This window comes from Herpailurus yagouaroundi, unplaced genomic scaffold (genome assembly GCF_014898765.1).
Source record: "Herpailurus yagouaroundi ecotype Mexico unplaced genomic scaffold, PumYag 197, whole genome shotgun sequence".
Taxonomy (NCBI): domain Eukaryota; kingdom Metazoa; phylum Chordata; class Mammalia; order Carnivora; family Felidae; genus Herpailurus; species Herpailurus yagouaroundi.
Genome location: NW_024412428.1, coordinates 27,553,882 through 27,625,970, shown reverse-complemented (window position 1 = coordinate 27,625,970; position 72,089 = coordinate 27,553,882). Strand labels below are relative to the sequence as shown.

General features: G+C 43.0%; 1 protein-coding gene across 1 annotated transcript; it reads left to right on the top strand.

The window, feature by feature from the left end:
- Positions 1-35,452: 35,452 nt before the first annotated feature.
- On the top strand, positions 35,453-68,090 carry TNFSF11 (TNF superfamily member 11). The gene is made up of 5 exons (XM_040448531.1): positions 35,453-35,741; positions 42,900-43,067; positions 62,382-62,427; positions 62,508-62,606; positions 66,555-68,090. Exons 1-5 carry the CDS (start codon positions 35,511-35,513, stop codon positions 66,974-66,976), a joined length of 966 nt encoding a protein of 321 aa, XP_040304465.1. The 5' UTR covers positions 35,453-35,510; the 3' UTR covers positions 66,977-68,090.
- Positions 68,091-72,089: the final 3,999 nt, after the last annotated feature.

The following is a 72,089-nucleotide window of genomic DNA, read 5'->3' as shown; positions in this document are numbered from 1 at the left end:
TTTCTCCAGGGATGGGGCATTCATAGTGTCATTTTGTGGTCTTCTGCTTTGTTGGGGCTGATGCTGGTGGGTGCCATTTTTGCATCCCACCTCTAGCCTACTAGCTCTGGGGACCTTCCCACTCCTGAGTGCGGCAGTCGTGGCCTATCCAGCCACAGGCCAACCAAGTGCCCTGCCAACCATGTGTCACAACTGTGGCCTGCCCTGCCACAGTGGGCAAGCATGCACAGCCCACACAGGGGATGTCCCTTGAGCATCTGGCCCTAGTGGCCAGAAGGGGATTGTGTTTCTGGGCCTGATGGGTCTGAAAGAATTAAGGAGACAGTTCTTGGCAGGCTATGACCCTCAGGGCATTGTACAAACAGCAGACTGAAACACATCCCCAGTCTTCATGTGAAAAGGGCCTATTTTCTTGTCAGGAGCTTCAGCCTGAGGGCCAGGCTTCAGGTTGCCACACATCTAGAAGCTACAAGATGTGCTCTCAGGGACCATGGGCAGAGAAACACAGTATCGGCACCCTCCCTTGGCCTCACCAGAGCTCTCCAATACTTCCCACGAAACAGCTTATACACACATCTAAAGCCATAATTTTTGCAGCAGTCACTCAGTGGACACTTCTAGATCTCCTTGTCTGAAGTCGACAGGGTTTATGATTCAGATATTCAAGACTGTATATATGTACATACTTTGAAAGCTTTTGCCTGAGGATCTGGCTTATAATTAGCCTGAAACTAGGTATTGACTGAGATTTGTCCCTTTGGAGCCCTACAGGTTTCTGGCACACCCTCAAAACCTGGGACCTATCAAGGACAAAACAGGCTACTTAGACAATCACAAAATTCTGAGAAGCAACCAAAAGCGAGGGCGAGGTTGAATAAAATTCACCTCCTACACAAAGTCACTCCTTCAAGACTGGGAGAAATAGCTGTTTGGGCTAGCACATAAAAATAAACACAGAGACGGGCGCCTGGGTGGTTCAATCAGTTAAGCGTCCTACCTTGCCTCAGGTCATGATCTCACGGTTTGTGAGTTCGAGCCCTGCGTCCGGCTCTATGCTGACAGCTCGGAGTCTGGAGCCTGCTTCGGATTCTGTGTCTCCTCTTCTCTCTGTCACCACCCCCCCCCCAAACCTTGCTCATGCTCTGTCTCTCTCTCTCTCTCTAATAAATAAACGTAAAAAAAAATAAAAACAAACAAACACAGAGAGTCAAGGGAATGAGGAGACAGAAGAATGTGTTCCAAATGAAAGAAGAAAATAAAACCTCAGAAAAAGAGCTTAATGAAATGGAGGTAAGTAATCTACCTGATGAAGAATTCAAATTAATGGTCATAAAGATGCTCACTGAACTTGGGAGAAGAACGGATGAACATGTGAGAACTTTAACAAAGAGATAGAAAACATAAGAAAGTACTAAACAGAAGTCACAGAGCTGAATAATACAGTAACTTAACTGAAAAAAAAAAAACTAGATAGTTTAAACAACAGACTAAATGAAATAGAAGAATGGATCAGTGGCTTAGAAGACAGGGCAGTGGAAGTCCCCCAACCAGGGTGGCAAACAAAAAAGAAAATAATTTTTTTTAAAAACTGAAGCTAGCTTAAGGGACTGTGAGACGACATTAAACAGAATAGTATTTGCACCATAGGTTTCCCAAAAGGAGAAGAGAGATGGAAAAAGGTAGAACACTTATTTTTAAAAATAATGGCTGAAATTCTCCTTAACCTGGGTAAGGAAACAGACATGCAGCTCCAGGAAGTTCAGAGAGTTCCAAATAAGATGAACCCAAAGAGATATACACCAAGATACATTATAATTAAAATATACAAAGTGAAAGATAGAGAATGTTAAAAACAGCAAGACAAAAACAACGTTTGCATACAAGGAAACCCCCATAAGATTATCAGCTGATTTTTTCAGCAGAAATTGTACAGGTGGGAGTGTGTTGAAAGGAAAAAAAGTAAGTATACTCTTGGCAAGGTTACTATTCAGAATTGAAGGAAAGATAAAGAGTTTTCCAGACAAGCAAAAACTAAAGGAGTTTATTATCACCATTAAACCAGCCTTATAAGAAATATTAAAGGGACTTCTTTAAGTTGTAAAGAAAAGATGCTAACTAGAAACAAGAAAACAAATTAAAGTAAAAATCTCTATTTTTAATTTTCTGAGGAACCTCCACACTGCTTTCCAGAGTGGCTGCACCAATGTTCATAGCAGCACTCTCAACAATAGCCAAATTATGGAAAGAGCCTAAATGTCCATCAACTGATGAATGGATAAAGAAATTGTGGTTTATATACACTATGGAATACTACGTGGCAATGAGAAAAAATGAAATATGGCCTTTTGTAGCAACGTGGATGGAACTGGAGAGTGTGATGCTAAGTGAAATAAGCCATACAGAGACAGATACCATATGGTTCCACTCTTATGTGGATCCTGAGAAACTTGACAGGAACCCATGGGGGAGGGGAGGGAAAAAAAAAAAAAGAGGTTAGAGTGGGAGAGAGCCAAAGCATAAGAGACTGTTGAGAACTGAGAGCAAACTGAGGGTTGATGGGGGGTGGGAGGGAGGAGAGGGTGGGTGATGGGTATTGAGGAGGGCACCTTTTGGGATGAGCACTGGGTGTTGTATGGAAACCAATTTGGCAATAAATTTCATATATAAATAAAAAAAAATAAATAAAGTAAAAATCTCACTGGTAAATGCAAATACATAGTTAGAAGTAGTGGATTAGCCACTTATAAAGCTAACATGAAGGGGAACCTGGGTGGCTCAGCCGATTAAGTGTCTGATTTCGGCTCCAGTCATGATCTCATGGTTTGTGGGTTCGAGTCCCGTGTCAGGCTCTGTGCTAACAAGTCAGAGCCTGGAGCCTGCTTCGGATTCTGTGTCTCCTTCTCTCTCTGTCCCTCCCCCACTCACACTCTCTCTTTCTCAAAAATAAGTAAACATAAAAAAAAATCTTTAAAAGAGAATAAAGCTAATGTGAACATTGAAAGCCAAAAGCAGTAAAACTAACTATAATAATTAGTTAAAGGTTACACAAAATAAAAAGATATAAAATAGGGCATCAAAAAAGAACATGGGTGGGTGTTAAAATGTAGAAGTTTTAGAATCCACCAAAACTTAAGATACTATCAATTTAAAATAGACTGTTTTAGACATATAAGATGTTATATGTAAACCACATGGTAACCACAAAGCAAAAATCTATAGCAATCACACAAAAGACAATGAGAAAGGAATTTAAATATAACACTAAAGAAAATCACCAAACCACAAAAGAAGAGAGCAAGAGAAGAAAGAAACAGAGAAAGACAAAAACAGCCAGGAAACAAACAACAAAATGACAATAAGCACATACCTACCAATAATAACTTTAAATATAAGTGAACTGAGGGGCGCCTGGGGGGCTCAGTCGGTTAAGCCTCCGACTTCGGCTCAGGTCACGATCTCGCGGTCCGTGAGTTCCAGCCCCGCCGGGCTCTGGGCTGATGGCTCAGAGCCTGGAGCCTGTTTCCGATTCTGTGTCTCTCTCTCTCTCTGCCCCTCCCCCGTTCATGCTCTGTCTCTCTCTGTCCCAAAAATAAATAAACGTTGAAAAAAAAATTAAAAAAATATATATATATATAAGTGAACTGAATTGTCAAATCAAAAGACACAAAGTAGCTGAATGTATTTAAAAAACAAGGCCTGAATCAGGAAGAAATAGAAAATCTGAAAAGGCTAGTTACTAGTAAGAAGGTTGACTCAGTAATCAAAAACCTCCCAACAAGCCAATGTCCAGGACCAGAAAACTTCACTGATGAATTTTTTCTTCTACTTTGCTGGTGAATTCTATCAAACATTCAAAGATCTAACACCTATCTTTCTCAAACTCTTCCGAAAAAATCGGAGAGGAAGGAATGCTTCCACATTCATTTTACAAGACTGGCTTTACCTGATACCAAAACCAGATAAGACCATACACAAAATGAAAATTACAAGACAATATCCTTAATATGCATAGATACAAAAATCCCCAACAAAATATTAGCAAACTGAATTCAACAGGACATTAAAAAGATCATATACCACCCAATCAAGTGGGATTTATTCCAGAGATGCAAAGATGGTTCAACACCTGCAAATCAATCAATGCGATATAGCACATTAACAAAATGAAGGATCAAAATCATACGATCATCTCGAGAAACACAGGAAAAACATTTGTCAAAATTCAACACTCATTTATGATGAAAATTCTGAACAAACTGGCTATAGAGGGAAGATATCATGTCATACCTGTTAGAATGGCTTTAATCAAAAAGAGGAAATAACAAATGTTGGAGAGGATATGGAAAAAAGACAACCCTTGTACACTGTTACTGGGAATGGAAATTGGTTCAGCCATTATGGAAAACAATATAGAGGTTCCTCCAAAAATTGAAAATAGAACTACCATATGACCCAGCTATTCTACTTCTAGGTATTTATGTAAAGAATACAAAAACTGTAAAATATACATGCACTTGTACAAAATATACATGCACTTCTATGTTCATTGCAGTATTATTTACAGTAACTAAGATCTGGAAACAAAGTAAGTGTCCAGCGATGGACAAATGGATAAAGAAGATGTATATATACATAATACACAGTGGAATACTACTTAACCATAAAAGAGAAAAGAATCTTGCCATTTGCGACAACATGGATGGAACTTGAGGGTATTATGGGGAGTGAAAGAAGTCAGACAGAAAAAAAGGCAAATGCCATAGGATTTCATTTATATGTGTAATCCAAAAAGCAAAACCAACAAATAAGACAAAAGCAAACTTAAAGGTACAGGGAACAGATCAGTGGTTACCAGGGGGGGAAAGGGATTGGGAAGCGGGAGAAATGAACGAAGTGGCTCAGGTGCATGGTGATGGGCAAGAAGGGGACTTAGAGTGGTAACCACTTTGTATTCGATACATAAATATTGGATTATAATGTTGTACGCGTAAAACTTACATAATGTTATATACCAATTTTATGTCACTTAAAGAAAAAACACACGGAAACAAATATGGCAGAAACCAAAGCCTACTTCTAAGGCAGCCCTAGGAATCCGGGGTTGACTTTTGCTGTTGTTCCCACCCAGCATCCGGTCTCCCTTCCCGTGATTACAGTACTTTTGTTCCGTCAAGAGACTCCTCCCTCACTCTTTGTGCATGTGGTTCCAGAAAGCTGATGCTGATTCCTTCCTAGGATCTAGGGTGGAGCTTGCAGGGTAAGCTAAATCAATCAGTGTGTTCTACCTCCCAGTCACTGGGTTTTGTTCAGGGATGGCGTATGACTTAAATTAGGTCTATGAGGGCCAGGATAAGGAATTTCAGAATGAGTATTTCAGCAGTTGGAAGGTGGACTTGGTATTTCTAGTTGGACCTAAAACCTAAAAAGTTTATAAGGACTGAATCTGCTGCCACCACCTTATTAGCATGGGCACCCTGTGTCCAAATTCACCATGAAGGAAGACACAGTTGTAAATGAAGGGAAGGGAAACAACTAGATCCTAATGACATTGATTTGGCCCTGAATCCAGCAGAATCTGAAGTCATCAAGCCTACTGTCAGATTTTCTCATTATGTGAGTCAGTAAATCCCTTTTTCATGTAATCTAGATTGGTTTGGGTCTTCTACCTTTTGCAGCCAGATGGACCACTTGCTTATAAAGGGTGTCACATGGTCTGTCTCATTACCAAATTTTCTATCCATGCACAGCGTTTGAATGAGGATCTCTCAGGCTCCATAAAAATGTCGTAGTTGTACATTTTTTTTTTCTCAAGTAAATACGTAAAGGTCATGCCTTCTGGATGAGAGGACAGGGAGAAGGTGCAGATGAACACAGGACTAGGTTGATGGCATGAATCTGAGAATGATTCTGGAAGCCCTTAAATGCAGACACCCTCGATCAATCACAGCACTTTTTAGATTAAGATGGTCCAAGAGATGCTTTCAAATGGACAGTTTTGATATGGGTGGGCCTCATAGTCCTAAAGAATGGCTCAGCATTCAGAGTTAAGATCATGGGATGTCAAGCAATGGTGTGAGTCCTCGAGAAAGGATCCCACGGTCTATGAGAAAGGAGGGGAGGGGTTGGTTGAGGTCTTGAAAGAGTTGCCAACCAACCAACGGGAACATTGATTTCCAGTGGTCACTGGAAGCATCTGAGACTCCTGTGTCCTAAGCATCCTTCTGTCTTTTGCAAGTACCACCATGTGGTTAGATTTTTATTGCCTAGGATGTGTATGTGGTTTATGAGGTACCCCTCATAAAGTCCTCTGGACTTTCCGGATTATCTCATAACCTCGGCTTTAGTGTTTTCTGACCTGGGTTTTCCTGCCATTTCTGGTTCAGAGCACATGAACGATGTGGCCTACTGGCAGCCCTGACCAGTCGGCTGGCTCATATGAATGTTCATTCTGTATGGAGGAAAGACACCCCTTGTCCACAGCTCCATGAACACTTCAGCCTGAGCTAGGAAAGGAGCTGAACATTGCTTATGTCCTATTGCACTTAACTCAGGCACTTGCAAAGAGGAACCAAGGCTGGGACCTTACAGTCCCAGCGTGATGGTTCTGGAAGCTCTGGCCATGGGGTTTCAGGTGATGGATCTGGTTTGTGTCCAGGTCTTCCATTTTGTATCCTGGGCAATGTGGAGGCTTCCATCCCACTGTGAAGGAGATGTCTTAGCTGTGGGGTCTGCAGGCTGAGTCACAGTGGACAGGAACAGAGACAAAGCCATATGTTGGCAGCTACAGAAGGCAGGAGTTGGAGTGGACATAATTACTGACGAAAGTAGAGTGATGGCTTGGTGTCAGATGGAGGCCCCTGACAGGGCATGGACTGGACTCTATACACAAAAATCAAGGCCAGGGAGCAGATAGCACAAACCAGGCTTGGTCAACAAGGGAAATCAGGGCTGGAGAAGCAATAGAAACAGAAGCATAAACCAGAAGCAGAACAAGGGACCAGCCACTGTCTTCTTGCTTTGCCAGGATTCCATGAGCTTCTCTCTCTCTTTCTTTCTTTCTTTCTTTCTTCCTTTCTTTCTTTCTTTCTTCTTTCTTTCCTTCTTTCTCCTTCCTTCCTTCCTTCCTTCCTTCCTTCCTTCCTTCCTTCCTTCCTTTTTGGAAGAGAGAGAGAGAGAGAGAGAGAGAGAGAATCTTAAGCAGGCTCCACACCCAGCACAAAGACCAATATGGGTTTCAGACTCATGACTGTGAGATCAAGACCTTATTCAAAATCAAGAATCAAGTGTTTGACCAACTAGGCCACTCAAGCACCCCCAACATGGGTTTTTATTTTGCCTAAACCCCCGTCTAGAATTGTTCTACACCTTACAGGTATCAGGCCCTACCTTTCTGAATTTTTTTTCTTAAGAACCTTGTGTTCAGTATTCTCTAGATGGGCTCCCAGAGGGCTAGCTAATATGGGAAGTTTGGCTCCTCTGAATGCTGAAGAAAAGAGCTGGGGCCAGTTCTTCCAAAGCCTGAAATTTCCAGTAGATTATTCCCATCTACTCCCACTTAATGTTGCACTGTGAGTTCTTGAAATCTTAGTGTTTGTTTGTGCCTATATGTTCCTTTCAGAGAAATCACTTTTAGAGTGTTTGGTTTTTTTTTGGGGGGGGGGGGGGCTAAAAGGACTTCCTCAAAAATATGAAATTTCTCCAAGTCCATAGCTACTTGGTAATTTTTAATAATGAAAGAATGTATACAGTGCTACAAATTTGGGGGGATTTATACCCTTGCTTACAAATAGGGTTTAGGGTAATTCGAAATAGAAAAAATTATAAACTATGTAAAAGGATAAAACCCAATGAGTTACATTATCTGATACATCTGAATAAACCAGCTCCTTGGGAGATACAATCTTTTTCCTGGTACTAAAAGGAACATATTGTATATGTGTATGTCCTAACAGAGGGAACACAGAACCACTTCCTGGACAATATCTTCAACAGCAGTTTCAGAGACAATTGAATAGTGTTCATGAGCATAAGCTCTGACGTCAGACTGCATAGGTTCAAATCCCAGCTCTACGGATTTCTACTTGTGTGACCCTGGGCGAGCCTCATCTCTCTAGGTCTTAGTTTTCTTACTTGTAAAATGGGAACAATAATAGAAGCATTTTCATTTCATTGTTGGGAAGATTAAGTGAATTACTATATAAGAAATTAGAATCCTGTCTGGAACATGGTGAGTCTTAATCAGTAAATCTTACTAAGATCCAGCAAAGCACTAGTTCAAGAGTGGTCCAAGGGCCTGTGCAGATGAGTTTAGAAGCTATCGGCTAATTCTGTTTTATACTGCATCCATACTCGTGCTCACCCTCCAACTTTTGCGGGGGAACTTACTTTCACATCCCTGGCTTCCCTTTCGCAAAACTGAATCCCCAGCATCCTGTGCCCTCTCTGTGCCCTTTTTGGTCTTGGATTCCCCTCCCCTGCAATGTTTGACTTAATGCTTCCAAATGGCAGCTAGTCTTGTCCTCTTGTTCTTTTCTTCCTTCCCCTCTGTTATGCCTTGTCAAAACTAGCCTTTCCCAAACACTGACCTCCCAGGAAACTGACAAATACAGTGAGCTAATTCAAGCCAAGCTGCCTTCGTGACCTTTGATTTGTTATATGCGTCAATTTGGCTAGACTATGGTGCCCACTTGTTTTGTGAAACACCGGCCTAGATGTTTCTTTGAAAGTATTTTAAAAATATGATTAACATTTAAATCAGTAGACTTTGAGTAAGTCAGATTACTCTCTGTCATGTGCGTGGGTCTCACCCACTCAGTCAAAGGCTTTAAGGAAAAAAGATTATGGTCCTCTCAAGGAAGAAGGAATTTGGCCTCCAGATTACTTTTGGACTCAAGACTACAATATTGACTCCTGTCAGAATTTCCAGGTTGCTGGTCTGCCCTGCACATTTCAGACCTGCCATCTCCCATAATTACGTGAGCCAATTCCTTAAAATAAATCTCGCTTTTTCTAAATATATATATACATCCTATTGGTTCTGTTTCTCTGAAGAACCCCGACTGATGCAGAATTAACATACATAATGGCTAAATAGTTTAGCTTCCTCACTACGTGAAATGTTCCTCCATTAACATTTATATTTCAGCAAGGGCTCAACTTTAAACAGAAGTCAATGTGAGCATTTTTAAATATCATCAGAGAGAGAGAGAGAGTTGCGGGAAGACAGGTATATCCTAGTGACTTTGAAGTCACTTCAAGAAGCAACTGCCTATTCATGAGATGGGTCCTGGGCCTATCCATATTTGGATTTATTTCCTCCTCCCCTAAAGCTATACATGGGGCATGTGGAAATGCCTTTAGCTATCGCTGCATACCACACACATTTCTTTTAGTCTGGGTTAACGTTTGGAAATCATATATAAATAGAAATAGTCTTCCTATTGCTATGTGCACCTGCTGTGAATGTCAAATGCTGGTGTAATTCACCTATTCATCATAATCATCAAACAGTAAGGTAAACATGAATCATTGTTTCCTTAAGAGTCTGAAAGGCAACAAAATAAAATATTTCTCTGGAACTTCCTGGAGGAAAGGCAATCTTCTACCTATTACATTAGGGCAGAAAAATCAATCAGTCCAAAATCAAAGTCTTTTTCTTTTTTAGCTTTTCATGTGGAAGACTGTCATCAATAAATCTTCCAGAGTCATCATGGTTCTTATGAAAGTAATATCACATCCTTTCAGAAATGGTAGAACAATGATAATGTAGGGTCAAGGTGGACTTTGGAAAAGAAATGAACTCCACCTGGGATATTATAAAATACCAAATCATTTTGGTTTCTACAAGGCAGACTATTATTATGAGAATGGTGTTCCCTCTGCATGAAAATGTAGAAACTTTGTATTCACTGATAGAACATAGTTACCACATTTCTTTTTTATTGTTAGTGTTTTGACAATCACTTATCCTCATTCATTCTTGCCTGCTCTTTTGTTCCATTTTTGATCTGTCTCATGAGATCATGGGTATTGTATGCTGCAAAAAGCAGAGGTGGTGATTCTATACCTTGAAACAGAAACAGGTGACTGGATAATCCTCTCTACGAGACTGAGGAAGGAGTCTACAGCAGAGGAAGAACGGGCAGAGAAATTTTTAAGAAAGTTTTACCACCTGGGACCATGACTCACTTTTGGGGAGAAGGCTTAACCAACCCTCTATGAGAGCTGGTGGAGAGTTAACTTCTCTGGGAGCCCAGGGAAGGGAAGGGAAGGGAAGTGCTGGCTGATGGAGAGGTGGAGGGAAAGAAGAAGGGAAAAGGGACAAAGGACCAGGGATTTGAGGTTTGGTTTTTAGCCTCATTCCAAGGATTTACCAAGTACCATGTGTCCAGCAGGACAAGATGAACTATTGTTTTATTAAAAGTAATATATGGGGATAATTATGCAAAATACTAATTAGTATGTGTCTCCACATCTCTGCACTTTGCAAATCCCTTGGCTTATATCCTGAAGCCCCCCCCCCCCTCCCCGATTCCTCAAGCCTGAAGTTATGGTCATTTGTTAGCCACTGGCTGTGGACCCAGAAACAAAGGCCACAAACACTGGACAGGGAGGGACTAAGTGGGAGACAAGGATATGGAAGCAGAGGGTAGGCAAGACTTCCCAGCTCTCATAAACGTTGGGACAGATGCATACATCCAGGAAGGGAGGACAGGAGGGAGGATAGTCCATAATACCCCCACCTGTAACCAGGACCTTCCTTTGCCCAAGCTGAGAGCTCAGTGGATGCTAAGTAGCCATTGACTGGTCTTTCTTGCTGCTTTCCTGTGGACCATGCCAACCTCATGACTTAGTTTCCTCATCGGGGGGACATGAGGGTGAGGATCTGTTTACCTTTAGTGGGGCTGACAAGGAGCAAAGTGGATCTCGACCGGAGTTTCTAAACTTTGGCATTATTGGTATTTTGGACTCCGTAATCCTTGCTGTAGGACAAGTCTGTGCATTGTAGGAAGTTTAGTGACATCCTTGGGCTGCACGTGCCAGATGCCGGTGGCACCCCACCCCGCTCCCCTGGTTGCAACAACCCAAAATATTTCCGGATGTTACCCAGTGTTCCCTGTGGAACGCAACTGCTGGTCTAGACTGAACCTGTTTGAGAGCTCCCACTGAGCCAGGACCTCTCTCTATTCCCCCACACCTTCTCCTCCCCACGCCCACTCTCCAAATCTGTCCTCTTTTCTCCATCTCCAATACCTGAGTCTAAGTTATAATCCTCTCCAGCCTGAAAATTTGCTGTGGCTTCTAGGCTGTTTTCCTGTATCCCCTGGTATCCTCCAAAAATCACTCCTCCACCCTGAAGCCACGTGCACTTTTTAAAAACGTCTGTCCTGTGCCTAAAACCCCTTAGGCCATCCCCATTTCTCTCGGATAGAGACAAAATCCTTTGCCGCCTGACCTGGCCGTGTGTGCCTGAGCTCCTCTACAGATTCCTCGATGCCATTCACTCCTCTGTCCCCTGGGCTCTGACGATCCTGTTCTCCTTTCATTCACGGGTGGGCCGTCATCCAGCCACACGGCCTTTGCACATGCTGTTCTTCTGCCTGAGATACTCCCACCCCCCCCCCACATAGTCTCCTGGTGGAAGCACTGTGCCCCTCCATCAGCGTAAGCATCACTTCCTTGGCGAAGACTCCTCTGGCTGCTCGGAAGGACTCAGGCTCCTGCTGCGAAATGCCGTGGTCGTCGTTACTGTATGGAAGGTGACTTTGTAGCACTTACCACTTGTGGCTTTACACTAGCGGGCTATTAATGTCGATCTCCTTTCCCCCCTCCCTCCCTCTCTTCCTTCCTTCTCCCTTCGCTTTTTAGGGACATACCTCCACATGAGTCGGCTGAGCCTGGTCTGTAGCCCTCCCAACCCCCACCCCAAGATCTCTGAATACTACATCTTTTCTTTCAGTTATTTATCTTCCAACCCATCTCCCTTTCTAGCAACACTCCATTAACCCTCCCACCCTTTCTGTGGGTTAAGAGGTCTCTTAAAGGAATACCAAGTTGCTGGAAAGATACCACCCAAAGCTCCCTTGGGTGGGAGCCCTCCAAGATGATGAAAATGCCCCAATATTTTGTTCAAAGCAAAGGAGTCCTGAGCTCTCCAGTTACATCTCAGCCACAGGGCTGCCCAGGGCTCTAGACTGTGTAGCTGGTGAAAAAAAAAAACAAAAAATTTTTAAAAACTCAAACAGTAGCAGAAAAGAAAACCTAGCTCATTGCATGGTTTTTTTCAGGGAAACTTGACTTTAGCAGGGCTTTTGGCAATAGGCAAGAGAAAGTATAGTTAATGATAAGGGCTGATAGCGGTATTGCTGATGGGTCGTGAACTTGTCTGGCTCCTCTGTTTTTGGTTTGTGGTTCTATCCCAAGTCTGTAATGACATATAAAATAATAGACCACTTATCCTGGTCCTTCCTTCTCATTGCAAATCACATTTCTTAAGACAATCCATGGAATTTACAGGATATGAACATGTTGGTAAAAGTGTGTACCACTCAATAGATGGCTCCTGATGCAAGACTTCACACCTCACATTGAACTTCAACCTCTTTCTCCACATGGTTCCACATTAAACTTGTGTTTCCGTTTTGTCTTTCTTCTATCTCAGTCCCTAGGTTGTTGAAATTCCGTATGTATACGTCCAGGAGAGAGCTTCGGAAAATGTCCTATACCAAAGAATAATGAAGTCATGAACTCTTCCAGTCTTGATCAGACTGTGCTGGGGATATAGATAATAATCATAACACAAAGATAACAATGGGAAATTGCTACAGATATCTACTGGTCATAGGACACTTTTCATATCCATAACTTCATCCCGATGACATTTGTTGGGATGCTAAGAGAAAACTCTGCACAGAGATTCGAGAGATGTTCTTCTCCACTGGAAATTCCATTTTACTAGGATTTCTGTTGTAAACACTAGGGGCCACATTCTTGTTTGCTTTACAAACTCAAGGAAAACGTTCACAGGAAAAATTCATCTAGAAGAGCTAGGAGAGCTAGATGGCTGGGGAATTGGGCTTCTGTCTGGTAACAGGTTTAAGCTCCACGATTGCAGACTGTGTCTGTTTCCTTCGGTATCATTTCCCTAAAGCCTAGCACAGTGCTTGTCATTTGATGTTCCCAGTAGATATCTGTTGATCTGTGTGTATGGCAAGTAACACAATATGGAAATGGGTGGGAAGCCTCTTACACAGATGGGAAATAGGAAGGAGAAAATGTGAAAAATGAGGAAAAGTGACAACCAATGAATTTACATTATTTTCTTTTCAAATATTTCTTCTTCCAGGCACCTGGGTGACTCAGTCTGTCAAGCATCCGACTTCTCCTCAGGTCATGATCTCACGGTTCGTGAGTTCGAGCCCCGCATCGGGCTCTGTGCTGACCGCTCAGAGCCTGGAGCCTGCTTCCGATTCTGTGTCTCCCCCTCTTTCTCTGCCCCTCCCACTTGTGTGCATGTTCTCTCTCTCTCAAAAATAAATACATAAACATTAAAAGATAATAAAATAAAATATTTCCTCTTCAATGATATTGTCCTTAGGATAGCATTAAGGTGCCTTGTTAATTACTGTTATTACCTTTTTTTCATAGCTGGAGAAGGACACAAAGCATGGATTCTCTTGGGTCATACGCTGAATCTATTCATCCTTCCTCTGTTTTAAAATACGCTTGTGTCCTTTTTGATCTTAAATAAATTTGTGTCTGCCTTACACCATTACAGATTTAAGAAGAGGCAAGAGTCACTTGCTTACAGGAAACAACAATATGTACAGGACTGGTCATTTCTCGATTCCTGTGAACAAGTTAAAATTTTTCTGTTGACCCTCCGTGATGCTGGAGGCCTTAGTTCTGTTGGGGGAATGTTCCTGGAGCCTGGGGATGAAAATGTATCCACCTTTGTTTTCCTTCTCCATCAGCATACGGTAGACATCATCACAGGAGTATCTTATAAAGTTTTTCTTGAGAAAAGAGATGTTTGTTAAGCACTAAGTAGATGTCTAGCCCTTTAGGATGCAAGGAACTGCAAATGCGTGGTTCCCTTTGTGGAGCTGAAATCTGGGTGTGAAGCTAGCCATCTAGTTGGGGGCAGTATTCTGCAGAATAAAAAGGCTGGAGCTGACTCTGGCTTCCCCGCTCGGGCTTCTTACACCTGGGGCTTCCTGCTTATATCGGTTCGACCTCCTTCTTTTCTCCAATTCCCAGGCTATGCCTCAGTGCTACAGATACAAACTCATGCACACGCAACACACACACAAGCAATTCAATGGCTCCTCTTTTACAATCTCATGTTCATTATCTGCGTGGGATGACAGAGCCATTCCGCTGGTTTTGAGTCTAAACTACCCACTGCTGATTGACAGTGTGATCTCATTTAGCTCACTAACCTCTCTGCGTCTTTCTTTCTTTCTTTCTTTCTTTCTTTCTTTCTTTTTTTACATTTGCATCTTGAGTATGCTCTCATGCCATAAATACAGGTCAAGCAGGAGAAATACAAGAAGATATAAGGAGGGTGAAACAAGTCCCGTTTCCAGTCCCACAGAAAACGCAAGTTACTTTCCAACCATTACCACATTTCTCTGAATTTGTGTCACCATGGATTGTTAGCCCAGCGCTATTTATGTACCACTAACAAATAAAAAAAGTGAACTCTGACACGGTGTTTCCTTATCACTTCAATTTTTTTTTTAATTTTTTTTTAACGTTTATTTATTTTTGAGAGAGACAGAGCATGAACGGGGGAGAGGCAGAGAGAGAGGGAGACACAGAATCAGAAACAGGCTCCAGGCTCCGAGCCATCAGCCCAGAGCCCGACGCGGGGCTCGAGCTCCCGGACCGCGAGATCGTGACCTGAGCTCAAGTCTGACACTTAACCGACTGAGCCACCAAGGCTCCCCTATCACTTCAATTTTAAGATACATGCCCATTTTTGAGAGGTTCAAATGTGAAAAAAAGAAAAATCAGCAGAGCATGTACATGCATCCTACCCATCCGTGGAATCAGCGGTGTGCCATGCCCAAGCTACAGTGCAGAAATGATAAAGGAGCCGTTGCCAATTATATGGACTATTATTTTGGATGCATTCTGTTTTCCTACAATAATGTTCCTGGGGATCCTGAAAGAACCCAGAGCACAAAACTTGGAAGAGCTGTTTTCATGAGTAGTGGATAGACACGATCCAATGCTCCGCATTTGACTGACGTTACAGTTTTATTCAGCTTCCGTGAGCGCATTTATTTATTTTAAATCCAACATTCTTTCTATGAGAATTTCTTTTAAAATAATAGCCACTCTTCGTGCCTCCCACAAATAACCAGCCTTGCACTCCTGCTGCTGAGTCGGCGCTGGCAGAAAAACACAGTCTGTTTCCCAGGGCGGCCCTGGCTCTCCCTTCCAGCAGCACGGACAAGGCTAAGGCAGCATGCACCACAGCCTTGCAACTCCGATTGGCCTTGGCTGTAGAAGCTCCTCAGTCAGACCCTTGTCCGTGTGCGCTTCAAAGTGCAGCAAGGTTTATATTTTCCGGGCGAGAATATAAAAGCATTGCCTGCTTCCTTGTTTTCATTTCAGAATGGGAAGTTTTGCTCAGTGAAGAATGTATACATTCCAAACTGTGAAAGCTGACTTAAGAGTGGCCGTGGCCACCTTCCTCGTGAACCACCATGGAATTTTGATGGTTTGTTTACACATCAGTCAGCCCAACCTCACCTTGGGAGCAAGGTATGAGCCACCTGGACTGAAGGGCAGCGACAGAGAACATTCTACATCCCTTTGTGGATTTGTGTAAGAGTAGCTATAATTGACCGAGCACTTATTAGGTGCCATGCACTGTTAAAAGCAATTCATAAGCTCGAGGCATTTATTTATTCTTGAGAGAGAGAGAGAGAGAGAGAGACAGAGAGACAGAGAGAAAATGAGCAAGCAGGGGAGGGGCAAAGAAAGAGGGAGACACAGAATCCAAAGCAGGCTCCAGGCTCTGAGCTGTCAGCACAGAGCCCAACACGGGGCTTGAACCCATGAACCTGATCATGACCTGAGCCGAAGTCAGATGCTTAATCGACTGAGCCACCCAGGCGCCCCTAACCACCTATTTCTCATTTCTCATAACACATACAATGGGTAACTGTAGTTGACATCTCACAAATGAGGAAACTGAGTGTTGTGTGTTTGCGCCCCCACCCCCAAATTCGTATGTTAAAGTCCTACCCTCCGTAGCTCACAATGTGACTATATTTGGAAATAGGGCCTTTAACGAGGTAATCAAGTTAAAATGAGACCAACAGGTGGGGCCCAAGCCAACAAACTGATGTCCTGAGAAGAAGGGGAAATACGGCCTCAGGGACAAGCATAGAGAGAGAACACCATGTGAACATGAGGACAGCCATCTCTAAGCTCAGGAGAGAGACCTGGAGCAAATTCCTCCCTCAGGAAAAAAACCAACCCCTCCTACACCTGAATCCCAGACCTCCAGAACTGTGCGACAAAATGTTTCTGTGTTTAGGCTACCCAGTCTGTGGTACTTGGTCTCAGTAGTCCCAGCAAACGAATTCACTGATGTTATGCAGTTCGTCAAGGGTCATCCAGAGAAAGAGGTCTGTGGCTCGTGCATGAGCTTCCGTGTCTGAGTCCGGAGTGTGGACTCCATTTAACACCATGCTCTACAGTCCCTATTGAGTAGTAGTAGAATCTCTTCCTGGGCTCCATGCCCCAAGAAATCAGATGAGCCTATCACATGGGGTTAGTGGTTCCTAGGTACTTGTAATAATACCCACAGTAACTGCTCGTCTGTCATGTCATACTCTTGGTGAAATATTGACTATGTGATTATTCCCCAAGGAGAAGCCAGGGCCAAATCGACCCTGTCCATCTGTCCTGCAGTCTGTAGGCTCATGCTGGAGCCAAAAACTGACTTCAAGGACGCTTTTGCCCAAGTCATCCTCTGGGCCTGATGATTATGGTCACTGTGCCTGGAAATGGGGTATACCCCTGAAGACATTTCAACTCTCCTTTATGTCCTAATTGTGTCGTTCAACTGCTCAGAAATTTGGACGCCCATCCACTGTCTTTACATGCAGAATAAAGTCGCTAATCCATGACCTCGCAGGACATGACCCTGGCCTATGTTTTCAGTCCCCACTAGAGAACCCAGGCCTTTTCTCCCCACACGCAGGCACGTGTGCTCACACAGACACGTCCCGGGTTCACACTCGTGGTGGCTCACCACCTCCTTCCAGGCTCCGCGGTCCATTCTCTCACACCTGGGCTTTTACTCTAGGTGATTCCTTGACCTGAAACTGCCTTCCTTTCCCTTATTCATCTGCTGGCATCCTACTCATTTGCAAAGTCCAGGTCCAAGCTTACATTCCCCAAAGGCAGGCCTCCCATCCCTTCAAGTAGAATTATTTCCCCTCTACGTCGAAGTCCCAGGGCCTATTTCCCAGTCTGCCTTCAAATGAAGATAATTATGACTCTGTTATCCCCATGAGCTCTTGGGAGACGAGGCTTTTGTCTTTTCATTTTGTATGTACCCTCTACAACATCTAGACTGATCTTCATACAGTGGGTATTCACTAAGGTTTTGCTAGATTCTAATGCAGTCACCTTAATGAAGGCTCCCAAACAGGTTCCAAAAAATTTCACCTATCTTCAGGAATAAGAAGCAAAGAACAGGGGCCTTGTCCTGGCTTTCATTTTAAACAGAGCCAGCTCACAAAGGCAGAGAAACTCTTTCTTATGTTTTTCCTGGAAGACAAAGCGTGGGCCTATGATCACCAAGTGTGTTTTGTGGTCTCAATTTCAATGTCTACTAACTTATAAGGTTTTATTTTGTTTCTAGACTGAACTACTTTGAACTCCAGGAGTTGATAATACAGCATACCCTGGCGACAATCCCTTCACCTATGTCAAGTCATGAAATGACAGCTCAGATAACAGGGTGGCCCCAAACAGAAACAACATGCAATGTCAGAAGGCCGCACACAAGAAATATGCTCCCCAGCTCATGGGTCTCACTGAGAGTGACTCTCCAGTTTAAAAGCAGTCCTGATCCTCATAGCTTGGTCTTGATAACAACAACATCATTAGCAGCATGATCAAAAACTTATGTTCCCTTTTCCCTGGGATAAATTCATTTTGAACTTGATGGAAATTATTCAGCTCTAAATGGAAACATCGGACCCGGAACCATTTGGATGGGGACTAATCCTTACTTCTTATTAGATCTTAGGGACTTTGGTTGTGACTTAACTTCCTGGGCCTCGATTTCATTGTCTGTAAAACGGGGACAAAGGACTATTTTGAAGGACTGTTACGATAAATTAACGGAGTCAATAAACAGAAAGTCTAGTAACCAGAACATAGTCAGTGTTGGATTTAATGTTAACTGTTACTATTTCAAAGGTCTCTTTCACCAAAGAAAGGAAACAGCAGAGAGTATTATTGGCTTCTGTTATGGATTCCATCTCAAACTCCTTTTCTTCTGCTGTTTTTTCTTTTCAGAATATGTTGGAAATTACCAGTAAACATGCAAGCAGTGCATGTATATTTAGTTTCACATACAACCTCATTGTTGTTTCCTGGCATCTTTCCAAGATATCTTACAAGTTATCAATCTCGCCAGGACAGAGTGTGTTTTCTGACCACTTCCCCTTTGCAATTAAGGACTGTGACCACCCGCTTACGCACAGACTGAGACCAGCAGCCTTAACCCCAAAGGAGGTCAGAAACTCCCAGCTCTTCCCGCCGAGGGGGCTAGCTGAGAACCCGATACCGTGTGTTTTAAGGCTGTGGCTAAGACTGTGACCATAGGAACTGGGAACACCCACCAACACCCTGCTTCCCCCCACCCCCCCGCCCCACTTCCTTCGCTTCAATGCCATTAGCATGGTTGCAGTGCATTTGTGAATGTTTTGAGTGGAGTTAGGTTTCTGATGTTTATTGTTGAATTGCTAAAGATTTGGAGTGAAGACAAACAAGCAGACAAACAGATAAGCAAAGAAATAGACAGAAAACACCCCTGGACAGACTAGCACTATGAGCAGACATGCTCAGGATAACTGGGGTTCCTCAAGGTCTGGGCTATCACCAGAGCCCCAGGATTTGTCAGTTGCTCTGCAGATAAAACCTGCCCTAGACACACAGCAAGGAGGCTTTATTTGCATAGGAAACCTGCCAGTCTGGCCTTGCAGATAGTAGGTCAGGGTGGTAATGAGTTTTCCTGTTTACCTCTACCTTCATGGAAGCATTGAATGCAGGGCTGAAAGGGGCTGGGGAGGGCCATCTCCTCTCCAATTCCCAGATTGGGTGTCTCAGTTAAATCTAGGGCTTTGCCTAGATTTAGGGCTTTGCCTAGAGGCTTTGCCTCTCTTATTACTCTCTGTAGCAAGCAAAGCATAGAGACGTAAGATAAACTTACAAGGACTTCTGAGTGTGTGGGAGGGCTTGGGAGTGAGGCTGGTTGGGCCGGCAATAGAAACATCAGGTTGCGTTGTGTTATCCACAGGCTTCCCCATCTGGCTTCATTATGGTGCGTCCTACACATACTTATCCACATCAACTAAACTCCATGTGGTTAGAAGCCGTGTCTATGCTGTTTGCCATTGTATGCCCAACATCTACCGCAGTGCCTGGCACATATCAGACTCTCAGTGCGTACTTGTGGAATAATAAATAAATGTCTATTAATAGATGTAAATACGTATGAGTTGGTATGGTCTGGTTTTAAAATATTCAGTCCCACTGTCTTCATACGTATATTTGTGTACAATCATGCCAGTATTTTGTTCAGTCTACTTTTCTTCCTTCCTTCCTCCCTCCCTCCCTTCCTTCCTTCCTTCCTTTCCTCCCTCCCTCCTTCCTTTCTTCCTTCCCTTCCCTTTCCTTTCCTTTCCTTTCCTTTCCTTTCCTTTCTTATTGAAATAGGGACAGCAGCCTTCCAAGGTCTCAAATACATTTGAGAACAGCCTCTAAAGTCTGTGTGTGTTTCCTTGGAGAATAGACTCCAAAGGCTCTTCCATTGTATTTGAAGAGACTTGTAGTATGCAAGCCTCTCCATCAAGACAGATTATACATTCCTTGAGTGTCTAGGATTTTATCACTCTTTTGAGAGAAGCTCAAAGAAACTGAAGTTACTGAATTTGGTTAAGAGGAAGTTGAATGGCACACTTTAAGATTATGAAAGGTTATGCTCTTTGAAGATGGTGTTGGCTGAAGGATTATAAATTATAGCTTAATATATGAATCAAGAGCCTTAAAAATCTACCTTTTCATCTGGTAGTTCTTCTAGGAATATAGCTGAATGATATAACACGGAAATCAGCAAAAGTTCCATAGCCAGTAAAGTTCATCATATTATTGTATATGAGAGCCAAAAGTTGGAAACAATTTTAATGTCTAGCAATGGGTACTGGCTAAGTAAATTATGGGGTACATCCATTAAAGTGGAAAGTAGGACACTTTGTTGTGGCTTTTTTGAGACCATGCTATTCTATGTCCCTAAAGAACAAACCACTAAATTCATAAGTTAAAGAAAAAATTGATATATTTAACACAGGCTTCATCTCTGGAACCCTACTTCTTTCTACCTTTGAACTTCACCCCAGGAACTTTAGCAACTGGGTGGGTTTTAAAGATAGGACAAAGCTATCTGAGGCACAAATAATTTGTAATTTAAAATCAAAGCTTAATGATTTATTTTCAGTGTTACCAAATAACTGTGCATGTTAAAATAAACATGATAACTAAAAAAATAGTCAAACCTTTACTTGTAAGGTTGATGAGGAGGAATATTAGAACAATATCAAGTAGAAAAAAAAGGACAAAATGTGCATGTACAGTGCAATATAAATAATATAAACATGTTTACATAAATATATACAGGGAGTCATATGCTATTGTTTACAGTGATTTTCATCATATTGTAATATTTTAATATATAAAATTTAATCTTTATTTAATATTAATTTTAATATTTTATGTTTTAATACATTTTATATAGACACACATTGATTGTATATTAAATTAAAATATAATTAAAAATATTGAAAATTAATTAAAATTACAGTGGACGGATTGGGTTAATTATAAAAAATAACTTTTTATGGCATATAGACTTTATTTTTAGAACGGTTTTAAATTTACAGAAAAATTGAGGCGTGCTTAGGTGGCTCAGCCAGTTAAGCATCCGACTCTTGATTTCAGCTCAGGTCATGATCTCACTGTTCATGAGTTTGAGCCCCATATCAGGCTCTGTGTTGACAGTGGGGAGCCTGCTTGGGATTCTCTTTTGTCCTCTCTTCTGTCTGCCCCTCCCCCACTCCTGCTCACTTTCTCTCTCTCTCTCTCTCTCTCTCAAAATAAATAAATAAATTAATTAATTAAATTTACAGAAAAATTGAGAAGATAGTAGGGAGTTCCCACAAGCCTCTTGGCTCAATTTCCCCTATTATTAACATCTTATATCAGTCTGATACATCTGTTATAATTAATGAATCAACATCAGTACAATATTATTCATCAGAGTCCACAGTTTATTCAGCTTTCCTTAGTTTTAACTAACTAAGTTAAATGGCTCCAACCAGGGGCAGAGAGGTGCCATTATGTTTCTTTCCACTCTATGTTCTAGATGGTAAAAGAAGACACCAGGCAAAGACATCATACTCTTTCTAAGAAGTCTGGCCCTACAGAGAAGGAGCTGGAAGAAACCTATATTAGTTTGCCAAGGCTGCGACAGCAAAGTACCATAGACTGGGTGGCTTAAAAGGCAGGCATTTGTTTTCTCACATCTGGAGGCTGGAAGTCCAAGATCAAGATATTGGGAGGGTTGGTTCCTTCTGGAGGCCCTGGGGGAAGACTTCTTTCCAGGCTTCTTTCCTTCTCTTGTAGGTGGTAGTCTTCCCCTTGTGTCTTCACATTGTTTTCTCTTTGTATGTGTTTGGGTCCACATTTCCTCTTGTAAGAACCCTAGTAATATCAGATTAGGGTCCATGTGAATGACCTTGTTCTAACTTAATTACCTCTGTAAAGACCCTAACTCCAAATACAGTCAGATTCTGAGATTCTGGGGGTTGAGACTTCAAAAAATATGAGTTGTGGGGGGTACACAATTCAACTATAACAAAGTCTACTTATTTCGGACTGTGGCAGATTCTGGCACAGGCGTATTCGCTAATCTTTATGTCTGTAGGTCTGGGGTCCTCACTCTTTACGCCAGTGAGAGAGGGTGGAAATAATCGATGAGCAAACATTGCATGCAAGTCTCTGCTCCTACAGAAGGCACTGAAGGAGCCATCTCCTCAATCCCAACCCAGATCGGACCTCGTTCTCTTTCTAAACAGAGCAGTTGCCGAAAAAGCAAACTTTTATGGCGAATCCAAAATAGTTTGAAACTATGAAGCTGGGCAGTTTGGCTGTGTGGTGGAACCCATTAATTATAGTATGTCCTGATCATGTTTATTTGTCTAAACTCTTCTTGGTATTGCACAGCGGCCCCCCTTGGACATTAAACAACAACAAAAAAGTGAGAGCCCATACAGCCGTAGTCATCTCCCCTGTGGCTCAGGTCTTGTCTCCCTGGGAGGGGCCCTGCACGACGTGAGCTCACCTGAGTCCCATAGAGAGAGATGTCCCTGAGCATAGTTGTGGGTCTCCAGGACCAGATGCCATCTCACTTATCATCAACCAAATGCTCTGCAGATTAAACTGATGGGTTGGGAATGAGGGGGATGGGTGATGAGGCAAGAGCCACACTCACAAGTCCTCTCCTAAATGTCTTTTGTCCCTGCCCCCAGACTGTGGTAAAATAGAGCAGGGACCAGCTGGCCAGCCTTGTTTGTTTAAGCTGTTGACTAATCTCTGAGTTCATGTGCTGAGCTGGTTCATGAAGTTCTTGAACTTTTATTATCCTCGGACTCCTGGCACAGTGAAGATGAAATAAAAAACTGCCACTATTTTTAAAAGAAGCCTGTGAGATTGAGTGAAGTGAATGACTTCGAATTAAGAGATTCAAGGAATTCAAACAAATTTGCATACTATTTGTTGACAGCTACTCTGGGCCAGGCGCTGAGCTAGGCTCTGGGATCAGAGTGAAACTGAAATTTCTTCTCAGCTCTATCAAGAGCTCTACTCACTTAGGCTACCTCTGAAGTCTGCAACACTAGGCAACATTGATCCTGTTCCTGTGAAACAATGTTTTAAATGGAAAACACTAATAAGCAGATATAAATTGGGAATAAAGAAAAGTGCATATAGATGGGTGCTTTCCAGTATGGGAGTCACCAGCCTCAGTCACTGATGGACTGAGGAAATTTAGTTCTCTAGCTACATTACCCATACTTTAAGTGTCCCATAGCTGTACGTGCCTAATGGCTACTATAATGCACAACACGAGTATAGGACGTTCCCATCATGGCAGAATGTTCTATCGGACAGTGCCGATGTAGATAATGAACAAACACACATGGTTTCATATGGAATATTTTTCATTCGAAAGCATTTTGCAAACTGCTGCCTATGACATCTGGAAAGGCCAGTTAAGGTTGCTGATTTATATCTCAGGACTGGAAACAACCTTAAAAATTACCTAGATTAACTACCCATCTGATAATTAATCTACTCTACAACATCTCCACTAAGCCTCTATCTATGTTGGGCTTAAAAATTCCGACAACGAATATTTGCCTTTCCAGGCAGTGGATTTTATCAGTGAATTCCCCCTGGTCCAACATGGTTGGTATAATTTAGTACAAGGCTCTGAAAATATTAAGGGATTCCATATTCTTACAAATGCCTTTGCAGAGGAGTCACACAATTTCCCCTGCAATTTGTATAGAAGGAGTAAATGTCCCATGTAAATGCAGATGTCAAAAATAAAATGAGGCTATGGTGTCACCTGCCCGTTTGTCCCACAGTATGATAATAAGAACAATTTAAAAATTAAGTTTGGGGTAGTAACACAGCCAAATTACTGACTTCTTTGCCAATGGCGAAACATTTCTCAGTGATTTTCTTTCTCCCAAATATTTGAACGATCGAAAAATGAGCAAATTTTCCAGATGAAGAATTATCTTTACCTTTTCTAACACCGACACCTTGAGAATTATAATCGGTCATGATAGAAGTACTTTTGCAGGGTATCTCTGCTTGAGTAAGCAGGACATACTGATGCGCTCCAGCTTTTCCTAAAGGTGTCGGCATTGCCAGCAATATGGTGTTTGCAACACCGGGTCATTGCACCACTCAGGTGCACTGGCCGTGCAATGTCACAGCCATGCTGCTGTGTGACCCTCAAGCCACTCCACTGTGTGTTCCTTCCTTGTTTGGTCATTTCTCCGACTGTGCTCCCTGAGTACCTCCGGCTGCAGTCGGATACTCTTTACCGGAGGGGAGATACCGTGGTTTCAATTCTTCTGTCTCTTTTCCGGCACCCTGGATTTGTTTAAAGATGAGAATCTGACATGGCTATTCATCTAAGCTTTCTCGTTACTGCCGCTAAGTAAAGTGCGTAGATGTTGCCAGAAATCTGAATGGCTAATAAGAACTGGAAGAACATAACATGCATAGATTAAGCACCGTTCTAAGAATTTGTATGCAAGGACTCTGATCGTATTCATTACAACCCGTAAGGTAGATGCTGCTCTGTTTATTCTTTAACTGACCTAATTCTTTAACTGACCTAATGGGCCACCCAGCCAGTGAGTGGAAAGCTTGGATTTAATCAGAGGATATATGGCCCCAAAGTCCCGGTTTTAAACTAACTGTTTTTAGGACAGATTTCTAAAGTTTTCACTCTATAATACAGCATGGGCGCATGCATGTTAAATAATAACTGATTTCTATCCTGTTTTGCATGGGGACCTTAGACAAAACCCATGTACTGTTTTATGAGTGTAACAAAGAACATAAGATCTATAGTCAGAATGGGTGTGACATTTTTTCAGGCATTCAATCCACACTAGTTTGAACAAAGACCCATTTGAGTATCCGTAGTTTTTAGTCTTTTTGTTCTACCTTTCCAAGAAGGCTAATAGTGCCTGTTTGCACATGAGTGTTCCATACATGTTTGTTGTGGTGGTGGTGATGATGATATCTGCCCTACCGGTCATTTCTGAAATGTATTTGCTCAGAAACATCTCATCATACACATTTTTGCATCTGTGTTGCTGTTTCAAAGTTTTAAGATTCCAGAGGGCCCACTTTATTCAATGACACTGATTAAGTGCCTAATGTGTCCCGGGCCTTTCGCTGGGTGATGAGGGCACAATAATGAAAAAAATAATGTTCTCAAGTCTCTCATGGTCTCCTGGGAAGACACTCATTTACAAACAGATGAAATCACTGCAATGAAGAAAGGGACAGCTTAAAGGGGAGTGAGGGATAAGAGTAGAGATACTTTTAGAAAAATCTAAGGATTCGGGGGAAAGCCAGGAGGAGATATCACCTGGGTTGAGACTCGAAAGTTGAGTAAGAGTCAACAGAGTAAACAGAAAAGGCAGAGAAAACTTCGCAGGTGCACTCGGGCCTACGGTATGACCTGGAGCGTGTCCAACCTGCTCCTTCTCCATTTTAGCAAAGGTCACCCCTCAGCTGCAGAAAATGAACACCTGTGGGGCATCATGGACTCCTTCCCCTTCCTCATCCTCCACAGCCAGTCAGCCACCCCACCCAAAGCACTCCACTTCCTAAATGCTTCTGGGACCATCACTTCTCTCCACCACTTCTGCCCCTACTGTGCTCACTTCTTGCCTTTTTCTGGCCACGGTCCAGTGGCCAGCTCCCTGCCTCCAGGACAGCTCTGTCCATCTCCTTCCAAACTCATGCTCCACACTGAAAGGGAAACGTCTAAATTGCAAATCAGAATGTGCCATTTCTCTGAGGGGGAAACAACTTTCAAGGACTCTCTCTTGCTCTTAGAATAAAATTCAAATTTTTATCATGACTGGCAAGCTTGGTGATTTAATCTCTGCCTATTGTTCTAGTCTTACCTTTATCCATTCTTTCCTCACGCTCTGACCAAGCTCTTCTGAACTTCTTGCAGTTCCTTGAATGCATCCTGTTTTGCTTCTGGGGCTTTATATGTGTTTCTTCCCACTAGTTTTGGAAAGCTATTACTCAATACCACAAGTCTCATCTTAAATATGGTGTCCTCCAAAAAAGTCCTTCCTTGACTCCCTAGTCTAGGTTAAGAGCTTTTCTTCTGTGCTCCCAGAGCACATTTTACTAATTACACTATATGGTAAGTGGCTGTTTCCTTGAGTAACAGCATGCTAAAATGGGACCAAATACTAGGCGGCAAGGACTCCCATAGTTCACAGAAGATCCTTGCAGAGAAGGAATCTGGAAACCAGATTACAGATATAAGTGACGGAGGATGAAGTAATCGAGGGATGGCTCGTTGGGAGAATTTATGAGAAAGACTTTGAGAGGGACCAGTTGGAGAGCTTGATATTTGTTCTGAAGTTTGAGATGGCAGAGACGAGGATTTCTCGAATGTCTAAGAAGGACTAAAAGTAAATGCTTGTGGCTGGAACTGCCTGTCTGATGGCAGAGCTCAGAAGAAGCTGTTCTGGGAGCAAAATGTGTTTTCGTTGACAACAAGGCAGAAGTGTGTACTGGGGACAAGATGTGGGCAGCCAAGGAGGAGACAGCCTGAGGATAATATTCAAAGAGATTTCATCCAAGAGGGCTCCCAGCCAGAGGCAGACTGTGGCCAGAAGAAAGAAAAAGGGATATACTAATAGCTGCAGAAACTGAGGGGGTAGTTATCTAAAGGAGAGGAAACTTCAGTCAGCTGGTTTTGGTGGGAAGTTTTTCAAGGAAATATGAAAGTGTGCCAAGAAATAACCAGCTTTGAATAATCATTCACCAAACCCAAAGAGCACCGGCCCAGGTTTCCTATCCTTTGCCACTCCCAACTCTACCCCACCCACACAACACGCCCTTTAGGCCATGGTCAAGTTTCTAGACTGATAGTCCTAATCTGTGGGAGGGAAGATTTAACTTTAAATGGAATCAATTTTTTTATTATTATTATTGAACTAATTCCTTCATTTAATTAGCAAACGAGTGTGTTCCCAGGACCAAAGTGCCCGGGGAACTTTTTATTATGTAAGTGTTAACGAAGAAATTATGACAGGGGCGCCTGGGTGGCGCAGTCGGTTAAGCGTCCGACTTCAGCCAGGTCACGATCTCGCGGTCCGTGAGTTCGAGCCCCGCGTCGGGCTCTGGGCTGATGGCTCGGAGCCTGGAGCCTGTTTCCGATTCTGTGTCTCCCTCTCTCTCTGCCCCTCCCCCATTCATGCTCTGTCTCTCTCTGTCCCAAAAATAAATAAACGTTGAAAAAAAAAATTTAATAAAAAAAAAAAAAAAAAGAAATTATGACACTTATCTGAGACTTCCAGGAAAAAGGAAAATAAAAATATGGATTACTCAGTGGTTTTAAGGTTTTTTCTTTGTCTTTCAGTTTCAGCAGTTTGGTTGTGGTGTGCCTAAATGTGGATTTCTTTGTATATATCCTGTTTGGGATGTTCTGACTTTTTCAATCCATGAGTTGATGTCTTTATTCAGTTAGGAAAATTCTCAACATAATCTCCTCATATGTTGTTTTTCCCCTATTCTTTTTTTTCCTGGAACTCCAATTACACATATGTTAGACCATTTGATAATGTTCCATATATTTCTGATGGCATATTGTTTTGTTTTCTAATTATTTTTCCTTTATGTACCTCAGTTTGGAAATTTTCTGTTGAACAGACTTTGAATTCATTGATCCATTTTTTTTCTTTTTTGTATCTAGTCTGCTATTAAGGTCATCCAACAATTTCCTAATTTCATATATCTTATTTTTATTTTCTAGAATGTTCATTTTATTATTTTAAACCATCCATTTCTCTGCCTGAAATTATTTTTATTTATTTTCTTCACCCTCTCCTCTATGTTCTTTACTGTACTTATTATAGTTATTTAAAAATTCTTGCCTATTTTCAGTATTTTGGTCATCTGTTCATCTGCTTCTGTTGAGTGTTTATCCCCCTCTTGATTATGAACCACACATTCCAGCTTCCTATTATGTCAAGTAATTTTTTAAATTGTGTAACAGGCATTATGTATAAAGCAACTAATGTAGATATTACTATGCAGCTAAGCTGAAGAGGACTTCAATCAAAAATTGAGCTGGGATAGGGCACCTGGGTGGCTCAGTTGGTTAAGCGACCGACTTTGGCTCAGGTCAGGATCTTGCAGTTTGTGAGTTTGAGCCTCGCATCAGGCTCTGTGCCGACAGCTCAGAGCCTGGAGCCTACTTCAGATTCTATGTCTCCCCTGCTCTCTACCCCTCCCCTGCTCACACTCTGTGTCTCTCTCTCAATAATAAATACATGTTAAAAAATTTTTTTAAAAATTCAGCTGGGTTGAGGCCTTAGTTTCATTGCAGCTCGTTTCAAATATCTTAAAGGCTAAATATTTGCTCTGTGCTTATTGCAAATCTCTCTCTCCAGCAGTATTTTCAAAAATTCTTAACTGCCACTGTGAACCTAACAACTTCCCGATACTAAAAACTATCCTTAAAAGATCAGTGGTGATCATAGTTGAATGTAGGTTTGGAGTATTATATAATGAAATATGGAAACATTGGGGAGATCCGTGGCATTCAGTGAGTGGATATTTTCCAAATGACCATGCCTGATATTACAAAGTCATCCCTGGGGAAGAGATGCCTCCGAACAAAAAGGTATGTCCGATGGATGTTATTGTAATGGAGGAAGAAAACCACCGAAGGGTTTCAATGTCACGGTGCAAATAATATCTAAAAGAGAGACTACTTATTGAGTTTTGGTGTAGTAGAAAAGGAGAAATCCACAATTATCAGGAAATTCAATTAAAATACTCCTCCCTTGGGGCGCCTGGGTGGCTCAGTCGGTTGGGTGTCCGACTTCTGCTCAGGTCATGATCTTGGTTCGTGAGTTCGAGCCCCACGTTGGGCTCTGTGCTGACAGCTCAGAGCCTGAAGCCTGCTTCCGATTCTGTGTCTCTCTCTCTCTCTCTCTCTGCCCTTTCCCTACTCGCACCCTGTCTCTCTCTCTTTCAAAAATAAGTAAACGTTAAAAAAAATTAAAAAAAATATTATACACTTCAAGAAAAACAATGTATCACATCAGAGTGAGTACAGAAGCAGGTAGAATACAGTTGTCTTCCATTAAAGAGATTTGTAAACAAAAACAATGCAATCCTATTCACCAATATTTTTATTTTTAAAATGATAGTTACTTTTCATAAAATATGTTACAGATTGGGGCGCCTGGGTGGCTCAGTCGGTTGAGCGTCCAACTTCAGCTCAGGTCACGATCTCACGGTTCGTGAGTTTGAGCCCCGCGTCAGGCTCTGGGCTGACGGCTCAGAGCCTGGAGCCTGCTTCCGATTCTGTGTCTCCCTCTCTCTCTGCCCCTCCTCCATTCATGCTCTGTCTCTCTCTGTCTCAAAAATAAATAAACATTTAAAAAAAAATTAAAAAAAATATGTTACAGATTGTCACCACAGAGTAAAAAAAAAAAGCCTCTGTTTGGATATCTAATATGGTAAATATTAATAGTTATCACTCACATTAAAAAATTCACCCTTTGGGGGAGTTTCTGATTTTTAAGAGTAAAAAGGTCCTGAGATAAAACTTTGAGAACTGCTGCTATATAATTACATAAAATGTGAAAGTTACTCAAGTTCGAGTTGTGTTAAATTTTGTAAGTTTGATGTTAAAATTTTACAACATTAGCATTAAAAATACATATGTTTATTCCTCATTATTATGCAGGCATATTATGCCTTTAAGTTTGTTGTATGTTTTCCCAATCTAATTAGGCTACCAATGTATTTAGAGACATTTAGAGAGCGACATTATTTGGGCACTTTCCTCTTTAACACTCAGACTTCTCCCCAGTTCAGACTTTTGTTATGAGAATACCAGAATCGGCTTGCGTATTCTTTTCTTCATTTTAATTAATTGTATTATTTATTATTATTTTTAAGTTTCAGTATAGTTAAAATGCAGTGTATATCCGTTTCCGGTGTACAATATAGTAATTCAACGATTCTATACAATCCCCGGAGCTCTTCACAAGTGCCCTCCTTGATCCCTGTCACCTATTTCACACATCGTCCCCCCTTCCCTCCCCGATCTCCCCTCTGGCAACCACCAGTTAGTTCTCTGTAGTTAAGAGTCTGAGTTTTGTCTCTTTTTCATTCCATTCATTTGTTTTGTTTCTTAAATTCCATGCATGAATGAAATCATACGGTATTTGTCTTGCATATTCTTTTCTTTATTTATTCATTCATTTTAAAAACATGTTTTAAGCACTGTATGAAGGCATACAAAGAATACAAAGATAATAACTTCCCTCAGGAGCTAAGGATCCAGTAGGTTAGACAGAGAAATAAATGAAAGATTATAAAAGAAGTTTAGAGCTATGATAAACATATGCACACGGTGCAACAAAGAATTATGAAGTGGTGCCTGACCTGTGGAAGGTATCATGAAAAGCTTCATAAAGACAAGGGGCCTGAGCTGATTGTTTGAGACAAGCCAGTAGTCAGATGAGAAGTTCAGAGAAGGTCAATCTTGGAAGAAAAGACTGAATGACCCAAGGTATAGATGTAAGAAATGGGAGGGTACAAGTAATTCTGTGTTGCTGGGGCATAAATTGTGAGGCTGGAAGGCGAAAAGAGGCCCTAAAGAAAAGTAGGAACCAGAAGAGGCTATAAACATGATAGTTAACTGATCAGCCAGTTTAAGGGGGCTCCACGAAGCCCTCGCAAGGACTGAAAACCACAAGTCTGTGGGAATGCTTTGTATGGCCAGCACGGTGCTTTAAAATGGATAGGGATGCTTTTCTCCAATTTGCCAGTCACCCACATTCACCATGGTCTTGTCTCTTGTCTCTCCTTTTCTTGTTCCATCAGTCTCTGTATGTTTCTCTGCCTACTGATGATTTAACTGACACTTAGGCCATTGGTACTGTATTAGTCATTTGCATCCTACAGGTGTCTCTCGTCTAGCTTTTACCAGATCTTGTCCTTAAACCCTTGATACGTAAAGCACTCCACCCCATCGCCCCCCACCCCAAAAATTAGAAAATTTGAACATCAGTGAATATCAAATCCCTTTTCTAGAGATTTACAATATACTTTTGTACATTACTGCCACTGATAAGATCTGTATCAAATAAAAACCAACTAATTTTGTGTTCAAACTAACACAACATCTAGAGTTTTTTTTTTTTTTTTTTTAGAGTGCCATTTTTAGAGTGTGGTTAGGGAATGCCTAAGAGTCTCTGAGATTGTCTCAGAGGTTCTGTGAAGTCAGAAGTATTTCCTAGTAACAGTACAGCATTATTGTCCTTTTCCATTTTCGTTCTGCCCAGAGGGTACTGTGGAGTTTTCTAGAGGCTGTCTGGTGTTCAGTATTAAGACAAATTAAATACTGAAATGGATACGAGGATATATGAAGCCAAATAGCAATGTCACTTGAAAAAATGTAAAACAGGGGCGCCTGGGTGGCTCATTCGGTTGGGCATCCGACTTCAGCTAGGTCACGATCTCGCGGTCCCTGAGTTCAAGCCCCGCGTCGGGCTCTGGGCTGATGGCTCGGAGCCTGGAGCCTGTTTCCGATTCTGTGTCTCCCTCTCTCTCTGCCCCTCCCCCATTCATGCTTTGTCTCTCTCTGTCTCAAAAATAAACATTAAAAAAAATTAAAAAAAAAAAAAGAAAAAATGTAAAACAGTGTCACTTTTCTCCCTACTTAAAAAAATATAATTTTTTTTAAGTTTATTTCTTTATTTTGAAAGATTGAGAGCAGGGGAGGGGCAGAAAGAGAGGGAGAGAGAGAACCCCAAACAGACTCTAGTTGTCAGCGTGGAGCCTGGCTTGGGGCTCCATCCCATGAACCGTGAGACCATGACCTGAGCCGAAATCAAGAGTCAGACACTCAACCAACTGAGCCACCTAGGTGCCCCTAAATGGTTATTTTTTTAAAATAAAACTCTAGTGTGTTAACATGCCAATAGGTTAAAAAAAAAAACCTCTCAGTTTAGTTTTCTAATATGCCAAATATTCACAAACATAATTCAAATGAACAAAAGCCCTTTGGTGTCCTCATTAACTTTAAAGCTAGAAAGGAGTCCTGAGACCAAAGAGTTTGAACACTGCTGACCTAGCAGCATCACGGGCAGTGAGTCACTCGTTTTTTTCCTGCCCAGCAACACAGTATCAATTCCTTGTCTTTGATATTTGCACTTTAATTTTCTTTTGGGGGGTTATTTCTTCCCTGTTCTCAGCCCATAGGTCATGTTGGGGTAACTTGATCCCCTGGCCTCAAGGGAAAGACACTGGATTCAGGTGTGTGTCCAATCACGCCTGGATCTAAACCTAACGTTACATTTTTCAACTACGCGCACCAATAAATTGCCCCTTGACTCCAAAAGATTTTCATCGTAATATACCGGGGTACCAGGAAATGCAGTTTGAGAAATGCTGATCTAATCATCATGCTCTTTGCAGCTGAGTACTGACCTACACTTGCATCTTCAGTTGTGTTTTTGTCTTGCCGTCTCCTAATACCTTGGTTTACTCGGGCTTTGACTTAATTATTTTGCAATTTGGGTAACAGACTAATTGGTTAACCGATACATTAAAGTAATAATAAATATATTTATGAATTCACAGTAAGACAGACATGATCAATTGGGAAGATGTATTAAACAAATAATTTTGGTAACATAATCATCCTCTGTCTCAGATAGCCCCCTGACCACTCTCTCCCTGGGTAGCTATTATTCAGGGATTAGTTTTAATCATTATCTTTGCCTAGGAAGTCTGCTCGGACTCTCCAGAATAGGTTAGCCGCCCCTCCCTGCCCCATTTACAAAAATCTTCTCATTATTCTTGCGCTTCGCCTTCAGAGCGCTCATCAGGGTTTTAGTTAATTATTTGATGATTTGTTTCTTTCCCACCACACTGTAAGCTCCATATTTATCTTGATCACGCTGTCACTGGGATCCAGCTTAGTGTGTGGTATATGGTGGGCTCCCACTAAGGTATCTGTGGAGTGAGTGAATAAGTGCAGGAGTGTCATGACAGGAGAGGTTAAGGGTGCTGTGGGGGCATAAAACAAAGGGAGCCGACCCTGCTTAGGGGAAGGAACAGAGGACTAGTAGAGAGATGACACTGGAGTGGAAAAGGAAGGATGAGTAAGAGAGGCATCCAACTATGGGGAGAAAAGAGAGACGTACACTACAGCTAAGGGTAGTATTTGAAACTGATGTAGAGGGGCGCCTGGGTGGCTCAGTCGGTTAAGGGTCCGACTTCAGCTCAGGTCATGATCTCGTGGACTGTGAGTTCCAGCCTTGTGTCGGGCTCTGGGCTGATGGCTCAGAGCCTGGAGCCTGCCTTCAGTTCTGTGTTTCCCTCTCTCTCTGCCCCTCCCCCGTTCATGCTCTGTCTCTCTCTGTCTCAAAAATAATTAAACATTAAAAAAAAAACATTAAAAAAAAAAGAAACTGATGTAGAAAAGGAGTCTTGAGCCAGACGGTGAAGGACCATGTAAGGTTTTTTTTTAATCTCAAGAGTTTAGACTTTATACCAACGACACTTAGAAGCCATTAGAGGATTGGAAGTAAGGAAATGACAGATCTTTTTGCTTTAAGAGGAAATCCTGATCAGTGGGTGCAGAAGTGTTCAGGGGCCAGCAAGTCTGGAGGTAGTGGGACCTGTTAGGTGACATGATCAATCAGGTAAGCCAGTGTGGCTTGGACCTGGGACACATTTACTGCACACCTACTATATGCTAGGCCACGTTCTAAGAAATGGGGATATAGAGGTAAATAATACAAAGTTCTTGAACATACGGGGTTTAAATTTTTTTTTAATGTTTATTTTTGAGAGAGAGAGAGAGGCAGAATGTGAGCAGGGGAGGGGCAGAGAGAGAGGGAGACACAGAATCCGAAGCAGGCTCCAGGCTCCGAGCTGTCCACACAGAATCCTCGTGGGGCTCGAACTCAGAATGACAAGATCAGGACCTGGGCCAAAGTCCGATGCTTAACCGACTGACCCACCTAGGCACCTCAACATGTGCTGAGTTCTAAGTGTTCACCTGAGATCACAAGCTTTAATAACTTAGAGATGTGTCATTTGTGATAAATCTTGCCTATAGGAGTGCCCGTTGCAGAACGGTAAAGAGGACACAAAACTAAAAAGTATTAATGAGATGTAGAACATCCACAAATGCGGAATTTTTGTAGGTGTCTAAATTGTCCAGCACCTCCTTCTCTTACCTTCTGCTGAAGATGCCTCAGAATCTGTGAGTCTAGTCCACATTTTCATTTTCTCACCAAGGCACCCAATTCTAAATAGGGGCTTTTACAAAAACCCTGGGAAGTTTTCTTTAGCAATGAAACTAACATTTAACGACACCTTCAACCTTGTGTAACATTCATCTTTCCCGAGGCACAGGTGGATCAGCTCTCCCGGGGTTCCTTAACACCTTGGTGTCTGCCTCTCCTACCTTCAGGATCCTGAAGGGAAATAACCACCGCGCGGTAGGAATGGCACGTGCCGAGCCCTGTGGAAATGTAATACATGGTCCTGTATACGAGGCGCACTGGATCCTACCCTTCTCTCCCTACCGGTTCCCTCTTGTAGGCCAGGCTCCGTGCCTGTAGGCTCTCTGCTCCCACATTCAAAACGTGCCTTACTCAAAACCACTTTTTGAGGGTGCAGAAGCAGGGATCTGGGACGGGAGCTCTGGTTTTCTAAGGCTGCCAAAATAATTCGGAACCTATATTTGGAAGCATGATAGAGGCTCATCCCTCAGGATCCTCAAGGGTATTCCTTGGTGAATTTCTTTTGGGGTGAGCGGAGGGGGAAGGGACTTCAGAGATCACCAAGTCCAACTTTCTACATCCTCTAGCAGAAACTGAAGCTCAGGGATGCTAACTGCCAGAGCAATGTGTGTGATGTCACCTTATCCTCTATCCTTAACTGAGGCACTATCTGCATCTGGCCCGGCCCTGAGGGGCAGCTGAGGATGGGCGAGGGGCGTCCGGCACCGCCGGAGCAACCCACAGCCTTATGCTCTCAGTGTGTGATGGGGAGGAGGCCATTCAGTGCGAGTAAGAAAGCGAGGGAGGGAGAAAGGAAGGAAGGGGAGCCAGAGGTGGGAGTGGAAGAGGCAGCCTCGCCCGGGGCTGATTGGCTCCCGGGGCCAGCCCTCGCCAGCGGTTTATAAGAGTTGGGGTAGCCGGGCGCCCAGCCCGCTCGCCCGCGCGCCCCCCGAGCAGCGCCCGGCTCTGAGCGCCGCACGTCGAGGCCCGCCTGGCCCCGCGCCGGCTCCGCGCCGTCTTTAGGCTCGGTCGCGGGCCGAGGAGCCAGGGAGGGAGCCAGCGAGGGAGGCGAGCGCCGAAGCCAGCGGGCCGAGCGCCATGCGCCGCGCCAGCCGAGACTACACCAAGTACCTGCGCGGCTCGGAGGAGATGGGCGGCGGCGGCCCCGGCGCCCCGCACGAGGGCCCCCTGCACGCCCCGCCGCCGCCCGCGCCGCCCGCGCCGCACCCGCCCGCCGCCGCCTCGCGCTCCATGTTCGTGGCCTTCCTGGGACTGGGGCTGGGCCAGGTGGTCTGCAGCGTCGCCCTGTTCCTCTACTTCAGAGCGCAGGTGAGTGCCCGCCTCCCCGGGGGCCCGCCCACCTCGTCCGTTCCGCGCAGGTGGGAAACTGAGGCTGGCCGTCGGCTCGGCTCCCCAGACCTTGCAAGTTCCGGCGGGGAAAGGGACTCTAAAGAGGGTGCGCCCCGCTCGGGGCCAGCCTGGCGCGGGGCCGGGCGCGCGGGCCTCGGGTCTCCGCGCCCGCCTAGGCCCCGCAGGGAGCGGAGCGTGAGCTCGCTCGTCCCGACCTGGTGCGTTTGAATTTCCCCCGCGACGCAGCATTGGCTGCTAACCTCTAATGGATGATTGCACACTCCCCACCCACCCCAACCCCAAATCCTTGCATTTCTCACTAGGAGCTAAGGATTGACTTACGTCCACTTGGGGCGGGGGCCGGGGGGGGGGTATGAGCGCAACCCTATCCCTTCCCGCCCACCACCTGGAGGGGTTGGTTCCCGGCGCTGGCTGCTTTGCAGGTGTGCTCCGGGCCGCTCGGCTGGAAGGGAGCGCAGAGCGGAAGGTCGCGGTGCTTGCACCGCAGGCAGCCGCTGGAGCACCCCGGGGGGGATGCCCAAGGCGCCAGATGGGCGGAGAAGCCTGGTGGCAGGACCCGGGCTCCGCTCGCGCCTGGGGGCACGAAGAGGGGAGCATCACGTGCCTTCCCGTTAAGGTGGGCGGCAGAAGGAAGCCAGGGGTGCGTGATGGTGGTGAGGTTCTCACCCCTGATACGGCCTCGCTACAATCCAGCAGACAACTAAACTTCTAAAAGATGAGAAAGACGGCTGGGAACTGCCGTGAAAGATAGTAGAAAGGAAGGGGTAAATCTGTAATATTATGCTTTCTGGTGGTTTATGCTCTTGTGTTTTCTTGGAAATTGCAGTGCAGTTGGTTGGATTCATTCAAATGTTCTTGTCTGGTGCTGTGAACTCTTTCTCAGAGGAAGTGGAGGGCTGACTGTGCATTTTTTTTTTTTTTTTTATGGGAAAAGAGAGTTGGGTTTGGACTTCATTGGTTTTCAGATTCAAAGGTGATTACCAGACCAAATGGGACGCATCAAAACATGGCATTGCTTGGAGTGTATGGGTTTTGACATGTGCCAGAGTCTTGAACTCCATTATTTGTAACCCTGGGATTTTTGTTTAATATTCATTATCCACTGTTTTGTGTTTTCTAGAGCTAGTTTGATTTACCTACTAAAACAAAGGTGGAGATATGATGAGCCATACTTGAGGACACTTGTATTTGTATATTAATACAAGTAATCTTTACCTATTAAGATATTTGTTTCTTAAAAAAAAAAAAAAAGCCCACAACTTTTGCTATAAAGATTACACCCACCTATAGGGAAGTGATGGAAAATGCTTTTTCTTTCATCAGAGTATGCTACAGTGGAGAAGGACCCATTTTCCCATCCAGTTTTCTCCCGCCACCCCCACATGTAAAATCTGTATATATTGAGTACCTGCACTGCAGATGAGACTATTAAATGCTGTGGAGTGTGTGTTAAGAATCCTCCATTCAGCATACAATCTCCACCTACTGTGTGCATCACGTGGTGCCAGGCCTTAGAGAGACCTATTGGCAAAAGACTTAAAATCCTTAGTCAAACACGACAGCACGATTCAGAAAAAGAATGGGACTGCACAAGTTGTCTACTACGTTTTATCTTCTCCATCACCTTAGGGACATGGCACTTTCGCAGCGGTAATGGTGAAGTGAGTGCGAAGCACTGAGAGACCAGTAGGCAATGAATGAGCTCAGGGACCAGCAACAGCTCAGATTGGCGGGAGCCATGGATGGGTGTGGCCATGTACAAAAGAGTGACCTGCTTCCGTAAGAATGGCAATGGTCTGGACAGGCCAAAGGGTCTGTCTGATGATCGCTCATTATAACTTAGCAGTCTTGATATTACATGGGTGATGGTGAAATTCTCAGCCCCATTTTTCCCAAAACAAAACAAAAACAACAAAACCATGCAAATTAGTAAGCCCAGCTAGAAAATTTTCATTTTGGAGATTTAATGTCATCAGATTTCATAAGTACAGTTTTCCTAAATGCCATAAAGATTGGGGTTTTTTATTTTTATTTTTATTTTTTTTTTTAATTTTTTTTTCAACGTTTATTTATTTTTGGGACAGAGAGAGACAGAGCATGAATGGGGGAGGGGCAGAGAGAGAGGGAGACACAGAATCGGAAACAGGCTCCAGGCTCCGAGCCATCAGCCCAGAGCCCCACGCGGGGCTCGAACTCCCGAACCGCGAGATCGTGACCTGGCTGAAGTCGGACGCTTAACCGACTGCGCCACCCAGGCGCCCAAAGATTGGGGTTTTTTAAAGACTTATGCAAAATATATTAACCATGACTCTGGACCCCATTTTGTACTGCATTTTTAAAAAATGTTTATTTATTTTTGAGAGAGAGAGAGAGAACACGAGTGGGGGAGGATCAAGGAGAGAGGGGACAGAGGATCTGAAGCAGTCTCTGTGCTGACAGCAGTGAGCCTGATGCAGGGCTTGAACTCAGGAACTGTGAGATCATGACCTGAACCAAAGTCTAACTCTCAACTGACTGAGCCACCCAGTCACCCCTGTACTGCATTTTTAAAGGGGCATCTTCTTTAGGAAAGAAGTTACTGAGTTATAGTATCTACCTCTGATACCTAAAGGAGTTGTGATTATTTAGAGATACATTCTGAAATAGTTACAAGTGAAGTGCTAAGATGTCTGGAATGTGCTTCAAAATAATAAGTGGGGAGCTTTAGGGGTAGAGAAGTGGTTTCCTACAGATGAGAAAAGATTGGCCATGGGTTGATAATTGTTGAAGCTGGGTGATGGGTTTGTGGAGTCCATTCTACAATTCGTCCTACTTTTATGTGTGCCTGAGGCCTTCTTTCAAAGTTCTAGCTAAGAGAATAGACTCCGTTTGACCCGTCACTGATTTAACATGTTTACTCATATCAGCTCCTTTAGGTTAGAACTTGGTACCAAATAAGAGATTTTTTTTTATTTCCACTAAAGTTGGGGGTGTCAACGACTTGGGGTTTCTGAATACCTCTGAATTAGAATGCAATCATTTGTATCAAGTAACATGTTTGCAGTTTACAGTAAAAAATGAGAAGGAGCCAGTTTTATTGTTTTTGTTTAAAGTGGGGACAGGGTAGCTATGCAATTCCTCAAGAAGAAAAAAAGTAGAATTTAGTTTTAAATGCATTTATTTTTATTTTTATTTTTTATGTATTTATTTTATTTTGAGAGAGAAAGTGAGAGTTTGCGCACGTGTGTGTGTGTTGGGGGGGGGGGGGTTGCGGGGAGGAGCAGAGGGAGAGAGAGAGAGAATCTTAAGCAGGTTCCATGCCGGCACTGAGCCTGATGAGGGGCTCAGTCTTACAACCACGAGATCATGACCTGAACTGAAATCAAGAGTAGGACGCTCAACCGACTGAGCCACCCAGGTGCCCTTAAATGCATTTGAGAAGAATGCCCAGAAGAGTGTAAAAATTACAGTGAGTTTAAAAAGTTTTTTCCATTCTCAACTCATGATTGAATAGTTAAAAATGAATCAGCCTCCTGGATGTTTGCAGATTGCCTGTGCCCAGATTGAAAAGGAAAAAAAAAACACTAGATCTAGACTAGATTGGCTTTTCCTCTACCAACGTTGCCAAAGAAAAAAATAGCATGTGGTTTGTGCTATATATTTACCACATAGTATTCATACTTTGGTTTGCGAAGAAGAAGAAGAAGAAGAAGGAGAAGAAGAAGAAGGAGAAGGAGAAAAAGGAGAAGAAGAAAACCTTGCAAAAAGTTGCTTGTAAAATTTATGTGCATTTTGTTTCTCTTCTTTTAATCCACATAACCATATTCAAAGTTTGGAGGTTAGCTACAAGATAAGCTTTTCAGAAAACGCAATCTCTGTTGCCCTTTTAACTCCTTCCCCCAAACCCCAGTGTGCACACCGACCTCCCCGGCTGTTTGTTACCCAAACAAGGGAGCAATCCCTACCGCAACTCTGATGTCGAGGTGTGCAGGCGCCTGTTTGAAAAAACAGATAACAAAGTAGCACAAATGTCAAGCATCCTGCCTCATTTAACCCTACAAATGATTACATTTCTAGGAAGTTTTTTTTTTTTAAAGAGTCTCACTTCATATGAACTACATTATCTGGTAAATGCATTTATAAGTCTCTTAAATCAGATATTCAAGATTTATATAATGTGTTCAGACATTTCTAGGTATAATGAATTCATTTGTAACCCAGTTCACTGTGATTTTTTTTTTTTTTTTGGATGAGCTTCTGTGTTCCTTTGTTGAGTGTAGTTAAGTTCAAGAAGGTAAAGACTGCCTGTTGTGCTCACTACATTATCAGCAGCATCTAGCCGAGTGCCTGGCATGTTTCGTTTGCTGAAGCTTTTCAAATGATTCAGGATGCTAGAAATTTGCAAATGTGTAAGTCAGCTAAGGAGTAGCTAAACTAGGCTAAAAAGTAGCACTTTTTATGTAGTCGTGCAAATTCTCTATCCAGACCATGGTGTCTGGAGACAGGGTGTGGGGTAAGAGAGTGGTTGCTGGAGCCACTGGATGAGCCCTGGGGTGTCCAGCTCTGGGCACCAATCCCGCCCCTTGCTAGCAGTCTTTACAGCACAGGGACTCCAGACCAGAGACCCTCACTGGTGTGTGTGGTCAGCCCACCCCCACGCCTCAACTCCTCTCTTTTCTCCTGGTCTCCATTTCTGGGAAGGGAGGGCTACAAGACCCTGGAACAAGACATTCCTAATATACGCTCTAAACTGAAGTAAACAAAATAAATGACTCTATCAAAATGAACGATGCCATGCTTTCGTCACTTCTTTTGGGAAAACAATTGATCGCTTTGATCTATGTTTTAGCTCTTGTGTTACCTTCTGAACCGTGGTTCTCAGCTGAACATTCGAAGCCCTTGCAGAGAGAGCCAGTTGGCTCTTACCCTGAGGGATGTGGGTTCCATTGGCTGAGGGTGGCACCTGGGTGTGGAGACTTGCTCAGAGAGAGGGAACAAAATCTTTATGTTACATTTCTTTGCACCGAATCATTAACCATTATTACTGTCACAATATTTTTGTACCAGCCGGCATGACTTGTAAAAAAAAAAAAAAAAAAAAAAATTCGTGTCCGAGAAATTTTGGGACATTTTAATAGCATAACATCTGTATTTGCACATTTGGTATTTGAAAGCATTTCTGATCAAACGTTCACGTACGTCGAGAGGGCCTGGGGTCTAGTTAGGACGCAGATCCCCAGGCAGCGTGCCAGGGACCTGAGATTCTGCATTTCTAACGAGCTCCAGGGGAGCCCGTGAAGCTACAGGTGTTTGGACTGAACTTGAAGTGGAGGCAGCATCCGTCACTGCGGCTTCTGTGTGATGGCACTTAGTTGGTCAGCAGGTCTGGAGCTCAACCAGTTTTAGGCTCCCCAGGCGTTTCCCCGCTAACACCGCCCTGTTCCTGTAGCTCAGCGACTTTCTGGTGGCGAGCCAACTAGGTCTTGGCATCATTCTTCTTTCTTGAGGTCTCAACCGAGTGACCCTTCACATCAGCTGCCCAGGCGTCTCTGATTTTGTGGGAAACTGATCGGCATGAGTGAGCTTTTTAAAAAAAGTGCGATTGAAAAGCTTTCCTTATATAAAAACTCACATATTCTGATCTGTACTTATTATTTTAGTTGTTTTTAATGCTTACTTTGGAGACAGACAAAGTGTGAGCAGGGGACGGGCAGAGAGAGAGGGAGAGACACAGAATCCGAAGCAGGCTCCAGGCTCTGAGCTGTCAGCACAGAGCCCCACGCGGGGCTCAAACTCACAAACTGCGAGATTGTGACCTGAGCCGAAGTCGGACGCCTAACTGGCTGAGCCACCCCGGCACCTCTAAAGAAAATACGAAAAATAAATATGGATTGCAAATAGTTTTGCTTCGTGAATGACACCTCTCCCAAGATTATAGATAATCCTTATTATATATGCAAGACTGAAATAATAAAATTTGTATTGGTGGCTGCACATTTGTTGAAGGCTTATTATTTCATTTGAGAATCTCAGATATGGAGAGAGTACTTTCTAGTTTATGTCTGATGGTTGGTTAGTAAACCTGCACATCTTTTTGATTACTTTAAAAAAGGTAAATCAGGCAATGAGAGACCTGGTATTAATTGATGGAGCTCATATTATAAACTTCTATAATTCTTCCTTTTTTCATCCAGTCTATACCTATTAATAAGCAAATGCTCATGAGGTACCTTGAATTTTTGAAAGAAGAGGACAATAAATTAAGCAAGTGTTATTTAAACAACTGATGGCTAATTCTCTCTACCCTTTACCTGGCAGCTGAAACCGCTACAAAGGCTCGTCAGAGCCCCAGGAGGAGACAATTTCAAGAGGAGAGTAATACTTGAAGAACTGTTTAGACAGAAAACCAGCTAACAATTCAAGGGGGATGGATATTTTGGGAGGGACAGTCCCTCACATTATAGAAACTTTAGCATGTCCCCTCCCCAGCATCTGTCCATACAGCCCGCTCGCCCCAAGCAGCGCTCCTTATCCCATGGGACACACCCCCTGACAAACGCACTACTCCAGGTGAAGAAATATTGATGAGAGTTTCAACAAAAAGGGAAATTTGCTTCTGGCTTTAGGTTTTGGGCAATGGATTTCTCCCTCCTTCCTTGGCTGATTAAAAAATATACATTGATTACGGAAAAAGGCCAAACATGGTGGCTAAAGATGGTGTTAATTTTGCCCGGTTTCGTAAGCTTCGTGCTTTGAATACCCTAGTGGGTTTCATCATCCCATCTAGCAATGCTGTGTATGACTTACAGACCAAAACTTCTCTACCTGCACTGACCACGTGTGATTTTCCTTGATGCTCCTTCCTTCTATGAGGACTTTCATTGCCAGAGAATTTTAACAATTTCCCCATGAATCACACGTGTGTACTTGTGTTGTGAATCATAGCTACTCATAACAATGAATTAGAAGTCAATGTTTCACCAACACCGAGGGTGATTGTATTAATTATTAATTGTTGGGGACATAAAGACTCTTGCAAGAGTGAATTTTGTGTCCTGAAGTCAGCCACACTTTATTAAAAGGCAGAATGATCGAAGATAATTTCTCTGTATCCTGTCTTTTTTCTTCTCCCCTCAGATGGATCCTAATAGAATATCGGAAGATGACACTCACTGCATTAATAGAATTTTCAAACTCCACGAAAACGCAGATTTGCAAGACACAACTCTGGAGAGTCAAGACACAAAATTAATACCTGATTCGTGTAAGAGCATTAAACAGGCCTTCCGGGCAGCTGTACAAAAGGTGAGTCCATATGAGGATCTGAGTCAAGGGCCTGCACTGACCCTGCTATTGCTGAAAATTAATACTGGCTAAGTGCTGTTGACTTTGTTCTTTTTCATTTTCATCATTTGTAAAAGAGCTAAAGAGAATGGTTTTTAGGAGACGAGCAGAATTCTTTTGAAGCTGTTAGTGGCTTGTTATAGTGACCAGAGACTTTCATGCACAGACTCGTCCCTTTCCTATCCTTTCTTTCTTTTCCTTTTCTTTTCTAAGAGGAGGCATTTAAATTCATACATTGAAGGACAGCAAAGATAGCTTGTGGTGGTCCATGGGTCAGTTTGCTGGTGTGAATTCCCCGCCCTGGAAACCTTTCCCTCAGCGTATAGGACTTGCTGCTGTTGCCTTTACATTTGGTTTTGTATTGGCAGACTCTCCTGGTCCACATCTGTTGATCCAGGACTCTGTTAAAAATGCTTGTAACTGGTCCATTGTTGTCATCTGGGGTGAGGAGGTAAAGCGAGCAGAGCAGGAACTGACGTGGCGCCCAAGATGGAAACTGCGTCCGTTTTCTCTTTTTCTGGGAGAGCTGGGTGAGAAGGGAGGAGATGGGGTTGGGGAAGACCAGTGACTTCTCTTACATTGACAGCTCTAAGTGAGAAACACTGTCATAACTGTGCGTCCTACTTTTCTGAATAGAGTCACTCAAGAATTTTGCAGCCTTGGAAGTATTTTACGGACTGACTCCACCAAAAACTGGGGAGAACCCAGTGACTCCAGTGAATTCTAGCATGCACATCTGTGTGGATTCTTACATGCACCCATATATCCCAGTCTCTAGTTTGCAGCTCTCTGGTCTATTTCTGATCATCTTCGAGTAAATCCTAAAGGTCTCAAACTCCTTAAATCTAAATTGAATTTTAATTTAGTTTATTTTTTAAAAACTCCAATAGAGTAATAGCATTTTTTTAATGTTTATTTATTTATTTTGAGAGAGAGAGAGAGGAAGTGTGTGCACACGTGTGTGCAAGCTGGGGAGGGGCAAAGAGAGAGGGAGAGAGAGAATTCCAAGCAGGCTCCATGCTGTCAGCGCAGAGCCTGAGATCCTGATGCAGGTCTTGATCCCAAGACCCTGGGATCATGACCTGAGATGAAATCAAGAGTCGGGTGCTCAAATGACTGAGCCACCCACACGCCCCTAGTAATAGCATTTTTAGAAAAAAGTGTATCGGAGCTAGAAGTAGGGAGATGAAGCTGTTTTGTGTGACCCATAAAGCTGATATTTGCTGTATTTTGTCAAATCTAAGATACCACCAGTTTCCAACTTACATCATTATTTCATGCATCAGAAAGAAAAGAAAAAGAAAGAAAAAGAAAGAAAGGAAGAAAAAAAATTAAACATGATCTTTATAGATTCTGTTTGCATCTTACTTTCAGAGTTAGTCTGTTCATATTTTTGTTTCATTTTATGTTTTATTTTCATTGGCTTGCTTTTTATCCTATCTCCCCAATGTTGAGCAAACTATCTATAAACAATGATTTACATGTACGAGGGGGTAATCTATTAGTTAAAAACCAAACCCCTAATTAAGGTAATTCTGCTTCGGTAAGTGGTTGTCTCCTTATTTTGTGTGTGAACTGACTTATATTGTAACGCCTTACAATGAAGAGATAAGCTTTTAATTTCACAGGTGTCCTCGTTCTTAAAAATTATCCTTAGGCTGTTTTGTTTTGTTTTGTTTTGTTTTCCTGGAAGAATGAGATCAGCCATGATAATTTTGAAAATAAAAAATATTAGGAAGAGCAGATAAGGGCACCTGGGTGGCTCAGTCAGTTAAGCGTCCGACTTTGGCTCGGGTCATGATCTCATGGTTTGTGAGTTCGAGCCCTGCATCGGCTCTGTGCTGACAGCTCAGAGCCTGGAACCTGTTTCAGATTCTGTGTCTCCCTCTCTCTCTGCCCCTCTCCCGCTTGCACTCTGTCTCTTTCTGTCTCTCAAAAATAAGGAAACATTTAAAAAACAATTAAAAAGAAGAACAGATAGCATTAACATTTATTTAGGAGAATGCAAGTGTAGTTCATTTTAACCAGTCAAAAGAGAAAAACATTAGCATCTCGTAGATACTAAGAAGTGATTGACAAAATTTCGCATTTATTTCTGATGCTTAAAATCCATTAGAAAACAGAACCAGATGGATTCTTGATGTTTTTCTAAATACCTCAAACTAAAAGGTAGCTAATGATGAAAAACAGAAACATTTTCTTAAAGTCAGGGACACAACAAAGATGCCTAGTGTCCCTGCATTATTTAACATTGTTCAGAATACTAGCTAATGTAATTATACAAGAGAATGAAATCAGAAAGCATATGTGAATATACACACACAGATACGGAAAAGGCAAAATTTGCATATGCTGATTGTATACTTGGGAAAATTCAAAAGGACCAAAAGGCTGCAAGCCAAATAAATCAGTTTGTAAAAATTAATAAGTAATAATCACTAGCTGTCCCTATTTCAAACAAGAATTAGAAAATATAAAAGTGCCTGGCTGGCTCAGTCAGTGGAGCGTGTGATTCTTGATCTTGGGGTTGCAGGTTCAAGCCCCACATTGGGTGTGGAGATTGCTCAAAAATAAAATCTTTAAAAAAAAAAAAAAAAAGGAAAGACAAAGAAAACACAAAAGAAAGATTCTGTTTTTAATTTTTAAAGAGCCCTAAAAATAAACTTAGCAAGGCATGGACAAAGCTTATGGAGATTAAAGTAGAAAACTCTACGTGGGTATTTACAAGGTAAAGACGTAACTATGCAAAGTCCTGACCTGAGAATGAGACCAAACACCTTAAAGTAGACCTTACTGGAGGTGTGAATGTGTGTATTCAATTTAGTATAATATAACATTGTTTTAAATAAGTGGGCATCGCTTGAATTATTCAAACCTAGTACTGGGAGGATTTGTTTACTATTTTTGAAAAGTGATAGCCTTACTTCATGTCCAAGGTGAAAACAAATCCCAGCTGGAGAGAGTACTGGGTGGCCAATGGCTACTCTCTACTCTCTGGCAGTCCCACGCCTTCCGCAGCTCCGGTGGACTTTTCTGCCCCCAGCTGCCCCCTCAGAACTTACCTGCTCACTGTCCCATTTCCTTTGAGCTTTCTAAGTGACTGCCTAGATAGTAGGACAAGCCAGTCTGTACTTAAAATGAGCAACAATGGCAGAATTTTCACTATTTTAGGAGCCTGTTGGAGACATGGTGCCTCGTTCCAAATAAGTAAAACTCATCTTAGCGCTTCAGTAGCTGGCAAGCCAAAGGAGAAAGATTTGTGGGCAGACAAGAATGATCAACTCTTCTTATGAAAGGCGCACAGTTTGCATTGTATTTACAGATCAGTATGACTCAGAGGATGAGTAGAACTTTGTTGTTAATAGCGCATTTTTTGTTGCTGTGCTATAAGGTTTTACCCATTATTCATGGGTAATAACACTACACACAGACAATCCTTTTTAAAGAGTAAGGAGCCGTCATAACATACCAATGTGTGTTTGGAGGTGGAAAATGCCATTTCTTCCCCCAGACAAGAGACTGTTTAGGAAGGAGATGGGTGTTCTCCATACCGTATGATTAGAATCAAGCCATGTTTGGGGCACCCGGGTGGCTCCGTCAGTTGAGCATCCGACTTCGGCTCAGGTCGTGATCTCACAGACTGTGGGTTCGAGCCCTGCGTCGGGCTCTGTGCTGACCGCTCAGAGCCGGGAGCCTGCTTTGGATTCTGTGTCTCCCTTTCTCTCTGCCCCTCCCCCGCTCACGCTCTGCCTCAAAAATAAATTAAAAAAAAATTTTTTTTAATTAAAAAAAAAAAAAGAATCAAGCCACGTTTATTAAGTGCACATACCGTGCTAGGCACTTTGCCATAACTTCTCCGGTACCCCAAGACTTAGCCTTCTCTTACTTTCGCCAAATAGTGATTTGCCGGCTGTGTTATCCTTTGATGAAGATTATTGGTTAATATGACATTCTCCACATCCTGCCAAAATAATCAGACTTCTCATTTCTCTTGCCAATGCTGAAAATAGAATGGAGGCATCAGGCGTCCATAAGTAGGTCTGTATCTCAGTTTTAGTTCTAACATAGATATTGAGTGAACCCGTAAAAGAAAATTACATGTGAGGCTGCAATCATTATTGAAAGATCAACCCATCCAGTGGTAACAAATGCTAGACATAAGCACAATATTACATTATATGTGTGCAAAAGCGGTGTTTACCTAGCCTGTCTTTGGTCAGACAAGTAATGCTGTTTTTCTCCCTTTTTTTTTGTTTGTGGCTGGGCTTTCTTGGCTTTTTTTCCCCTTTAGCACAGAACTCTGAAAGCCTCTTAGCGATCCAGCCCTACCAACCACAATTTACAAAGTCTATCATAACAGTCTATGACAATAAAGAAAACACTAGTACAAATATGGTGTCCAATTTATAAAGCAATTCTTGTTTCCAGCTTTGGCAGCCTTTCTGGCCTCTGCCAGCCTGAGGAGTGGAGTGGTGAGCTCGGGCCTGAGCGGGGGGCCCTTGGTCCTTAGGTCTCCTGGTCAGTCCCCGTGGAAAACCATGTGTGTATGCACTAAATGTACATTCTGAACACTCAGGGCTGTGACTTGACTTTCGATTTTCGTGTGTCCAGTTGTTGATTTCCCATTGAGTACCTGTTTGTGAAAAACCATCCCGAAACTTACTTTGAAAAGTATTTGAAAGAATGATATGGAGGAGAGAGATTAATGTGGGGTGTTCCGTGCATTCAAGATAACCCCTCTCCCCCCCACCCCCCGATGTGGGAAGGCAGCATGAAGATTTACACATATATGACTTTATTTTTTTATTTATTTATTTATTTTGAGAGAGAGAGAGAGAGAGAGAGAGAGAGAGAGCGCGTGTGCATGAGTGGGGGAGAGGTTCAGAGAGAGAGGGAGAGAGAATCTTAAGTAGACGCCTTGCTCAGCGTGGAGCCCAGTGTGGGGCTTGATCCGAGACGAGATCACGAGTGGAGAGCGAAATCAAGAGTTGGACGCTTAACTGACTGAGCCACCCGGGCGCCCCCTACATGTATATGGATCTTTTTAATACTAGCTTTTAAAACATTTTTGTGACTATTCTATAATGTACCTAATATACAGGACTATTTTGTTTAATACTTACATTAATAAATATCCGTGTTTGGGAGCATTAAGACATTTTCCCCCAAAAAGCCATATAATCGGAAGTGTTTAGAGGTCGTGGAACGAAGGTGCAGGCTCCATCAGGACAAGAAGTACAGCTCTTTTGCTCACCTTTGACTACGTCACACATAATGTAGTCTCAAGAATGAAGGAAAAGAGGGGCGCCTGGGTGGCGCAGTCGGTTAAGCGTCCGACTTCAGCCAGGTCACGATCTCGCGGTCCGGGAGTTCGAGCCCCGCGTCGGGCTCTGGGCTGATGGCTCAGAGCCTGGAGCCTGTTTCCGATTCTGTGTCTCCCTCTCTCTTTGCCCCTCCCCCGTTCATGCTCTGTCTCTCTCTGTCCCAAAAATAAATAAACGTTGAAAAAAAAAATTAAAAAAAAAAAAAAGAATGAAGGAAAAGAACAAATAAATGATAAATGACTTCTGGAACTCTGAGCTAAGATTTTTAAATAAACATGGGTCATCGACCAACTCATAAAGCCACAGTGTTAGTAGCCTGGTTCTCATTTATCTGATGTCTTAACCAATGTTATAATGGATAATTATTAATATTATAGCCAGAGGCTATAAGGCTCCAACACAGATACAGTAATACAGATAATTTTTGTTGAAACTTATCTCCATCCGGGCTTCTTCCTTTAGACATGCTTTCCTCAGGTTTCTGCCTTTCCATAGCTTATAAACTACCTAGAGGCAGGCCTGTAATGTGAACTGAAAACACAGCTCTGGCTTATTTAAGTATCATTTTATAAAACTCTCTAATTTCATTGCAGAAAAGCCAAAGATGGTAATGACTACCAATAAACTATCTTGTTGGCATATTCTTTTTTTTAATGTTTATTTATTTTTGAGAGAGAGAGACAGAGAGAGAGAGAGAGAGACAGAGACAGAGTATGAGCAGGGGAAGGGCAGAGAGAGGGAGACACAGAATCAGAAGCACGCTCCAGGCTCTGAGCTGTCAGCACAGAGCCCAACATGGGGCTCGAACTCACAAGCTCTGAGATCATGACCTGAACTGGAGTGGGACGCTCAACTGACTGAGCCACTTTGAGCTTCCAAAAGCTTAGTGGAAAATGGGGAGTAAAACCAGAACCACCATTATTGAACAATTAATTCTTACCTGGAATTCTTACTTTATTCCCTGAGTATCAGTGCATATTTGGTCTCATCTCCTGTAAGATTCACAGTGTAAATAAAACTGTCTCCTCATATGAAGAACAGTGTACCCTCGGAGTGCCTGAGTGGTTCACTTGGTTGAGCGTGCGACTCTTGGTTTTAGCTCAGGCCATGATCTCATGGTTTGTGAGACTGAGCCCTGGGTCGGGCTCTGTGCTGAACAGTGCGAAGCCTGCTTGTGATTCTCTCTCTCCCTGTCTCTCTGGCCCTCCCCTGCTCATGCTCTCTCTCTCTCTCTCTCTCTCTCAAAATAAATAAATCAACCTTAAAAAAAAAAATGGTGTACCCACGGATTTTCAGTGCTTTGATCCCTAAGGAAATATTCATTGTTATGTAGCACAGTCTACATTGTTGTAACAAAGAGAACCCTCACTCCATAACTCAATAAGACAGAAGTTTGTGCAATAATCCGGGGTGAGCAGTCCAGGGCTAGCAGGGAGGCTCCCCCATCCTCAGCTGGTACCTTCCATACCTGCCATCTCTTGGTCCAGGTTGGCTTTTCCATTTGTTGATATTTCCAGGGAGAGAGAGAAGGCAAATGTGGTCCCTGGGAGCTTATATGCCGTCACTTCTAGCAGCATCCTGTTGGCTGGGACTTACTCATACGACCACATCTTGCTGCAAGGGAGGCTGCACCGTATCGTCTCTAGCTGAGTTGCCATTTGCACCCAGGCTTGAGGAAGGGGGTTTCCCATAACTGGGAAGAGGAGAGGCTTCATTCTAAGGGACAGTGACCAGCCTCCGATACTCACTAAACCCTGTTTAGGCAGGAGTGGGTTCACTCTATGAGCAGAGTTGACTTTGTTACATAAATCTATGAAAAATTTGAATGACTAAGATTTCCTTTTCTAAAAGTTAAAGTACTTTAGGATTATCTGGATTCCAGGAGAGAGAGAAATTTAAAAGTAGATTTAACAGCATGCATCTTATGGAGGAACTTTCAAAGGTTTGTTTAGGCATATACAGCTCCACATCTGTGATCTTTGAATGAACCTTGACTGTCATCTGCACAGTTTTTAGTGGATTTTATGGATTCAAGAACATTAAAGCCAAAAAGTTTATCAGATTAAATGGTTGTTTTCTCCAAATAGAGAGGTGATCCTTTAGAATTCCTATGTCAATTATTATAAGAAGACTATTTGCACTTTTAAAATTAAAGTACATAAGAAATCAATTAAAATTTGAGTAGATCTTAAATATTTATGAAGTTGTAATCATGACGGTTGTTATATAGCCATTATATCTCAATTGGTTTTTTCGTGAAATACACACATAACAAACGCAAGGGGAAAAATTAAACCCCATTCATTATCGCTTTGCCTTTGTATAGGAGTATGTATGTATCCCAAGAAAATTTCTTGTAAACCCACAAGGAAACTTGGGGTTTGGGGGCACTGGTGTTCCCAAATCAAGATGTTAGTCATGTAGTGGTTTTCCAATGGGATTTCATCTACACCATAACAGTTTTGGGAACTGCAACTCCATCGACCCCAATCATATCTGGCATTTATGAAAGCTGTTGTTATGGGAAAGCTGAAGTAAGACCCACAGAATTTTCCTACAAAACCAAGGCCATCTACTGCCTTGTAGCCAGCAATAGGCTATGGTGTGCTCAATCTCAGGGAGACCCAGGGCAAAAGATAGAAGAGTTTGCAAGAGGAAATAACAGTGACTGGCACCAGCAGAGGTGGGCCTATCTTTGTGCTAGAAGTACCCTAGGATGGAAGAAAAGATATTTGGACTTGGTAAGGAAAGACATGCCTGGAAGACAGCATCTCATTTTGTGGCTTGGGATCTTGAGCTACAGTTTTACAAATGAATAAAACTGAGGGTCCTTGGCTGGAAGGGGAAGTGGCAAAGGATAGATTGGGTTGCTCCCCCAAAGTGGCTCATCCTGGGGGAAATATAACCTGTGGAAGTGGAGAGAATGTTGTTCCCTAGAACAGTCTCCCAAACCTGCCTGATCTTAAGAATCACTTGGGGACCTCGTTTCAAAAAATAAATGAGAAGCGTTGGTAGTTCGGGAGTAGACTTTGTGATTTCAGAAATCCCCCCTGAAAAGGGCTGGCCTGTCTTTAAAAGAAGGCTTCAGGGTGGGAATGGAGATAGCACCTGGGACCAGGATAGCATCCTAAGAAGAGGTGAGAGCCACTGGGGTACAGGGAAGCCTTTGGTGAATTTAAGTGACTATATTTGAGAAGTAGGAGCAAGTCTGTGTGGTGGAAAAGGTGGGTTTTGAAAGTTGCAGAGAGCAGTCTGTAGCCAAAATGATGACACAGGTTTGCTTGAACTTTTTGAGATTTCGGGTCCGAGAGAGTTTTGTTTGCACCTAGCTTCCTCATCACTAGGGTGCTTCCCTCGCCCCTAATCTTTACCTTTTGAGAACCTTGGGTGGTGATGGTGGTGGTGGTGATAGGAGTAAAAATGATAATAACTCTAAAGCAGGAGGCTCATATTCATCAGAAAGTTTTGGAGGACTCTGGAACTCTTCCTCTCAGTGTCTGTACCTGCTTCTTATCTCATCGAACCCTTTCACAGTGAAGGACCAGACCATCATCTCCATCACCCCAACCCCAAGCCAGAAGATGGTCTTACACTCTCCATTACCAACTCTTCGTCTCGCCCCCGTCCTGTGGGTTCTGCCTCCTTACAAAACCTTCAGTGACTTCTCTCCACCCAGTCACTGTTGTTGTCACCTTAACCCCTGTGTCGCTGTCATTGTTTCTTGCCTGGGTCACTGCAAGTGGCCACCCCATCCTGTAGTCCTACAGGACCCCTGAAACCAACAGGATAAAGTCTGAGCTGCTGGACACATAACACAAACTCTTTTATGTTCTGGAAACCTCATTCTCACCCCTGCCTCTCCAGCCTCATTATCTTGTATGCCGTCCCATCACTCTGTGCTCAGCCTGTGCTCAGAGGCCCCGCCACAGTAAAATGCTAGAAGCTCCCTAACCTAGCTGTGCCCTTCCCCACTCTACTTCCCTGCTGTGATCCAAGGCAAGTGAGGGCACAGATGGTATCTCTCCCAGAAACACAGCATCCTCAGCACCGCACGGGATGCCTGGCCCCTAGCGGCCATCAATAAACTTTGTGGAACGGATGGATGGATGAATGAAAGATGGGTGTTTGCGCCTAGTCTTTCACATGCTATTCCAGGCCTTTCTCGTGTAGTTAGTTCTCTGATTGTCTTTCAAATTTCAGCACAGTCCTTACTTGCTAAAGCAGGCCCCTACTGATGCCCGCCTGCCCACCTTTGGGTTAGGAGCTTCTCCTGTGCTCGCCCAGGGCCTCGTTATTCACCCCTGTCATTCAGTACATCCATTGCAGGAGAATGGCGTGAACTTTCCAAGGATGGGGCTGTGTGATGTTTAGTTTCCCTCCCCGGTGACAGGCACACAGTAGGTGCCACAGTAGGTGCCCAGTGGAAGGAAGAACCAGTGTAATGAACAAGTGAGCGAGCGCTGCTCATCCCTGCTCTTAGTGTCATCACATGGCTAGTTGTTTGATATTGCCAGAAGCTGGCCACATTACGCATGCTCAGGAAGACTCGCAAAGGGCCGGGAGTCACTCCCGAGCCTGACGCTTATCCTGCATCTTGCAGAGAGGAGTTTCGACCTTTGGGGCGTGAACACGTTAAAGGACCTTGAGGCTGGAGGACCTTGACTGGCCACCCCGCCCCTTCCTCCCTGGCCTTATTTGTCCGCAGTGGCTGGCCCGGGACCTCTGTGCCCCTCGGAGTCACATTCCTAGCCGTCCGATACTTTGGGGAGGGTCTGTGTGGGTTCGCCTTCTTCCGAGGACACGAGGCTCAGTGAATGTCAAAGCTCTGCCAGTGTTAAGGTGGCATTATTGTTTCCAGTGGCAGAGGAAAGCGGAGACATGGTAAATAGCAGGGTTGGCCCAAGACGCTACACAGCAGTTCCTCTGCCAGGCCCTTCGATTAAACGTTGTAAACGAGTACCATAGTGCAAGACATTTTGAAATTGGGCTCTTTATGAAGACTAATATTGCTGTCATAAGGCAACTTTATGAAAACCCTAGGGGACCTTTAACTGTAGCAGAAGCTTCCTCATTTAAGCCATGAAGGTTAAACAATAAAAACTAATTTTCTATTCCCAGCATAGCCAGTGCGCTGCCAGGAAAGCATCACTCTCTTTTAGGAAAACAAGGGCACGCTCTTCGCCAGCCCTTTGGTGGGGAGAGAGCATTATCTGTGTGCAAAGATGTGTCTTTTCCAATCAGCAGATTTCTTTCGGGAGAAACAAGCCCCCGCTGACTGCCCTCGGTGGGAGGAGGAGACCAGCCTACGTCTTGGTAAAGTTCTTCGCTGAGAATTTCCAGAGGTGGTCACGGGGACGGCGGTGGCTGATTTAGTTAGGAGGCAAACAAATGAGGCGGTTAAGAGGTGGGGTGCCGGGGCTGTGGGCTGTGGATAGAATCCGTGTTGAGTAAACTTTGGCCCTGGGTGAATTTTGTAAATATTAAGTTTTGTAAATATAAATTTTTTGTAAATATTAAATTTTGTAAATATAAAAAATTTGTAAATATTAAGAAATAAGTAATCTGGGGGATCAAAGTGTAGAATTACAAGTACATCAGAGACGGCCCTTCCTTTCAGGATTGGTGACCCCAACGCCCCGTGTACCTGCCCCCCTCACCGGTCCTCCTCCCCCTGTCCCCAGTGGGGATGGTCAAGAGCTGTCCTTCCCCCTCCCCCGTGCTCCTCTCCCATTGTCCTGGGACCTGAAGGGTGAGGAACGCGGGCTGTGCCGTACCTTTCATAACATGTATTTAGGCAACATTCAAGGGATCCTGCTCTTAAAGCTCTTTGCTTCGAGGCTATCTTTGGACTGTTGTTACCACTGACAGCTCAAAGGAACTAAGGGCCCCCCCGCTCCATCCAGGTGCATATAATGTGTTCCCCTCATATCCTGTGGATTAGAAGGTCGGTGTGAGCTTTGGGGGGGGGGGGAAGCAAGAGGCTGAGACACCCGTACTAATTCTGTCTCTTTAGCTGGTGCACAACAGCTGGGTATTCTTTCTGTACCTTGTAAACCAAGAATACATGGACGATAAAACCCTTACAGATAAAGAGCTGTTGATAAGACCGTGAGCCGTGTCTCTCTGGGAGAGCCCTTGGAGACAAGGTCTGTATGGAAGGGAGGGCAGGATGCTCGCGGTGGAGACGGATTGGAAGTAGTTCTGCATGGCTGGCACCAGTGGTGTCCCGAGTGGCCTCAAAGGTGGGGTCTGGGGGCCCCGGGGAGGAGTAGCAAGAGAGCGCAGAGCGGTCACCAGGACATCGTACGGGACCTTGTAAGCCCAGGTGAGGCCTGTGGGCCTGCCCCCGACGTCCTTGCGCAGCACCCGGGAGGATGTTCAGAGAGGGAACATACTCCTCCGTGTACTTTAGGATTGCTCCAGCAGCAGAGATCAGTTGGAGGAAAGCAAGAGCCTGGCAGAGAGGTAGGAGGCTGTTCTCCTAATCCTGATGAGAAAGGAGGAAAGCTTGAAGGAAGGCAGTTGTACTTGGTGGCACCAAGGGGATGGATCTCTGAGCGCTTCACGAGGCGAGGCGGAAGTCTGCAGGACTTCTCGGCAGGAATAGGAAACCTATTCGTTTTCAGAAACAACCCATGTGTGGTATTCATGTGCTAACTCGGCTGATGAATACACCATTCTTGTAACTAGGTTGGAGAAGAATTACATGAAGGGTATCATTAAGATGTTAAAACGAACGCATTACATATGTTAACAAGTGTATGAACCGTGTATTATATCTGGCAAACGGGGTGTTAAATCCTTGTTCAACCAACCAGATGTCCCTGCAGCTGCTGCTGGTACTGCAGAGGGAGGCAGCCACCTGAGACCCCAGCTACGAGCTGGTGCCAGTGGTTTCCGAGGCATCTGGCCGTACAAATTGCTTCTTCTGTGCTCTGACTGACAGGCACCACACGGATCACACAATTCACAGCACAATGCACAGGTGGGATTTTTCAGTCCGAGAAGCCCAGCCTCCAGCAACTTGACCTTTTCCGGGAATCGTTAAAGCTAGGAATGTCCTCCGGTGGGAGCTGAAATCTACTTGTATCATTTTGTAAGATAATAAAACACTGCAATCAAGCAAATAAGACCAACTTGATAACATTCACTGTCGGATCGGAATGTTCTCAAAGTCTTGTTTGGGGCAGTCGTCCAACTGAGTTTTCAAAGGCGGGCTGAACATTTGCTGTAAATGTTTAAATTACCTGGAGCAAAATCCTCCTAACTACCCAAAGGAGTTGAAAATACTCATAGGTATTTGTATTTATTCTTATGGAGTGTAATCTCTCCTAAGTGGCTTTGACTGTCAAGATCGAGCCAGTTCTGGGATGTCTCCCACCTCCCCAGGTTTGGCGAAAGACCCTAAAATACATTAGAAGATGTCTGAAAGAGCCTGTTGCATCAGATTGAAGACACGGTCCGTACTCTTCAAATTTACCCTGCCACACTCTGGGTTGGGTGCTTCTTGGCTCTTGAGCTCGGGAGAAGCTGAAAAGAAGCAATCCTAGAGACCACAGTTACACAATCACATCAATCCTTTGTGCGCTTTCTTTCCTGGAGGAGAAATTGTGAAATCACAACATTTCTCTATGAGTGAAATAAAAGTCGAAATTAAAAAAAATTTTTTTTTTGTATCGGTTGTTTTCCTGTCTGTTCAGACGTACTCCGACAGCAAAGATGAAACTGAGTTTTGCAGTCTAAATAGGAAAATACCACAATGAGAAGATTAAAACATGTTGTGAAATCTCCTCATCTCTATTGTTTTTAGACTTTGGAGCGGGGGCGACAGCAATTTCAAATCTGCAGAGCCTGGCTGCGGCATCCCAGGCTTGTCAATGCGGGACGGCGGCCGCTAGGTGGCAGTATGTCAGAGGCTTTCTTTCGTCCCTGACTTGGCTGCAATTTCTTTGGCTGCCTACCAGCAGTCCTGCTTTCCTTCTTGTCCTGTTTTGAAGGGTTAAATGAAGCTATCATAATTTAGGTCCAAATTACGCTTATCTAAAAATGCATAATTTTGCTGGAAAGCCTACTTGTTACAGCGTGACCTTAAAATAAATTCATTCATTCATGTGAGTTTTCTTGGTAGCTTATAGGTAATGATCCTAGTTGTCATGGATGGTTGATAGAAACCACGGGGCCATTCTTTCTGTCCCTGGCACGTAATAGATGCTAAACACGCTGTCTTCTGAGAAGGCAGATCGCTGGTCTTCCTGGGAGAGCAGACGGTGGCTTCTCTCTTGTGGCTCTTAGCAAAGACCTGAGACCTTAGGAGGACCCTCTGCCTGACTTCCTCACCTTGGAAACTTCCTGCTTCCTGCTGGGAGGTATGTCAACTACCTGTACTTCTTTATGGTCCACTATGCACTGGATGTTTGTCCAGAGAGTGCGTTTTTGTTTTGTTTTTTTTTTTTTAACTTACAGCTGGCTTTAAAGTAGGATAAATCACACACAACATTCTAAAAAAGATCTCTTTCATCTGAATAATTTGTTCAGAGGGAAGGAGATGGGATATCCTTTGTACTGTTTTCCCCGGATTAAATGATCAGAACTTTCTGAATTCAAAGAAACCAGAAGCGATGTCTGAGTGATAAGGTTTGGGAATAAAGAACTGCACGTTTTAAGATACTCTAATTAGTGCAACAGCAGTAGAGGACGAAAGTGGGTGAAAATAAATGTAAATGCACTGCTTAGACAACAAATGGAATTGTCAGTTGGGCTGGAGTACCAGTGCTCCTTTAGAAGGTTTCCTGTAATCTTGAAAATTAAAAATATTAGGGGGCATTCAAGAAAGGTCCGTGGTCGGTATATACGTAGCAAAGTATCCGATCCTTGAGAAAACTGACAAAGCCGAGTGGCTCCTACTGTGTGGAGTGGGCTTGACAGTGTTCCATCCGGAGACACGGTGCCCCTCATGCCCAAGGTCTGCAGGCTGTAGTTTGGGCGGTTGACCAGCCAAGCCCTGAACATGGCTCAGCCCGGTCTCAGACAGTGATTTTCTGAAGACCCTGGGAATTCCAAGACCATATTTCCTGATGTCAAGACTCCTTTTTTGGGACGCCTGGGTGGCTCAGTCGGTTATAAGCCTCTGACTCTTGATTTCAGCTCAGGTCATGATCGGGTTCGTGAGTTCGAGCCCCATGTCAGGCTCAGCACTGTGTGGGATTCTCTCTCTCCATCTCTCTCTCTCTCTCTCTCTCAACAATAAATAAATAAAAACTTAAAAACAAAGGCAGCTTTCTGTCAGGTTTTCCAGGTTGCTGGCAGGTACTAGGCACCAGATCCCCAGGGAAGGGAAACCTCCTTTTAGAATTTCTACTTCAGGGAGGAAAACACCCTCTAAGGATTTCTTGACAGGTGTAGTCAGTCCCTCTACCCACTTAGGTTCTCCAGTTGGGACTTCATAAATTAGACTGATGAAAGAAAGATTAATAAGAGAAGAGCATACACATTTATTGAATATAGACTTCATAAAGAAATGAAGACCTGAAGAAATGGTTAACCTGATTTTTAAAAATTTTTTTTTAATGTATATTTATTTTTGAGAGAGAGAGACAGCGCATGAGCAGGGGAGGGGCAGAGAGAGAGGGAGACACAGAATCAGAAGCACGCTCCAGGTTCTGAGCTGTCAGCATAGAGCCTGACATGGGGCTCGAACTCACAGAGGGCAAGATCATGACCTGAGCCGAAGTCGGACGCTCAACCGACTGAGCTACCCAGGTGCCCCTAACCTGATTGGTTTTTATACCAGGTTTGGTGAAGTGGGAAAATGTGATAGGGCAAAGGGTCTGAGCTAAGTAAACTGAGGAGGCCCATTCCCTCAGATTCTTCTTGGCGTCCTTCCATCTTGGAGATAAGGATGCTCCTTTCCGCCAGTTATGAGGACAGCACTCTCTCATGATGGTCTTATGACCTGCTTCAGAGAAGAAGGACAAGGTCAGGGAGTCCTTACTGCACCTGCCATTTCTCAAATTCCTTCCGCTAAAAATATTCACTATGCCAAGACATCATATTTTGGGGTAGCAGGTTCTGAACCTCATCACCAGCCCACGAAACTTTTCTGCCAGCTTTCAGGTGTGTATTTGAGGATTCCATCTTGTAAAGGGAGGTGGGCATAGAGCTCTAAAAGAGAAGTCAGAAGGCAGAGGTTCTAGTCCCAGCCTTAATTAGGGCAGTCCTTATTCTCTTTCAGCCTCCATTTCTCAGTCTGAAAAATCAGGTTAGTGATAATTACCCAGCCTCTGATTCTAATAAGAATCAAGGGGCGCCTGGGTGGCGCAGTCGGTTAAGCGTCCGACTTCAGCCAGGTCACGATCTCGCGGTCCGGGAGTTCGAGCCCTGCGTCGGGCTCTGGGCTGACGGCTCAGAGCCTGGAGCCTGTTTCCGATTCTGTGTCTCTCTCTCTCTGCCCCTCCCCCATTCATGCTCTGTCTCTCTCTGTCCCAAAAATAAATAAACGTTGAAAATTGATTAAAAAAAGAATCAAATACGACAATACAAGGGAAACTACTTTGTTGGCTACAAATGTAAGGGGTAATTTAATTTTCAGTATGAATATGCAGGATATATGTAAGTTGTGAGAATATAATTAATCTGTGACCAGAGAAGATGTCACCAAACAACCATTCACGGGAGCACTTAATTAGTAATAATGTTTGTCAGCGCCTGCCCTATGTTAGAATCACCTGGAGGGGCCCCTGGGTGGCTCAGTTGGTTTAGTGTCGGACTTCAGCTCAGGTCATGATCTTGCGGTTGGTGAGTTCGAGCCCCCGTCAGCTCAGAGCCTGCTTTGGATCTTCCGTCCCCCTCAGTTTGCCCCTCCCCTGCTTGCACTCGCTCAAAAATAAATAAACATGAAAAAACTCACTTAGATTCTTTTTAAAAATACCAAGTCAGTATCAGACTAGTTACATTAGACTGGCTGGAGTTGGGGCCTGGGTACCCTAAAGGAGTAGTCTGAGAAGAATGTTCTTCATGGTTGACATCCATGCACATAAATAACACTCATGTTAGAGTCCAAAAAATCGGGAGTGAGGTAAAGATACATATATATATATATATATATATATATATATATATAATACACATGAATATATATATATATAAAGCTATAAAGATATATGCTTGTATAAAGATATACTGTGTGTACAAATGTATAAGCTTTAGCTTTTACACACATCATGTACTCCCTTTTCACATGGAGACTTCCCTTGTAGGGCTTCTGAGAGGAACTGCAAGTCTTGAGTACCTAAAAACAAATATAACATGAAAGCAGCATGGCCTGATGGGTCTCTAGCTAGAGTTTTAATTCGTCCTGGGTCATGACACGTTAGGGTTTTTTTTTAAATTTTTTGTTTTGGCTTTTTTGGTATTTGGCTTTTTTTTTTTTTTTTTTTTTTTAAGCAGTCATTGAAAGTGCTTCTGACTGGTGCTGGTTATTGAATTTTCTTGTAATGAAAAGTTTCTGTCACGGTTCTGACCTAGAAGTCACTGATTGAATGGGCAGTTTTTTCCCAGGTGGGAGAGAACAACCTTTCCTGCCCATTTCATCACTGGCTTTAGTCTGCTGCTTCTTTGCCTGGGTCTGAAGCTTCAAACGTATTTCAGATTTGCCCATCTCTGAAATCTTTTGGGATGTCAGAGGGAATGTTGTTCTCAAATTGAGGCCTTAGGCCTGGAGCACCAGTGCACCTGTTAGAAATGCAAATTCTCAGGTCCCACCCAAGACCTTACTGGGTCAGACACTGTGTTTCAACACGCCCTCTGGGAGACTGTGATGCACGCTCAAGCCCAAGAGCTACTGAGCTGGCATATAGGTAATCTCCATGCTTTTCTCCATAAGATGTGTGTTTTTCTCCATAGAAAAGCACGGACCAGACATTTGTGGACACACTCAATTTTGCTTCCTTTCTCCCTCCTCCCTCTCCCCTCTGAGGATGAGGCAGGTCAGGGCTAGAGGGAAAATGAAAGTAGCTTTAAATTTCTGTTGCTCTGTCATCAAGGTTCCTATTCCAATCTTTTAAGAGATAGTAATCAGGTAAAGACACATTGCATATACATATGTATAAAGATATTCACAATCTATAAAGACATATTATACTATAAATGTATAAATATATGGGAGGAGCACTGGGTGTGGTATGGAAACCAATTTGACAATAAATTTAAGAATAAAATAAAATATAAAAAATATATATATACAATGTACAAGTATATATATCTCCATTATAAATGTGTGAATATGTAAAATGTATAAAGATGCATTGTGTGTATATGTATATGTATATATATATGCATATATATGCATAAAAATATACACAATGTATAAAGGTACATTTTGTATATATAAATCTCTGTTGTAAATACAGGGGAGACTAAATACAGGAAATTCCAGAAATCAGAGTACCATTGGGAATCAAAAGGTCACAAGAAGAGACTTGGGTGATTGGAGGTCAGCAGGGGAGAAAAATAAATCTTGGATGGAGTGGGAAGAAGAAGGTCTGGTAAGGGCCATTGCACAGCTCAAAAGGGGCTGCCACAATTTGCTTAGTACTTCCTGCAAACCATGCTCCCAGAGCTTTGTAGTGCATGTTCTGGGTCAAGGCACGGGGAGAATGTAGCCCTGGATGAGCAACCATGGTTCCTTGTAAAAGTCAGACTGACTTCTTTAGGTAACAGAAAACAGTTGTGCTATTTTCTCCAAGGGTCTTTAAAAGTATAGATTCTTATCTCTCTTGGGAGTCCTGAGGGCAGAGAGACAATTCAGTGTTATCTTATCTCTAGAACCCTTCCAACTGTTAACAGTTGAAGTTACAGTTTGCCTTTGTCTGTCTATCTATCTATCATCTATCTATCTATCACCTATCTCAAAGCCCTTCTCTCCAGACACTCAAAGAACTTAAGCTATATGGCTAATGTTTTAAACATCATGGGATGGGGCAGGGGGCTGAGGAGAAGGTTACCATGGATGGTCATCCCAGTAACAGAGGAATTAGGCATCTCTCCAGAGTGTTTCTAGTATCTAGGTATTTGAATTACCAGAGACACTCTGCTACATGCATTATGTCATTTAATCTTAACACCCACCTCATGATAGAGGAGGTGCTATGAATGTCCTTAGTATAAGTAGGTGGCTGATAAGGGATTTGAATTGAAGTTAAACCTGAGGTTTTACCTACTCCACCTTACTATTTAACGGTAGCTGAGGTCTTGATTCAGGTGGGCATGTAGTTGGATGCTTCATTCTCAGGGCTCAAATTGAGTTATGCCATTACCTACGCTCGTTATATACTTGTGCTCTTTCTTTTTCTGGTTTGTTTCTAAACCTCTTTGTGGCAGTATTTAAACTTAACTATTGATCCTCCAAAAGCTCTTAGACTTCCATATAGTACTTTAAATGCACCGTGATATTTTTAAATAAAAAATTAATCATTGGGAGCTGGGCATTATTCTCTTTGCTGTGGGCCAAGCTTCAGTGTCATAACAGGAATTCACTGATGAAATAGATATAAAAAGAGCCTCCCTAAAGATTTAAGAGGGTTATATATTCTGTGGTAATTGTTTTTTTCCTGGGTAACTTCATCTTCATTTGTGTACCTGCTACAAATTCTTAATTATGTTTAATTATTCCAGGTTTTATAATTTACAATGTCTTTTATTTCCTCTTATCGTCCAAAGTATTTTATTAGATGGCACGTGTGTGGTCTATTTTTTAAGCATACAGACATAATTCTTAGGGATGAAATTCTCTTGATAGCTACCTAGAACACCAAAGAATTTCACTGCCTATATATGTCTGGCATAGTTTGAAGGAAAGAAAATTAATTTATTGTATTTCCAACAGTACTGAATTCTTACTGATTGATGGAAAGAGTGAATATACAAGTAAGATTTTTTTTTCTTTTTATTGCAGGAATTACAACATCTAGTTAGATCACAACACATCAGAGCAGAGAAAGGTAAGCACAGATCTACATGAATATTTGAAATCATATAGGGCCAGAACTCTTTGGGCTAACGTGGTTTCTCTCATCTCCAGCTATGATGGAAGGTTCGTGGCTAGAACTGGCCAGGAGGGGCAAGCCTGATACCCAGCCTTTTGCTCATCTCACTATTAATGCCACTGACATCCCCTCAGGTAAGTTCCGTTAGCATCCAGCCTGAAAAAGATTTCAAAAGTCCTTTATCAGGCCCATTTGAATACTCAAAAGTATTATTGTCCTGTTACTAAAGTTTGAGAGCCCTTAACTTCTAGATCAGAAGAAAGATCATTTGGCGTTCGGTTGATAATCTCTATTGTAGAAATAGTTACTCTCAACTCTGCCAGAATGGATGTCCTCGCTTCAATTTTAGATCATCAGAATGGGTGCCTATTTTTAATGACTGCCAGTTGAGGTTGCACGATGGGAAGGACAGTCTCTTGTTACGTTCATCTGTATTTACCCAAACCAAAGTTGATACATCCCCATTGCCAACCCATGAAGTTCATGGATGTATCTCTTGCAGAGTTCCAGGTAGTGGCTTGACAGTGTAATATTTAAGAGGCAGTAGCCCCCTAGAAAAGGAAACCTATTCCTCCTTCTCCAAGGGCTTATCGCTTTCTCTGGGCAAGAATTTAGCTCAATGCACTGGAAAGCTGATTATCTTTTAGAAATGAAGAAACTCAGAGCTCTGTGCCTCTATCTACTTTAATGCCCCTGCTGTTCCATCATGTAATCCCCACTGGCCACTCTACTTGGGATAGATGAACATCAAAAAGGTTACAAAGAGGATTATGATAGGGCGTCAGTTGACATTACCATCATCATCATCATGACCTTTGTCCAACGTACTCTATGTACCAGGCATCTCACTGAATTCATTATCTCCAATCCTTGCTACAAGCACGCAAGGTGAGTGATTGTCATTCATTTCGCAGACAAGGAAACTGAGGTCCGTGAGGTACATCTGCCCAGGTCACGGTGGTGACAAGACTGGAAGTTGAACTCCACTCTAGTTCGTTCCCAAGTCCACAGTTTTTACACTACAGTCTATCATATTAGGACCCTGTGGCCAGTTGGCTTTGTCAGAGAGAAGTAAATTCAGAGCTCTTATGTTCTTATTTTCCTGTAAGAAATAGATGAATGTGGTTTTAATAGCAGGGGCTCTGAAGTCTGACAGCCGGGGTGTGAGGCCCACTGTACCTCATTGGCTGTATGACCTCATGCAAATTATTGGAATAATTTGTGTATCAGCTTCTTCAGGGGATGGTGATCACATCCACCTCGTGGGGTGGCTGTGGAGACTGAATGAGGCGATGTCGGAGCATGCTCTTACAGAAGCTGGCATACAGTAAGCACTCCATGAAAGCAAGTTGTTATTATTATTTGAGTTTAATTAAATAATTATCCATATTCCACTTTGTTCTAAAAAATCATTTAAGGCTCATTTTTCTTGGAGTTAAAAAAAAATATCCAAGTTTTGGTAATGATTTTGCAGCCACTATCATAGCATGGGCCGCAGAGAGATGTTTCCCGACTGTAGACATAGAAGCTGAGAAGCCAACTCTTTGGTTTGTAGCACATTTTCCTAAACTATCCGTCCTGTCCCAGGTACCTGCTTCATAAACAAATGTTCTCTCTGTGCATGTGTGTGTGCCTCACACTGACGCTACACGAATTTTCTGAGTGACAACTATTTTGCATATTAGCAAATGCAATCAAATTAATACTGACGTCTCAGCTGTGTGTGCTATGAATGTACTCTGCATTTATCTTTCCGGTTCATTTTAAACGGCATATGATAAATATTGCATTGCTCTGTGTGCCAAAGTCTGTTTGGCAATAGCAAGCGTGTTTTCGTTCTCTTCAGGCACCTAGCATCAAATCATTGCCAAAAAACAAGGCAAAACTCCTAGTTATTTTCCGACGGTTATTGAGTTTGTGACTGAGTGAAATGCAGTAGTGTATGCTTCTGTTTAAGAAAATAGCATTTGCTTCTCTGGCTGAGCCAACAGCTCCTTGAGTCCATTTATCTCCTGGTTTGGGCCAGTACTGGTCTTCAGAGAAAGGGGGCTTTAACTTGGCGTGCTCATTTTTGGCCTCTGTTTTCTGTTTATTTAAACATAAGAAAAAACCGAGAATCTGCCTTATATTGATTGCTAGCTTATGGGTTTTTTCAAAGCTGCTTGAATAAATGCACTGGGAAGTATTTGGGGAGGCCGGACGACATGGCTTTCTTAAGGGGGCTGCTCAGGCTAAATATTTGGAGAAGCCTCTTGTCCCGCACGTACTGGCACTGACCACGGGGGATGAGGGGCTGGGGTGAAAGGTCGTCAGCATGCCTCATCAGTCATGGAAACCCAGGCTTGTCACGCGAGGTCCCTCAACCTGATCACAGGATAGTTTTCTCTTCCTGTCTCCTGCCCTTCTCTGTTCTTGAGTCCTCCTTCGCATTCATGCTGACGGCTGTCCTCCCTTTCTTCTCTGCATGCTGTGTGCATTCCATTCTTTGCACCAACAGTTTTCCTTGCTGACCACAAGCCCATCCACCTCTGATTGGATTCTCCCTGTCCGCTGGTGCCTTCGTCCCCTCGGTGGGCCGAGTGCTTCTGATCACCGTTAATTTCTGCAGCTTTCACTTGGCAGTTAGATGCTTTAACTGAACTTCAACCAAGTGTCACGCGATATGCAGCAATGAAACTACTCTATTTTCTATTTTATTTTACTTGCTTGTTTCTCATTTTCTCCACTAGTAGTGCTAAATGCCGTGAGGTCATAGTGCTTGATAAAGTTCTTTATTATGGGCAGAGTGTCTCCATAGAAGACCCCACACAGATATTTATTGAATGACTGATCAACTAATGGATTGGTGAATGGATGAGTGGATGAATAAAAAGAGAGGTGGTTAGTGGGGAATATGGACATTCCTTCCAATGGACTGGCTAACAGTGGGAGTGATATGTGGTCAAGGCTCCTGTCTTTTCTCCCCTCTCGGTTTCCTATTCCTTTCTTGTCTTTCCAGACTATATGTCTGAGCCCTTGGTCTAATACTAGCTAATTCTCCCACTGAGAGAGTAGACTTTACCTTTCTGCTTCTCTCTGTTAAGAGTCATCATAGGAGATAAACTATAAGACAAGTCATTAATTGAGAAAAAGACTGAACACAGAGTAGAGTAAGAAGAGGGAAACATGGGATAATTTCAGATGGGAAACTTCTTGAATTTTGTTTACTTTGTCGATGGTTTAGGTGGCTGTTTACCAGCCTGGAGGAATTATTTTACTACTGTTTGTGAGTCTTGCAGTCTTGTCTTGATTCACTGGGGGCCATGGGATGATACGGACATTTGAAATGATAGTTACATTTGGGGTGATATTTACATTCCGGATGCTATAATCTGGGATGACCTGAGGCGGGACCTCCAATGAAAAAGAAAAAAGTGCTACTGTGGGTCCTAGAGGCCGCAGTGCCTCTAATGGCTTCTCAGGCTCACTCTAGCACCCTCCTGTGGATAAGGTGTGGAGTTCAGGAAATATACTATTCTTGGACAGGGATTGGAACCATTGGAGTCAAGCAGAGTCTGGAAATTCTCTTCCTATACTTGTCTCTTGCTTTCCTGTATCAACTGCCTTTGGCTTATTCTCTGTCTTCAGCCTTAAATGATCTTTCTGATTCTGTTGGCTGACTCCTGTACCTATTTTAAGTTCTCAGACTCAGTTGCAATTCAACAAAGTCATTCTTGATTCTTCTGGGAGGAACCAAACTCTCTTTCTTTTGAATTCCCATGGCAATTATCTGTCTGCACCTTGGCTCTCAGGGCATATGCCTTGCTTCTTATCTGAATACACCACACCTATCGGTCATGTCCTGTAGTCCCCTTCAGGGAAGGAAAACTGGGTTTTTGTCTTTGTACTCTCTCAGATGTCTAGCAGAGAGCGCTAAGCACATCTTAATGTTTCTCTGCCCTTTTCGAAAGTAAATTCTGACGAGGTATTCTCCGATTGGAACCATGACTATTATGCTGTTTTTCTCCAACCTCATAGAATCGTGAGGATGTCCTTCTCCTCAGAGGGACAGATTTTAAATCATGTGCCTTTCCTCCCCTCAGGTTCCCACAAAGTGAGCCTGTCCTCCTGGTACCATGACCGAGGTTGGGCCAAGATCTCCAACATGACTTTCAGCAATGGAAAACTAATAGTTAACCAAGATGGCTTTTATTTCCTGTATGCCAACATTTGCTTTCGACATCATGAAACTTCAGGAGACCTCGCCACAGAGTATCTTCAGCTGATGGTGTATGTCACTAAAACCAGCATCAAAATCCCGAGCTCTCATACCCTGATGAAAGGAGGTAGCACCAAATACTGGTCAGGGAATTCTGAATTCCATTTTTATTCCATAAATGTTGGAGGATTTTTTAAGCTACGGTCTGGTGAGGAAATAAGCATCGAGGTATCCAACCCTTCACTACTGGATCCAGATCAAGATGCAACATACTTTGGGGCTTTTAAAGTTCTAGATATAGATTGAGCCCCATTTTTTGGAGCGTTATTATGTATTTCCTAGGAGGTATGGAAAATTTTTTGTAAACAAGCCAAGAAGGATGTATATAGATGTGAGACTACTAAGGGGTATGACCCATAATGGTACAAGAAGACTCTTTCCATGCTTTTGACTATAGAGAGCACATGTATTTACAGCCAATGGGAGATGTTGGCTTAGGTTGTTACAGTCCGAGGGCTTTCTGACATAAAGGTTTTTAAATTTTGTAACGAATTCCTAGAATTAGGCCATAGGAGCAATTATGGTTGCCTTCATGCGGACTACGGGAGGGGTTAATTCTCTGGATCTGGCCTGTGGTTATGCGCCACGGTGCCACTCAAGTGGAGAGGGTGTCCTCTCATTGCAAATGGATGATCACCAGAAGGGTTAAGTTCTTTTGAATTGTTACATCATGCTGGAACCTGCAGATAAATACTTTTTCTAATGAGGAGAGAAAATATATGTATTTTTATATGATATCTAAAGTTATATTTCAGATGTAATGTTTTCTGTGCAAAGTATTGTAAATTATATTTGTGCCATAGTATTTGATTCAAAATATTTAAAAAATGTCTTGCTGTTGACATATTTAATGTTTTAAATGTACAGACATATTTAACTGGTGCACTTTGTAAATCCCCTGGGGAAAACTTGTAGCTAAGGGGGAAAAAAAATGTGGTTTTTTTGCTACTATCAACTGTATCATATTTCTTTATTCTTTTTAACTTAGTAGATTTTTCAGGCTTGTCAAGTCTGCGCAAAAAAATTAAAATGGATGCCTTGAATAATAAGCAGGATGTTGGCCACCAGGTGCCTTTCAAATTTAGAAGCTAATTGACTTTAGAAAGCTGACATTGCCAAAAAGTATACATAATGGGCTACTGGAATCTGTCAGGAGTATTTATATAATTATTGAACAGGTGTTTTTTCTACAAGTGCTGCAAATTGTAAATTTTGTGGGGTTTTTTTAATGGAAAAGTTATCAGTGGCTTATCAGCAAAAAATCCCTTTTTAATATAGGAGATGATATTTTATATTGTACAGTAAAAACATTGCCTTTGAATGTTCATTTTTTTGGTACAAAAATAAATTTATAAGAGGACCTGCCTTGTGATACTGTGCCTCTCTTTTCCGTCTGTCTTGCTCTGTGATTCCATTCTCTCCAATATGGTATTGTGGCTTCCATCTTTCCAAAGGTTACCAGGAGAAATGCAGATTTAATTAAAAATTAAGAATGGATTTAATTGAATTAGTGAACCTCAGAATTTGAAAAATAATTTATAAGGGATTTGTATGCAAGAACGTAGCCAGATCAAAAATAGAGGCTTCGTCGCTCAAAAAAGAACAGTTTGTGTCATGCTATGTCACGAGAAGAAAATGATATTGTGCACAAGTTCCTAATGCCCTGCAGGACAACCATTTGACCTGGAGGGGCCCCTGAACATTTTATGGCTTACCATGGTGAGGAAACATTAGCGATGGACTAGATCCTCGACCTCATGGAAATTTATGTGGGGAGCTGTCCCAACTCTGCTGGTTACTCACTTGAAAGAGATGTAAGAAAACAAGCAACTTAGGAAGGCACAGGAAACCATAATATAAGGCACTTGACATTCGCGGATAAATGTTTCTTGATGGTTGTGAAGAATGGAAAGAGGAAAGAAATAGCAGATGCTAAAGAAGAAATTGTACATTGAAAACAGCAAAGCTATGATTGTAGCACTCAATCATTGTCCAAAATACACCTGTTGTTTTAAACCTATCAGTAAATCTGAAGTAGATTGGCACAAAATATGATTTCAGTGATGCATATCCCAATCGCTGAGCCTTGCTTTAAGGAAAAATGATGTGCAATCGGAATTTCTCCACTCTCCACGGACACAGAATGTTGTTACATAAAGAACCTAATTAGCTGCCCTGGCTCCTATGATGTGGTTCTGTCATTTGCACAGGTGAATAACGTTCATTTGTTCCACATTATTTACGGAGCACTAACTATGTGCTAGGCACTGTATCAGGCACTGAGGATTCTACAGCATTCTTCCCGCCCTTGAGAAGTTTCCCTTCTAGTGGGGAGGAGCCTCATAAGAGTGTGGGAGGTGAGCTCCAGGGCATGGACCTGTAGAGCACGCTGTGGTATCAGAGAAATGGCCATTGAACCCAATCCTGGGAATCACAGAAGTTACAGAAATTAAATTGGGCTGGATAGTATGTGGGCTGAAAGCTTCCGAAAGTGAATATAGAGTAGGATATCCATTACTATTTTTAATTTAGAGGCAACTGACGTGCAATCTCTCAAAGATGAGCTAAACCCCAAAGTCTAGGGTTGGAAAGAACCCAGGATCTTGTGCGACAATACATGGTGGCACCAGCCAGACTGGGGAACTAACATGGCGGATGGTCTGCAATACTAAGGGAGATCCTTTATAGAAAACCTCGAAAATTCAGCCTGACTGTAACATTGAACTTGCATATGTTAACAACCTGGTAGGGATTGTTAGAGCTCTGCTGGAATGAACCTATGACTTAATGAAATGTTGGTGTAGACTGGCCTGTGCCTTGAAGGAGTAAGCTGTAACAAGGGGCTGTGCCAAGGGTGTGGAGGTTTAGAAAAGGCTTCTCCTCTTTTCTAGTGATGCTCCAGGCTTTCTGGGATCTGAAATGCAGGACTCAATACCCGACTTCCCCTCACACACTATTTTACTGCTGTACCGTCTTCTCACTCACCCCTTTTCCCATTTCCATCCTTCTTACGTGTTTTCATCTTTTTCTTTTCGCCTCGAATCCCCGGCCCTTGCCTCAGAGGAACGTTCCGTTTCTCTAGTGGCCCTCGAGGAATAAGGAGGCTGCCGCATCTGACCGAGATGGAAGCAGAGCCTGTCAACACTCAGCAGCGACGAAGTGAATGCGCTGAGGACTGACAAAATCATGTCAGGAAACCAACACACACACCGGATGCTCTGGCAAGTGGGATGGCGTGCTCGTTGCAAATATCCCACGTCAATCATCTTTCTAACACATGCCAAATCTGAAGGAAGGAACGCATGCGAATTTTAAAGGCGTCTGTCTTTGTGAGTCGGCTTCTCCAAAGCCACTAGACTCGCGCACACTTGCGTCTTTCCAAAACACTACGTGTGAGGCAGCTCCTGTTCCGTGAAGCTGCTTTCCTCACTCCCCTCCCGCTTCCTTTTGGCTCCTGCATTTCCATTAGGCCCGCCTAGAAAAGTATCCAGGGAAGACGGCCCATTCCCAGTGACTCAGGGGGAAACCTGAGCACCTCAAGCCTCATCCTGTCTCTCTGGGTCTACTTGTTGATTTGGGGTTACACTGGTACACTGTGGGGGGACACAGCTCTGACTCAACCTGCCGTTCCACATTTAGTCTGTAGGGTCATTCGGGGCAGGCCAAGCATGTGTCAGCCTCACTTTTGGCTTCGCTAATCGATGCTCTGGCTTCTCTGCTATGAAACTGAAATACGTTTCCCAGAAGCTGCATTTATAAATGCTAATTAGTTATTGATTCACATTATGATGATTTAGCCTTGTGTCACTTCTTACAATAAAAAATTTGTACACAGCGAGTGCTAGACTTTAGCTATGAAACAGAAATCTATCCTTCTGATTAGTAACACTTTGATGATACTTCTACTCTCGTAATTTAAAAATTCTATTTCCTAATCATTTACCCGCCTCCCCTCCCCTCTCCTTTGCTGACAGATTTTCTTTACAGGAGCCGGTCAGCGTCTTGACCAGTACTCCAGCTATTAGTAGCGACAGCCTCTGTGATCTTATCAGATGAGGACCAGTTATAATGTTATTCATATTGCAACTGGCTTTCAGTGTTTATAGAGAAATCCTGTAGAATCTTCTGTTTTGAAAACTGAAAGAGGTGTCCTTTCCTTTGGGCAAAGGAATGAGCTAGTAGTTACTTACTCCATTAGTAGCATCCAGAACTAAGAACCTGAGGATCAGGGCCGGCTTCAGAGACAGTAATTTCCCCTGAAAAAATTGATAGTTTAAACTCTCTTATGAGGGCCTTAAAATCATGGTATGTCACTCTCTTGGGCAAAGCCTACTTTTTTCCTCTTTCTGTGGATTCTGCAGAAGCTTCGTTTTCTCAAAGGCCTGAACTTAATAATCTTATGTTGGTGGAATGGAAGTTCCTCATGAAATGTACACATCTTTTGGAAGAAAGATTGCAAATTGGGTGTCGGCCGGACCCAGGATTGGAATCTACCCTCTGCTGCCTGATAACCTCAGGCAGGTGGCTACCATTTGGATTTCAGTTTTTTACCTTGTGAAGTAGGAGTCAACCTACCTGTGTTGACAAGTTGTGAGGATTGGCACATGCGAGGGGCTCAACAAATAGGGGCCACCAGTATTGTCTTCCCACCCCATTTGCTACACACTTAGTCCCCAGAGTCAAGCACATTGAAAAAAAATTTTTTTAACGTTAATTTATTTTTGAGAGAGAGAGAGACAGAGACAGAGCATGAGTTGGGGAGGGGCAGAGAGAGAGAGGGAGACACAGAATCTGAAGCAAGTTCCAGGTTCTGAGCTGTCAGCACATAGCCCCACGTGGGGCCTGAACCCACGAACCGGGAGATCATGACCTTAGTTGAAGTCAGACACTTAACCAACTGAGCCACCGTGGCACCCCCCAAGCACATATGTTATCTTTTTTGTCTAGCTGCCATGCATGGCCATATGGAGCAAAGCCCTGCACAATGCATTATAAGCGACACTAGGATAGGTATGAAATTAATTTTCTAGGGCTGCAATAGGTAACAACTGCACAACCCGAGTGGCTTAAAACAACAGAAATTTGTTCTCTCACAGTTCTGGAGGCTGAATATCTGCAATCAAGGTGTTGGTAAGGCCATGCTCACTCGGAAGGTTTTAGGGAAGAATACTTCCTTAGGATTCTGGTGGGTTCGGCAGTCCCGTTCCTTGACTTGTAGATGCATTGCTTCAATCTCTGCTTCTATTGTCACATGGATCTTCTTCTTGTGTATCTCTCAACCATCCTTTCTTCATTAGGACACCAGTCATTGGATTTAGTTCCTACCCTAACACAGCATGACCTCATCTCACCTTGATTA

Coding starts and splice junctions, on each gene's coding strand:
- TNFSF11 (XM_040448531.1), top strand. CDS start 35,511: ATGCGCCGCGCCAGCCGAGACTACACCAAGTACCTGCGCGGCTCGGAG. Junction 35,742..42,899: donor TCCTCTACTTCAGAGCGCAG/GTGAGTGCCCGC, acceptor TTCTCCCCTCAG/ATGGATCCTAATAGAATATC. Junction 62,607..66,554: donor TGCCACTGACATCCCCTCAG/GTAAGTTCCGTT, acceptor TCCTCCCCTCAG/GTTCCCACAAAGTGAGCCTG.